This window comes from Anser anser (genome assembly GCF_964211835.1).
Source record: "Anser anser genome assembly, chromosome: 3".
NCBI lineage: Eukaryota > Metazoa > Chordata > Aves > Anseriformes > Anatidae > Anser > Anser anser.
In genome coordinates this window covers 58,152,781-58,223,696 of record NC_139722.1, presented here as the reverse complement: position 1 = coordinate 58,223,696, position 70,916 = coordinate 58,152,781, and the positions used below count along the sequence as shown (strand labels likewise).

The following is a 70,916-nucleotide window of genomic DNA, read 5'->3' as shown; positions in this document are numbered from 1 at the left end:
CACATTGGCTAGCCGCCAGTCAACCGGGACCTCCCCCAATAGCCAGGACTGCCAATAAATGATGGAAAGCGGCTCGGCCAGCTCCTCCGCCAGTTAATCGATCGCCAGGATCGATCAGGAAAAAGAACAAGGCTGGGCTGGAGGCACTTCAGCCTGGTTTGGTGGGACCAGCTGCTCAAACCAGTCACATTGCACATCTCTAGCCAAGGCCAGCTTCAACCAGGTCACACAGCGCCCATTCCTCTTCACTGTTGATGAGGCCCAGTCACCCCTTCTCCATACCACATTCAGAAAGCAGCTTGTGGCTGTCAGGCAGCTGATTTCTTTACTCAACAGGAATGGGAAACCACCTCCTGAAACACAGTTAAAAACACATTTAACAGCACGTGTTGGATTATATCACAGCAAGGTGGACACACATCTGTCTCTGTCTTCTGACTGTGTCAAGGCCGTTTTATAATTACAGCGATTCAACGTTTGCTGCCTGTCTCTGGCTGCAGGATTGGAGCCAGGGCAGCGGGAGGGCGTGATGCTGGGCTGTTGGATTACAGAGGAACAGCTGGCAGCTCCCACCTTGGCAGCTACAGCTGGAGATGGGCTTGGTAGGACAGCCACAACATCTTGTACTTTGTGACACCATTGACTGAAGTTTAGGTTATATCATAATACACACCCTGCCCACAATGATATTATTTAAAATGCTTGTTTTTATTCCCAGGGAGCATTTGGCCTTCTGCAACACACTGACTCAGGATGGCACTTGATGGCACTCGACCCTGATTTATAAACGCTGAGGCCGGGACAGTCTGACCAGCTGAGCAAAACAGACCCCATCAGAGGGTGGTGAGGCACTGGCACAGGCTGCCCAGAGAAGCTGTGGATGCCCCATCCCTGGAGGTGTTCAAGGCCAGGCTGGATGGGGCTTTGGGCAACCTGCTCTGGTGGGAGGTGTCCCTGCCCATGGCAGGGGGTTGGAACTGGAAGGGCTTTAAGGTCCCTTCCAACCCAAACCATTCTGTGGTTCTATGATTTCACCCATTTATTCCTACATAGAGCACAATTACTTGGGAATTTGATTGGAAGACATTTGAGTCAAATGCACACCAAGAGCTAAAAATTCCACTCATTCACTTGGCATTTGTTGTTGTGGTTGATTCCTCACTCCACCCATGTGGGCTTAAAATACCGGCATCTATTTTCTCACGTGAGAGCATGGAAGATGTCTCACCTGGCACTAACTCTCAGCCATTGGTTCCCATCACAGTATTTCTCTGCCAACATGAAGCACCCCATGGAAGCTGGTGGCTTCTCCTTGCAAGGGCACCAGTTGATGAAATAAAGCCAAGGCACATGTAACGCGCGAGGCTCCCGTGAGCCTTCGTGGTGAAGCATAATGCTGCAGACCGGGACTGCCTTCCTCACCTCCTCGTCCTTGCCAGGGCCTGAGGGCCTGCCTGTTGGTGTCATTCCTCTGGCATCTCCACCGCGGGAAGCCTGGTATCCCTCACAAGGAGTTGAAGACAGCAGTAAATGAGAAGTTGAAGCATTCTCCTAACAAGAAGCTGTAACTCCTGAAGTCTATGATCCAAGGTAAGCCCAAGATGCAAGGCTTCTGCATCTCCTTCTTAAAGTCAAACTTGCTTCAAGAATACCAGGCCAGACCAAAATACATATTGAGTGCTGTGCTGCCTTTCCTGGAGTTATATCATTAACGTCACCAAAGTGCTAGCTATGCCGTTTGTTCCTCTGTTCTGCTATAGTCATGGAGTTCTCCCGTTTATCATATTTGCCACGAATCCTGCTGTTTATATGACCTTCCAGTGCCCGGGACTAAACCAAGCCCCTCATCATGTTTTCTTCTGGAAACTCAGTGCAGCCCCTGCTGAAGGGTGTGCTTGGACAATAATTCTGTGTCCACTCTCCACATCCAAACTTACCTCAAAAGAGAGAGGTCTGAGACCAGTTTCCCACCACTAAAACTACCATTTTGGTTTTATGCCAAGGCAAGGCTATGTAGATTAGATACCTCAGGATTATTAAAATATGCCACTCTTTCAAACTGGACCAATATAAATTGTATACACAGACACACCTATCCATCTATATAAACAAAGCAAAGATTGCTTTCTAGTTTCTTCTCCAGATGGGTCACCATGAAGAAACGCTAGAGAAATTCATCTTGCTTCTCCCAGATACGCCTCAATAAATGGATTTTGCTCTGTGTCATTCAGCCACCCCAGACAGGATGGTACCTGGGTGCTGATATGCCACACAGACTGTGCTCAACTGTCAGCATAAGCTCTGCAACTGCAAAGCTCAAAAACCACAGCCACAAAAAGGACTCCTGCTTCATATCAAAAGTGTTGACCTGCCAACACCGTCTTTGCAAATAGGTTTGATTGTCTCCTGTCTCGGCCAGGCCAAGCAAGCTCTCCGTGCACAACACCTCACCAGTCTTCTCCCCCTCCTCCTCCTTTTTATTCTTCTGACACTTACCTTCTGTCTTCACAGTATAAACTTGCCATTGTTATTAATGTCTTGCTCCTTGTTCCTTCCTGGCTTTACTTTATAAGGAAAGAAGAGAGGAGCAGCCCCTTGAAAAGAAATAAATGTTATTACTATGAGGGGATGAAAGCTCAACTGCTCATGGGTTGCAGTCTGTATAGATTTGCTCCACTCCCCACGTTGCTGTCATGTTCCTGGGAGAATCAGGCAAGGCAGTCAAAGTCCTTAGACTACCCACATCACATGGGCTGTAAAACCTGGGAAAGTGTGTCAGGAAGCCTCCAATATATAAGGCAGATGACCATATTACAACAATAAAATCCTTCTCTGGGTTCATTCTGCTTGTAGGTGACAGATACGGATACAGCCCTATGATTCAGTGCATATGGGTGTGAGCCTGGTGCCAAAGAAAAGCTATACGTGCCAGAAACAGTGTTAATAGCTGCTGTATCTGACTGCCTGTGTAGGAAAAAACAGAGGTTTCCTTGGTATGAATGGCTGTAAGGTACGTGCAGCTCCACATATCAGACAGACTGGGTCCAGAAAGGAATCTCAGAGCACAGGTCAATGCAGATGAAATGTCAAAAGGATATTCACATGCTGGGGACCCGAGAAAGCAGGACATTTTATATTTATTCTCTTTAAAAAGCTGTTACGATAGCTCAGATGCACACCTAGGTAATGTTGTGTCATTGTAACAGACAATACATTAATGTTGAGACTGAAAAGATGCCGAGAAGGGTTAGTGTCTCCGTAATCTACCAAAACTGGAGATAACTTGGTGCAGGAATCATCAGAAATAATAGTTTCTGCTAAAGCAGCCTGGGTTATGGCTCCATGGACCTTTATTCTGCTGCAGTGCTTGCTAAAGTGACCCCTTCTTTCTTCTCACTTGGTGTCTCTTTCCTACACTGCACTTCCCTCCTTTGCTGTGTCTGGCACAACTGAGTGTGTAGTCATAGGATGGACTAGTTCAGAGAGCTCATCTCTCTGAAAATCAACGTTTATTTACCTGGCTGTGTTACTTTTTAGCCAAACCAAAACATTGTCTTTGTTCATGATATGGACACACGAACCCTTGTGCCAATGTGATGGAAGTTGCACAGAGTTAGGAGTGAGCTCCCAGAGGAGGATGGAGTGCATATAAACTTCAGCAGCACTGTTCTCCAACACAAAGAAACACTAGTGCGATGCCTCTAATCCACACTAGCTCAGCACACAATCATGAGCCTGTAGCCCAAGACAAGATATACTGAGAGATGTTGGTGGTCCCCATTCCTGGGCCTTGCTTCTTTCGCTGCATTGCCGATTAGCTCTGAAGTTATTATGCCATAAACAAGCAATGCATGCAAACTCATGTATGGTCAGAGGGCGATGTAATCTAACAATTTGCATTCGCTTACTGAAGCATTAAGACCAGCAGCAGCAGCCATCTGGCCAGGTGGGCTCTTACAAAAGCATCTTTATGCTTCAAAATCAAAGCAAAGACAGGCAAACCTTCCTTACTGAAGGAGCCAGGAGAAAAAACTGATGCCATAATCAAGTCAGTTATCGAGAAAGGGTAGAGATGGGGAAAAAAGCATAAAGCAAATTTCTACTCCAGACGATCTGGCTCTCTCCAAGTCTTCCCCTTTGTTGTGGGCTACCAGGTCCACGCTTGCTGCTGACCTCCTCTTGCAGCACCAGCCACGGTGTCAGGGAGCCCTGGAGGCTGCGAGCATTTGTTCCTCTACCAGGCTGCGACACAGCAGCTGCAGGAGCTGTCAGTGGGGATGCCAGCCCCAAATAAACCCCTCCCAGTGAACACTCTTCCTTGTAAATACAGGGAAGAAGGTGCTTGACCACCAGGATTTCCCTGAACCTACAGCACCACAGAAGAAGTACATGCTAACGTGCACTTACCCATACCTCCTCACCCATTTTATAAGCTTCTCTGAACTTCTGGGGTGACATTCTGGGGAAACAAAACTCTTGCAGAACTGTTGGCCTCTGCTGCAGAAGACATCCTAAAGGCTTGTGTTGTCCCATGCCTCAACCCCCTTTTTTCCACCTTCGTCTCAAAGGCCTGAATCATAGGCATTTAAGGCAGTGCTTTGGACTCGTACTTTGTAGGCAGTTTGGGTGCCAGATCCCAGGCAGGCTTTTCACCACCTGGGCTTGAGTTGAGGCTAATTCCCTACACAGCATCTTTATGTATGACCCATATAAAGATTCATTTCCATTATTTTAGTTTCCAGTTTGTTTTGTTTTGTTTTTGTTTATAAAGATTTGATGATGCTCCATACCTATCTCACCCTGTACTGATGAAGAAACAACAAAGGCAATAGTGCACAGCACGCCAGATCAGAAGCTGCTGAAATATATATGGCCACAAATGCCTGATCGTATTCGGTAAGTAATAATACCAGTATCTAGTCTTACAAAACACTTTATAAAAGATGTCTGCCTAGCTGTTTCTCTCTCATTATGCAGAAGGGAAGGGAGGTGAATGGAAGGGCAGGAGGCTCCTCCTGCCAGTGTCTGCTCTCTTCACTGATGGGGAATGCTCGCTTGCTCTCAGCAGAGATGTTAGCCTGACCCCACCGGCAGAGCATCCCTGCTGTCAGGTCACATAGCTCCTCTGGATTCCTGCGAAGCTGCTCCCAGACCCGTGCTCAGCGCTGCGAGCATGCACGCATGCACACGTCAGCTCCCATCTGAGCAGACCGACCCAGCCGGCCAGTAACGCCTGGCTAACAAGTGCAGGGGGAAAAACCACACAAATCCTAACCACATTCTGAAATGGCGGCATGGTGCCTCATCACTACCTCTGTAGAAGCAGAAAAAACAACTGTCTGCATTGAATGCATTCTAAATTATGATTTATTTGCTTGATTCAGCAGCTAAAAGCTTGTAAAAATTGTTATTTTACTATATTACTGGGGGAAAAATGTTATTTAAATAGCAGAAAGAAAGGTATTCTATGAAGATCAACAGTTTTTGCTAATAATTTAAATCCAATTTTATTCACATGTTTTGTGAAAGGCAATAGAGACAGATGATAAAAGTGATGTAATCATCTTTTCATTGCTTTGTGCCGTTCAGGATAGGCTGGTCATATCTTCAGCAGCATCCCACAGTAAAGGTGTCTGAAGGTACAAGCAGATGACATGCAACCAATGCAAGCAGGAGCAGCCCGCTGCAGTGACACAGATCACATTAATTTAAGGTCGGGCTGACTCCAGCCTGCTAGTTAGCACAGGTTCCCCTAATTACCACTGGTAATCAAGTGATTTGGCTCCCCTGCTACTTTAGGCCAGCTGGCACTGTGCACTTACCTAGATTGACTTTAGTAAGATATGGATGGACTGAACGGCCAGTGAAAACATAGCACAAATTACAAGGTAACTTAAAGATACTTATGTCTCTGTGTTATTTGGGTTCGGTGATATTTTGGGCTTAAATTATCTACTTCCAAAAAGTCAGTTAATGGAGATTTTGTTTGTTTATCCAGTTGTTATCTGTCAACAGGGAGAGATGGGTCAGTGCAGTGTCAGTGACAGAACAGGAATCACAAAAGGTCCGTTTTGCCTCCAGATCTCTCTGCCTTTGGCTTTAGCTTTGAGTTATACCACAAAAGCAGTAAATGTTAACATTATAAAAAGGGTAATGAGTTAGAATGTTACACGTGTGCAGGATTATGCTTTCATTGGAGGAAAAATGCAGGTGCTGGTTATCTTTAAAGGCTTTAAGAACAGCAGATATTCAAGCTTTTTCTTGTGAAAAACAAAAAAATATATACACCCCCTCCCAAAAAGCAAAAAACAACAACAAAAAAAACTCTAACGTGTAGGTACGAGTTTATTCCTAAATTAACTTATTCAGAAGCTTGATCACAGCCAGTATTAGTTCTTTAACACTATTTTAAAAATCTTCATGGGTTACCATGAAATCTCTGAAGACAGTCAGAAGTTTCCTTTTATCAGTTTCCTCTTCTACCACTGTAGTATTTTTAAATGCGTTGTGTTTCCATTTATTATGGTCTATTACCAGGCAAGCTCTAAGCTGGTCAGTATCTCAGCACAAGGCCTAGCAGCCCCAGTGGGGCCGGGGTCATAGGAGCAGGCAGGCTGCTCCGCCTCAGCCCAGCTGAGAAGCTCCTTATTTATCTTTTGAAATATTTCAGCTGCAGAAGCGATACACTTACATAACATGCACTTCAGACAAATAAAAACACCTCTGCTTTTAAAGAGAAATGCTCTGCAGCTCCTGCTGCTGCCTAATTCTCACAGCTACAATTTGCTCTTGATCTATAAAATGCGAAGTATGAAAATACGGTAAGCAAAAAGAATGATGGTCAGGCAAGAAGGATGAAAACCAATGAAAAAGGAAATGAAAGTAGGGAACGGTGCTACCTTAAAACAGCATCCAATTCTGTTCATTTAGCAGCAACCCTAGCATTGCATCCATCATGTTTTTCCTCTGGAGCGGGAAGATTTCGGGAGAAGCAAGTGCTTGCCTTTGCTCTAGCTGGTACGTGAGATAAGGCTACAAGATTTGGCCACCATGTGGATAAAGCCTTTGTCACAAATGAGATTATTTGTTGTTATTATGCGTCTCCAGTGATGTACCTCAATGTAGTTCATGCAAATGCCATGGCACCGCTGCAAAAGACCGAAATCTTTCACCAGCTCGCTCCGTGGTTGCTGGTGGATGGACCTGAGGCATAGGCACGAAACTGCCAACACCTACCGTGGCTTCATGCTGCAGCTACAGATAAAAACTGCAACTGCTCTTTGGAAATCTTTAATGCACTGCAAGGAGAGAAAGCATGAGGTTTGGCAGGCAGGATGGGCCTGATTCAGCAAAGTGCTTGTGTGTCACTGACATCGACTGGACTACTCAGGGTCTTAATTGCCTTGCTGAACCTGGGCCAGAGAGGGAAAAAAAGTGAAATGGTTAAAGCTGCATGACTCTTTGGCCTGGGAAATGTGGACCTTTTATCGATACGATGATTCTCCCTAATAATTCAGGGTGGTTTAGAAAAGCTTCAGAGGAAATGTGTGCCTTACTTTGTGGCCCTGATTTAGCAAACATTTTGGTGCATGTGTAACGTTGTTCATGCAGATAGTGCCATTTGCTTGTGAGCAGAAAGACATGCATTAAGTGCCAAAACGGGCGGTTTTGCAGGTTAGAGTTGTGCTTTAATATCTACACTGTTTTAGCATTCCTACTAAGGTTATACAACTGCTAGAGACATCTGGACCTAACACTGAAATATTTTCTATCACAATCTGTGCACATGTGAATATTCTTGTGCCAGAATATCTATTTTTAAACTCTCTTTAAAAGAAGGAACAATAAATTCAGTAAGTTATATTTTTTCTTATTTTTTTCTTTAAATAGTAAATAAACCCCATCAAATAAAAGTTAACAACTCCAATATCAATTTTAAAATAATGTTTTTTTGTTTTGTTTTTTCCTCACTGGTTAGTCAGAACCCATAAAGGATGGCTGCTTTTGTCCTAATTAATGGCCCATTTTCAGAGAAGTCTTTTAATTAACAGCTGACATTTAAGCAGCACTACAATGTGCTGTGCAATTATCACCTGGCCTACTTCTATGCGATTCAAAGGCTCTTGGAGAAAAAGGTACAATGCTTTTTTTTTTTTTTTTTAATATTAAATTTTGTAGAACACAGTGGCAAGAGACAACTGAGAAAGAGGGAAGAAATAGAGCTGGATCTTCAGAGGGATTTAGGCTGAGCTTTTCCGGTACCATTCACCCGATGCGGTGACTAGCTGCCCCTCAGAGATGCTCACACGGCTCTCAGCTTTGTTTTGGGGCACATATTTTCTAACTCATTCCCTCTCCTCAAATTGGCAATGCCCTGTCCACCACGGGAGCCAGGAATAAAAACACGACTGAGCCCATTTGATAGCTCAGCGCTGCTAAAACAGGACAGCCTTCTGCCTAAGGTTTCCTCCAACTTCTTTCCCCTATTTCTGTGTTCCTGAGGGTCACCTGGTAGCAAGCCAGTCTGGTTCAGTTCATTGGCCCTGGAAACAAACCAAACACTAGATGTTGTGCTAAAACAGTTTTCTGCCTGTTGGGTGAGCTCAGCTGGCTCACAGTACGGTCACCAATATTCCAAGAAAGGAGGAGAAAGAAGCATGGGACCACCATCCTCCTGTGGGGGTGAGCTGCTAATTCAAGGCGTGCTGTAAATTAAGCAGTATTGGGAAATAAGCTCTTGTGTAGGAAGGTAAACCCCACACAAGCTTATTTTTGTATGGTGTACGCTTCATGCCAGCAAATGAATGTCCAACAAATGATGGTGCTGGTAACAGCGAAAGGTGGGACCACATGGCAGGGGCTCGCTGGCCCTCTGGCAGCAGCCACACCAAGCCTGCTCTTCCAGTGCTGAGCCATAACCAGACAGAGGTCTTTAGAGAACAAGAACTTGCTTCATCATGCTTGTTCGAACTGCTCAATATTGCATGTAATAACTTACAGTAGGTATTAATGTTTAAATACATCAATATTTGCTGGGTCACCGAGAGACTGAGCAAACACCAAGCTGTGGCCGTGCTGAACCTCTCTCCTTCTCTCTGGCCTAATGAATATTTAATTATGCTACAGCAAGTGAAATAGCTTTTGGCATGAAGGCCTGGGCTGGTCTCCCTCAGCTTCCCTAGAACACAGCAGAGACTGGTGATCAGAGAAACAAGCTCATTTTCTGGGGCACAAGAGGGCACTCAGCCCTGATGGGTGATGGTCCCCATGTCATTGTACAACAGGCAAGTGCTTCCTTGCAGATGCTTCCTCACCTCTTCTTCCAGCTGTGTCTTGGTGGAGCCAGGTCAGCTCTGCCCACAGGATGAGACCCTTAAATGGCATAGGTAGACAACATTGAACCAACACACCATGGTGGGATGGGTATGGAGCTAACCAGAAAGAGCTGAGCCCTTTGTGGACATGTTCAGTGGCAGAATCTTAGGTGGGAAGCAACCCTAGTCTTGAGTGCTGGTGGCTTTGGTTCATGAGAGGGACAGGCTGACATACAAGTGACTGATAAGGTTACAGTCCTGAAGTATGCACAGCGACTGCGCTGTCCCCAGCCAGCCCCAGCCCAACAAAATCAAACCAAATTTAACTTGGCACGTGGGGGGCACGTGGGGCTGTGTATAAAAAGCTGCAGCAGCTCAGGGGTATTTCAAGTATCTGCAGTGAGGACAGGAGAGACAACTGGGGTGCTCGTCTTGTTAGCCAGTCTGATATAAATTGTCTCTTCTCATGAAGTGAGGCTGTCAGGCACCAATGGGACTTGAGAGCCTCCAAAGTTAGACAGCTGCTTGAGGAGGAGAAACAGAGCATCACGATTTTGGATTTCAAACTTCAAATTTGAGAAAGATTTTAGAAATAGAATGCAGGTACTGAGTCATTTTTGTGGATCTACTCTCTGGAGTATATGTTAGACCATTGGCCTGTTATTTTTCCAAACAGAGTTGATGACATTTTCATCCTGAAAATTACAGTTAAGGGACTCGTTTTGAATTGACCATGGGGCTGTGTGTCAGTTAGTATCTAATAATTCCTAAGATGTAAGCCCCGATCTGTCATTGGTTTGTTCAATGACTCTGAAAGGAGTTTGTAAAAATAGTACCATGGAGCTTTGTATATATTGGAATTCAATATTTCAGTCTGGCAGCCTTGGATCTGAGAGCGAGGCTTTGTTCTTTTAGCCAGTACACAGTCATCAGCTGTAATGAAGTTGCTTTGGGGTCAGTGATAGGAAACGGGAACATACTCAATAATTCAGGTGATGACGTGGATCTCCTATGGTAGTACTGGCTTAGCATTACAAGGAGAAAGTGTTATTGAAATCAGTGGAATTATTTACATGAATAAGAACAAGAAGCTATTTACAGAATTGTGTGCCTCTCTCTCTCTCTCTTTCTTATTGTATATTAAAGCATGCAGGAACTAGTGTCGCTGTCCTGCTGCTGGAATTTTCAACACATAAGTAATCAGAAGAGGGTACTATTAGTCTGTTTTCCTCGAGCCATCACTCTGTAGTCTAAATATATCCTTTTCCAATCATCATGTTATACATGGTACAACACAATGACAACAAGTGAGACAAACTATGAAACTTAAGGTCAGGTTTGTGCTACTTTCTCTGAGCGCTGCTAGGTGGCAATATGTTCCCTGGAAAACCACGAGCTTCCAACCACCACCACTCTCCTCTGCTTAGGACAGCTAGGACAATGCCTGGACATTGCTTCGTCAGAAGAGGATAAGGCCTTGGAGCAGGACATGCTGAAAGCTGCTTCACTCACGCAGATTTCTGACTTGGGACTGAGGTTTTACAGAAATAAATACAGGACTGAATCCTGCTGGGAAAATCTCTCCTCTGCAAATGAGAGAAAAAAGTCATTACACTGAAATAAGAGGCAAGCTCACCTCTTGTAATATTTCTGTGTACACTGGGAATGTCATAATAAGGAAAAATGAAACTGTCTGTTCTATGAAGATATTGCCATCTGAGACCAGAATATTTCATATTTTTACAGCATCTCTTAACAACAGAAAATTAGAAATATCTGTTCAGAGTGCAAAGATTTTGTTTTTCCAAATGTATGATTAATTGAAATCCTTTGCATGTTCAATCAAAATATTTAATCAACTAGACCAACTTTATGCCATTTGTATTGACAGTTGCATTGAAAAACAGTTTTAATAAAGGTGGAGAAGTATTTCCAAGCGTATTTTTCATCCAGGCTACAAATACTTAGAAGTGAGTCATCTTACATATGTATATTAACAAAGACTAGCAATAAAGAGCAGCAGACATTTGCATATTGCTTTGAATACACAAAGCAGTTGTGTATTCAAAGTGATCCGCATTGAAACATGCATTTATTTTCCTCAATCTGGTTCCTGGTGGGGCAGCACACATCCCCCCAGAAGGTGAAACCAACAGCCAGGGGAAGGACAGGGCAGGCAGGCCTGTATATGACAGTGCCATTTCATGCCAGCTCTAAGTTTACATCGAATCTTCAGGACGAATTACTTTCCATGCAGGGACAGCTTGCAGAGCGCTGGTGCCAGTGAGCGGTACCTGATGCTGGGGTGGCAGCGGCCAGGAGCCCTCCTTTCGGTAGCTATTCACACCTAGAACAACACGTAAACCAGACGTGTTAGCATGGGGAGTGGGCATTGCTCCTTATGATGGCAGCGCAGGGTCTGTGGCAATAAGCTGCATGGGTGTGGTGGGCAGGCCTAGCGTGGGCAGGGGCTGTGGCCACAGGGGTTGGGACATCCAAATAAACTGATTTAAATTAAGCCTGGCTGCGGGCAGGGCTCTGGGGGCAGAAGCAGGTGTTGCGGTGCAAGGTGTCATCCTGGATGGATGGGGACAGGGACATTAACTTCTTGAATCACAGAATCATTAAGGTATGTAAAGACCTTCAAGATCACCTGGTCCAACCATCACCCTACCACCAATGTCACCCACTAAACCATGTCCCTACGCACCATGTCCAACCTTTCTTTAAACACCCCCAGGGATGGTGACTCCACCACCCGTCAACCCGTTCCAATGCCTGACTGCTCTTTCTGAGAAGAAATGTCTCCTCATTTCCAACCTGAACCTCCCCTGGCACAACTTGAGGCCATCCCCTCTAGTCCTATCACTAGTTATCTTCAAGAAGAGGCCGACCCCGAGCTCCCCACATCCTCCTTTCAGGTAGCTGTAGAGAGCAATGATGTCTCCCCTGAGCCTCCTTCTCCAGACTAAACAACCCCAGTTCCCTCAGCCGCTCCTCACAGGACTTGTGTTCCAGGCCCTTCACCAGCTTCGTAGCTCTTCTCTGGACACGCTCCAGGGCCTCGATGTCCCTCTTGTACTGAGGGGCCCAAAGCTGAACACAGCACTCGAGGTGCGGCCTCACCAGAGCTGAGTACAGGGGGACGATCACGTCCCTGCTCCTGCTGGCTATGCTATCCCTGATACAGGCCAGGATGCCATTGGCCTTCTTGGCCACCTGGGCACACTGCCGGCTCGTGTTCAGGCGAGCATCAACCGGCACCCCCAGACCCCTTTCCTCTGCGCAGCTTTCCAGCCACTCTGCCCCAAGCCTGTAGCGCTGCGTGCGGCTGTCGTGCCGGCACTTAGCCGTGCTGAACCTCATCCGTCACACCGGTTTGGGCAGGAACTCAGGGTTTTTGGCTGAAAACCCGGCTTCCAGCAATGCACGCTACTACTGGAGGAGACAAAAACGAACTGCCCTGCCAGCAGCGGCCCCCGGCAGCGCGGCGGCAGTTCCCGGCGGGGCCGCTTTCCCCGCAGCACCGCCCGGCGGGGGGAAGGGGAGCGGCGGGGCCGGGCCGGGCCGCGGGCAGGTCGGTGCCTGCCTCCCCCGGTGGGCGGGGATGGGGCCGAGCGGGGCCGCGGCGGCGCCTTGGGGCGCAGGGGGATGCCGGGGCTCGGGGCGGCGGCGGGCAGCACGGGGCCGGGTGCCGGTGCCGGGGCTGTCAGCGCGGCGCGGCGTGTCGCTGCCCGCAAATGGTGCCGGTGGGGCTGCGGGTCCCGCCGTCTGCCCGGCGTCAGCCCGCAGGCCTCGGGGCTTGCTCGGTGAGCGGCTGCCGCCCCCTTCGGCCCTCCGCGGCGCGGAGACCGGCTGCTGGTCTTAAAGGAGAAAGAAAATGTCGGTGCCAAAACCGCCCGCCTAGGTCAGGTGAAGGGCTGCAGCGCGCTCCCGCGTGGCGGGCGGCAGGAAGCCCCTGCTGGGGAAGGCGTTTCACCCCCTCGAGTCTGACGGCTGCTGTCTGAAATGCGTGTGTGTGTCCTGCCACGGAGCTGCCCCGCTGTCCTGGTAGTGCCCCGTGTCGCTACAGGGGGCTGGGGGCTGACACCGCTGCTGCGTGCCTCCTGCGGACCTCTGGTGCGGTTTTGCTGGCTGTGGTGGTGGTGATGAGGGCGACACCAAGGAACCCGCGCTACGTGGGATTAGAGCGCTGCTTGGCTGCGAAACTTCGTGTGATTTTCAAGGCCTATCGGGAAAGCGTCACAAGAGGTGGCAGCCAGAATGAATTCACCGCTGTGCTTTTTGTGGGTCAGGATTCGGTGGCTGAAAGGCGAGCGATGAGCTGGTTGCGGTCATTTCCGATCCCGTGAGGTGGTGCATCTGTTCCCTGTAAAGGTGTCCAAAACACACCTAGCGGACAGTGAGCTTTACGTGAACTTACAATGAGTTTTCTCTCACTGCTATACAAACAGACCTCTTTAGATCAATGCATTAGCAATGAGGTGTCTGTGTGCTTTTTGCAGAAGGTAACAGGTTCCTGCTCTCACCCTCTGCTGTGAAACTCAGTTCTTGTGCTCACCATGGGACCAGAACCAAATGTTATTCGGTACTGTCACGTGTATTTATGGAAGGACTTCTTTTGTCAGCCGTTTTGCATCCTTGAAGGCTGTTATTTTTCACTGGATTTGAGTAACTTCCTGTGCGATTTGTTTACTAAATCTTAAAAATAATTGAAGCATGATTAAAAGGGAATATAATTGGTTAGGAACAGAGAGACAATTTCAGTCCAACAGCATGCAGGGACTGTTAAAAGTACAATACTAAGCAGAGAACAAATAATTCGGAAACCACACACCATCCCCCAAACTGATCTGTTCAGAAACAAAGGAAAAACAAGGAAAAAAAGAGAGGTAGAATCTGAAAAGAGAAAAAGCATAAAAGCAAGTATGAAAGGAAAGAGATGCAAAGGGTAAACCATATTAAAACTAAAACCACCGACAAAGTTTTTTATAACTTGCAATGTTAAAAATCTTTTTCCAAAACTTATTTCATGGTGTGTTATTTGAAGCATCTTAAGTTAGTTTATTTGGATGTCTCACATCCTGTTCTCTCAGTTCTGGACAGGTAAACATCGTTTCTAATGCTGACAAGTGGAAACTGGGAGGCCCAAACTGCTTGTTCTCTGAAAGTATTATAATGGCTAAAAAAAGTCCTCTCTAATTCTAGGTACTTCTGAAGTCTGATTTTAGAGGAATTGCAAAGCTCTTTAAGGATCTTCACACTGAACTGCAGGGATTATTGATCCTGCCCAATTTGTCAACAATGTAGGTACCAGCATCAACGTCCTAAAAATTTGAACAAGGTTCAGCAGGTTTGAGAGCAAGTTCTCAGGTATCTTGAGAAAGGCATGAGCCTTAGGCAGCTCCCGTTGAACTTGGTGGGAGTTCCTGCTTTGTCTAGAGATGCCACAGATGAGGTGTATTTTCCTTCGTGGGGCAGTAGAATTTCCCAAGCTTTTTTTCTGTATTTGTAAGTTATGTTTTGTTGGTAGGTTTTGTGCTTCTGATCCCTCGGCCTGCTTAAGATCTGCTCACTGCTTTCTTCCAGCTGAAGTAAAGCCAGCCGGAGAGGTGTCTGCCCTCAGCTTGTCTCGGCTGGTAGTTGTTGGAATGGGAAGAACCTGCAGATAAGGTAAGTTTGCCTGGCCATGCATCACTGAAGGAAACAGGAGTGATGCATAAGCAGATGAGATAGGTAGATGGAGGGCTCTGTAACCTTCAGGTGAGGGGTGCTGACAAGCAGCTGCTATCAGCAGCCTGTTCAGCCAGTGCTGGGGTGATACCTCCTGCCTTCACCTTTCTTGTGTTGGAAGCCAGGGTCTGGGGACAGGAGGGGCCTTCACTATGAGGCCCATGCCCTCGTCTTGGTTTCTCATCCAGGCTGGCCCTCTTTGCAGTTTCTGAATTCCACCCCCACCTCCAACACTAGAATTTCTTCTTTTTCTTTTCCTCCAACACTCACCAGCCTGCTGTCCCAGGTTTCAGTCAGTTGGTGTTAACGATTATCACTCACTTTCAACCTACCTTTTTTGTACAGATGGACTATTTTCATGTTTTGGTTGTATTTCCCCTTCACTCTGATCTTTTGTCTGCTTTCACACCGTTGAGGCAGTTGTGCTGGTCCTCAGCATTGGCTCGCCACTTGCCTTCCATTCAGTAGTCACTCACTGAGGGAACCCAGTGCAGCACCCATCAGTCGCCCTCGCTGTTCCCTAGCACAGATGGATGCCTTTGACAATGACTGGTAACACGCACGCACGGTTAAGCTGTGAATCATCTCACGATCATCATCAGTTTACATTTTCTATCCCTTTCTCCACGCCCTGCCTTCACGCTTCTGTGCTTGTCACTGAAATTACAGCTGCTGGAGGTCCTTGTCAGGTCAAGTTCTCCTGTGCTTCTTGACCTGTCAGCTGCCTTTAACACATTTGGCAGTGTCGTATATTTTTCTTTCCCATTGTTCTTCTGTTATGCGATTTGAATGTTTTCTTCTTGATATTTTTAAGGACTTTATAAATTTTTTCATTTTTTTTTCCTGCTACACTTTATCTCAGGATACCTTTATCCAAAACCAGAAACTCAGCTGATGTCTCTTTGCAGGTGATGCACAGGTCTGTGTCTTCACTTCACACCTGTGACTTCCTGACCCAAAGGAAAGGGCATCCTTATTTCTGTGATATATCACAGCCAGTCATTGTAAGCTGCTTGGTGATAGCACATCCCTGCATCCTTTCTTCCCCTTTTCTTTTTCCCTGATTTGTGTCAGTAATTCAGACACTATCTTGGTGTTAGAGTTTTCCCTGCTTGCGTATTTTAACTTGCAGATTATTTCTGTGTAGCTGCTCTATAGCACAGCTTTTCTTGTTTGAGCATGCAGCTTGAATTCTCGCCTGGGTTCCCAGCATCCAGTTCTCTGGTTTATCTTAGTTCTGCCCATCCAGGAGGTTGCTCTGTGTATCCTTTAACCATTGCTCTGGCCAGCCATCTTTACGCTCTCTGGCAATTGCAGCTGGCAATACTGACTAAGGTTGCTGTTCGATACAATGTGTTTTAAAAGAAAAATTAGGGTTGCAACAGAATAGTGTTTTTTTGGCAAGGACAGATATACTCAGTTGAGAGTTGGGGTTTATTGTTTTCCCAAGGAATCTGCCCACTAGAGAGGGAATATCGATGCTGATATTTTCTCTATTTTATTTTTTATATTAATTTGAGAACTGAATTCTAACTAGGCAGTTACCAAAGTGTTCAGAAGGCCTCTGATATATATACATACACAGAAAATGTATAACTCTCTACATATACGTGTGTATATGGCACCTTCACATCGTGTATCATTCCTTTGGTACTGACTTCCAACATGTGTTTATGTTAACCCATGATCTTCTAGCCCATGTGTGAGTGTATTAAAAAAGTCATTTGAGTACCATATGGAATTTAAGCTGTTGCTTTATGTAAGAGGTACAAAACCTGCTTACTGATGTAACTACAGATTGTGGAATGTGCAACTCTTGATATCCATACTATCAGCTTATCTGTTCCGTGTTACCAGCGATACATTAAAGCTCTAGCAGTTTTCAAAATTTGAAAGATGCAAATTGTCCATATTGTTCGTTATTCCTGTGCTGTCAGAAATCTGGTCATTATAAAAGCCACCTTAAATTGTGTGTGCTGTCGATGTTAATGGATAGAGCATGTTAGACTAAGACTTGATTTCTGTGAATGTATTTAAATAGACAATTATTTTATGTTATTTTAGTACAATATATCTCTTGGCTTGTCCTACAACACTGTGCTGATTACTGCAACAGATTTCTCTTGCATTCCTTTCACTTGCAGTGCAAAAACTCAATCTCGGTCATGCTGTGGATTGCTCTATACTTACTGAAATTTTGAGTGTTGTTTGTCAGAGATCAGCAAAAAATTCCTTTAGTCTGAGAGCACTGAAGCTTAAACCTCATGCTTTTCCTGAGTGGTTAGCTTTCTCTAACTGAGCTGTTAAAATAATCCTGTATTTATTAAAAAAGTAGTAGGTACCGACCGGCACTGTAAGAGATGGATTTTAAAAAGTAATTCAATGATAATACCTTGCATGAGTCATTAATCATGAGTCACAATCAGCAGGCAAAGATGTCCAATTTGTTTTCTAATCCAGCACTTGCTGATGCTCTTTATTGCCATAGTGATAATATTAAAGAGCTGTTAATGCATATAACCACGCAGTTAAAAATGACAGACTCTTTTTTTGGTGGAATGAAATTTCCATATCTTAAAGCTGTTTTGCTCTGTACATTTTTTGACAAGTAACATCTAGGTAGTATAAAAGTGATCAAACAAGTATAATTTGGCAAGGGAGTAGGTTAAGAACAGACTTTTTTTTTTTTCCTATCAAGCCAATCATTGTGATTTCCTAGAGAATTAAGTCTCATCTGTCTTCTTATGAGGATTGAGGAGGCTTTGTATTCATTAAAACTGGGAAACTAATTGCTCTGTGTTGAATCAAGCATAGTGCAAGCTGCGTTTTGCAGCAAGAGCCTGCACCTATCCATGCTTTTAGCGTTTGTTCTCTCTTGACCAAAAATTAGTAGCTGGGTGGGAGGTTTTATTGCATGAATGTCTGTTGGGGAATAAAGTTTTAGGGAAACAGCTTGCTTTCAGTGCTTTGCGTGGATTGCTGTAAGTCAAAGTTGAATGAATTAAATAAATTTGTCACTTTACTCCCTTATGCTTATTTATTTATTTATTTAGTGTTCTGGCACCTTGCTGTACTAGATGATATGAGAAAATGGAACACTGTTTCTCTTCCGAGAGCCTGAATATCAAACAAAGAATTTGGCTAAGAAATTGCCTTTGGAAATATGTTTCCACTGTTAAAAAAAAAAATTAAAAGCAATTTTAAAAGCTTTGAAGGATGATAGCTGAGATGTTGCAGATATTTGAATCTGCATAGATACAGAGCAGTAGGTTGATGTTAAATATGAACTAATTGATCTTGTATTCAATCAGATTTTAACTTTATTAAATTTTAATTACAAAAGATAAATAATAATATTTTGTAATGACTTCCTTGTTATGTCCTGGTGTACGTGGTTACTTTGTAGAGTGGAAATAGTGGAGGGATGAGCCATGGGTGTTCTGGTACATGGAAGTAGACTACCAATATTATGTAGCTCTGTAGAAAGCAAGGGCAATGCTCAATTTATAATACTGCTCTACGCTTTTCCTCCTTTGGATAGGTTCTGCATAGGTTCTGGTGCTCTGTGTCCGAAGGAGATCAATTCCAAGTGCAACAAGAGATACTGGGAAAACATACGGATGGCTTTCAGGGGCTAGGCAATCTAACTAGTTTTAAGATGGAACATGATAAATAGGTTAATGGAATTAGATGACAGGGAATTGACCTGAAGGTGGGAAAGGTCTTCGGTTCCTAATTTTTGAGTTCTTCAATATTTCTCCCAGGAAGGTATTATTGTAACAGTTGCTTACAGAAAAACAGGAAGTCCTCTTCCTGAAAACTAGAGGTTTCGGTAGGATTTCTTCTCCAACACAGATGTAGGTTTTTTGTGTGTGTTTTGTTTGTTTGTTTTGGAGTGGAAGAGGGTTGGAAGATTAGTACAGAGTATGTTGGTCTAATGGAATATGCAAGTATTTTACTACATTTCTTGAGCCTCTTCCGTGTTCTGTACCCAAATACTTTGGGGTAATTTTTACAAGAAAAGATTTTAACAGATGGTAATTTCTGTCTTAACTGCTAAAACCACTGCATAAAACTCAAGCTGTTAACTTTGTGGGAGTAGCTTCAAACTAAGAATTTTGTGAATACAGTCTGTAATGAGCAAACTTTTGTAGACTTCTGTGGTGCCATCATCTTGATATTAGTTTCTGCTGTCCTGCTTCTCTTTCCTTCAGAAAGAAAACTGCGCTGGATCTCAAAGCAAAATTTCCTTTTTTTTTGTTTCCCCAGAAATGGCAGTTTCTCTATGGAAAAAAATATTTCAGACTACAAAGGAAAGGATACTACAGCAGAGAAGGGTATCACTGTATAATGTTGCTCATGGCTATGAGGAAGAATTGATAAAGAAGAAACTGCAACAGTTTGCTGGTGGATCCATCAACCTTTCCAAAGAAGATAATGGCATTGGAATACTTACCTTGAACAACCCACAGCTAATGAATGCCTTCACAGGTATTAATTAGTTAATGGAGATGAGATGCTGGGTTTTGTTTGTTTGTTTTTGATCCTCCCACCCCCCTTCAGTTAGCTCTTCTAGGGTTTTGCATAAACAAAGTGAAAAGCTGTGCCTTACCATTCCTTAGCTAAAAGAGGAAAGGTTTGATTTTTAACCACAGGTGTAGTAAATGTCCTCTCTTCTTCATGGTACTTTTGCCCTAAACATCATAAATGCAAGAAGTTCCTAATGACTTAAAGAATGTCTCACAGAACATACCTCTCCTCTTTTTTTTTTTTTCAGTGAAGACCATTCTACTACTGTGCTTTTGCTTATTTCTCCTTTTATTTTGCCTCTACTGCTCTGGAAATATATGGTATTTTTATGGGGATAGGAAGATATAATCTTTGTTTTGTAGATGGTGTAGAAAGGGCCAGTTTATTATGTTGTTCTTTACCTAAAATCTTCCCTCTAACTTGAGCTTCTGCAATTTGGTATTTCCTAGTTTCCCAGACTGGCTTCTATATCTTCTTCATTTGTCTTGTACCTTAAATACTGATATTTATGAAAGATCTGGTGAGTTGGGTATTCTCAGGTGTTGCAGATGAGGAATCTTCTTAATTATATGCTTTTACACTGGACAATACTTATCAAAACCAGGTACTATATTTTATTAGTCTTGTACAATGAGAAGCTTTTAATCTCCAAGATAGGTGTATCTGCTCTCTCTCTTTAACTGTCTAGGAATATTCCAATTTATTCAATTCTCTTCAGACATAAGTGGCACAAGTTCAGGGTCTGCATGTGCTTGAACTTGAGCTGTTCATAAGCCTGTAAGAATGCCTTTATCTCTTAATATTTTGAAATGGATACGTTTGTCATCTTGTTGATTACTTTTTTGCTGTTCTTTTTTCCTGCCCAGTCCTCACTGTTCCTTTGCTGTCAGCAAATAAGTTTGCAACACACTAGCAAAGCATAGAGCTGTTTACATGGAGAATGTCCACAAATGATTGTTAGCTGAAAGGAAGAAAACCTAGCAGAACAACAGAATTTGTGGTAATTCACCCAGATGTCTCTGCAGTTGCTCTTTTGTTTCTTCTTAAAAGCTCATGTGTAAAATCATTGCCTAACTTGAGAAGTTGTAGTTAAAAGACATTAGCATGGAGATTGTCTTTTTGAATACTTCCCTGTCAGCATACAAGTTATTATACAATCATAATTAGACTGTTGTTTGCTCTTTTTCTACAGGTTGTTTTTTCATTTTTTTTGACTTAAAATAGAGCTGTGCAAACTACAGTTTGTGGGCTGGGTGTTCGTAGCTTTTTTGTTGTTTTATTTGGTAGAGTCATGAGAAGTGAGCAATAATAGCAGAAAGAGGAAGGACAGATAAAGCCCAGCCTGCTATGGGAATCAGATGTAATGTAAGTCAAGTTGCTGAAACTAAACCTAGAGCAGAGCAGGCCGAGGGGAGGCCTCATGGCGGCCTGCAGCTCCCTCACGAGGGGAGCGGAGGGGCAGGCGCTGAGCTCTGCTCTCTGGGGACAGCGACAGGACCCGAGGGAACGGCATGGAGCTGGGACAGGGGAGGGTCAGGCTGGGTGTTAGGGAAAGGTTCTGCACCCAGAGGGTGGTCGGGCACTGGGACAGGCTCCCCAGGGCAGTGGTCATGGCACCGAGCCTGCCAGAGTTCAAGGAGCATTTGGACAACGCTCTCAGACATATGGTCTGATTTTTGGGTGGTCCTGTGTGGAGCCAGGAGTTGGACTCCATGATCCTTGTGGGTCCCTTCCAACTCAGGATATTCTGTGATTTTATGATTCTAAACTTTGAACTTAAAACTGTGTTCCTTGTTTTCTGGGTGCTTGAAGGGAGGGTCTTAGAACTGATTTCCAGAAGTGCTGAGCAGTCAAAACCGCTGTTTAGGCCACTGGTAGCTGTGCTGTGACTATACTGAGTGCTATATAACGTTAATGTACTGAAATCATATCAGACCTCTCAAACTGGACACTCAAAATTAGCAGGTATTTTCTCTCTGGCTTAGTTGGTGGTCTGTAACATTATATGACTGCTGTGAAAATAAATGATTAGTGAATGTGAATGACTTAAATGTTCTGGTAGCAAACAGAAGCTACAAAAAACTAAGAGGAAATTAATAGTTGTGACTTTGTTGCAGACCCTGATTAGCATACAGCAAATGATCCATGGGACCAGACAGTTCTGTTTTATAGTAGTGTGTAGAGCCCTCTAGAGAGCAGTACTCCAGTTTGCTAGGTAATAGCCGCAGAAATTTGCTCTGGAAAATCTTACAGTGGCAGTTTAGGAGATAACTGCTTCTTTCGACTGTGCACCTCTGCTAGAGATTTTTTTGTTGTTGCAGCAAGGAGAGTAGAAGCAGAGTCATGCTGGCCCCTTGGCCAAAACAAGTGATGGTATGGTATGTTAATTTACACTGCACTTCAATTTAACGTCATTGTCTGTAAACCATAGGTGCTGAGGAACTAGCAAGCACTTGATCTTTTTCCATTTGCTGTGTATTGAGTAATACCCTTCAGGGGAAGTGTGGAAAGGAATAGGATGTACGACCCTTAAATTGCTCCAGCAAGACCTGGTTAACTTCATTTGCCAGAGCCTGTAAAATACCCTACCTCAAAGAAATTCTGTTAACGTTGTGTCTCAGAGCTTCTTGAGAGTGGCAGATATGAATTTATATATACATATACGCTTCCTTTAGAAAGCTGCAAAACATCATTAAACTGCTGAGAGAAATTCTATTTGCCAGGCATTTACTTTACACAGCAGCTTTTTATCTCAGAGGAATTATGTTTGCTCAAAGCTTGAGCAACTCATGGAACTGAAAGCAGAACAAAATTGTTGGCAAATTGCTAATGGGCAATGTGGAAGTTGTTATGCCTTTTTTCTCTTCTTAATTGGAATCTGATAGCCACCTGTTTGAAATGGTCTCTTTGGAAACAAATGCTAATAATGTCAGTTTAAGCCTGGTGGAACCAATTTCAGCAACCCAACCTCTTGCTGAACTAAAGTTGAACTTTATTTAAAAGAGAAGGAAGCCAGACTGCAAGAACTAGAAGGTAATGATGATAAACTTATTTTCTAGAATTATAATATAGAATCTAGAATAATTTATTGTTATTTCTAAATAAGTTATTTATTCTTAGATAACAGTTAGGGTGCAAACAGATGAATTATTGCAAGTACATTCAGTGCTGTGAGGAGCATGAACTTACTGGTATCATGTGCTGAAGGACCAAGACTGGCAGAACGAGGATTTACTTTACTGTTGTGTCCTTATCATTGTATCAGACATCCTGAGATGTGTCTGTTGGTGAAATAATAATTAGGTGTTGTTAGTGTACACAGTAATGGAGGGAATCCTCTGTCAGGGACAGGGGACAGGCGCTCACCTCCTTCTCTTGCCCCACCTGCTATTGCATGCAGCTGTCTCGTACAGTTCCTTTTTATAAGCTCAGTTTTTTGGTTACCTAGATTTTTGGTTCATAATACTCTATGGAAAGACTCTTCAGTACCTCATTGCTTTTGTTATTAACAGCACCACAAACAATGGTTGTGCTATGTCTTGGCTCTGGCAAAGCTTTGATGCCAGTCTGAATACCTTTCTTGTAACAAAACTTGAGAAATACACAAAAAGCAAAATCCATGGTGTTGAAGCACACCTATTTAAAGAACAGTGTTTGCAGGAAAGACATTGAATATGCTGTCAGGCTGGGAAAGCATTTCAAGTGAAGATTCGTGGAAGCCTCTGCTAGCCTAGTTCTGCTCAGTGTTTTCATTCGTATCTTGGGTGATGAATAGAAAGTGAACTTCTGAAATTATCAGATGACCCCGGAGTGGAAGAACTTGCAAGAAGGTTATTTGGAGCAGGGGAATGGAATTCAAAGTAATCTTGCTTAAGTGGTACAAAGAGCTCAAGATCAAAAAGGTGAAATTCAGTGAAAACAGATGTAATGTGCAACACACAAAGCCTGAGCAAATTATAAAAGCAAATGGAAAGGAACTGGTAAAAGTGCAGTTCTGGTATATAGTATGTCATAAAAACCCAGAATTGTTCTGGTATATAATATTTAATGTCCACGTACTTCTTGCTTTCCTCAGGAACATGGTCTCAGCTATTTCAGTGGCTGAGACCAAGACCAAGGTGGAGGTCCTTTACAAAGCATTTGTTCTTGACCTGGTGCTGGGATGCATACTTCATAAGGAATAGCAAGGAAAACAAGTAGAAAGAAAAAAAATCTCAGGATGTTAGGATGGCTGCTAACGGGCAATTTTAGGACAGGAAATGTTCAGTGTGTACAGGTGTAGGGTCAAAAAAATAAGAGACTTGGAAAAAAATGAAAGATTCCTTGAGATACTAATCTAAAGCACATTTACATCTGAAGAAGGTACGTCTGTCCATGTACATCCTTGTCTAAGGAGGGTAGAGCTGAGAGCATCATCAGCCTGTAGGTATGCTGCATTTTAAAATAACTTCCTATAAATGTTTTTCTCTTGAGAACATATGAGAGTCCTTCACAGAGGAAGAGCTTTAAGTTAATGTGGGTATGCTCAGTTGGTTGGGAAGACAGGACAAGGAGTAATGGCTTTAAGCTAAAGGAGGGTAGATTTAGATGAGATATAAGGAAGAAATTCTTTACTCAGAGGGTGGTGAGGCACTGGCACAGGTTGCTCAGAGAAGCTTCAAGAAGTGTTTTGACAAGCTCTCAGATACATGGTCTGATTTTTTTTTTTAATATATATATATTTTTTTGGGTGGCCCTCTGGGGACCCAGGAGTTGGATTTGGTGATCCTTGTGAGTCCCTTCCAATTTGGATATTCTATAATGTGAAATAGATTAAAAACAAAGACCTGTAAATGGATGAGAATTTTTTTCTTGCTGAGGAATGAATACTTTTGGATGTCAGATATTAATTCACACCTCAGTGTTATGCAATAAAAGATGAAAAGAATCACGGGCATGGACTGTTGCAATAATTGTTCAAATTCCATATATAGTTGATGAAGAAAGGTAGGTGTGGTCAAAGGTCTCTGGAAGCCTGCCAATTGCCTGCCAATGCAAGTTCAGGCAGTTGCTTTGGGCAGTACATAAAATAAGTTTTCACTGAACAAACTAGATTCTACTCTCAGCAACTCATGATGAAATGTCTGAAGTGTCCAAGCCTCTCAATTCCACAGTTAAAATGTGAGCTTTACATAGCTGTCTCACAGCACTGATAATTTTCTTCCTTTCATCCTTTTTTCCAGTTTCTTTAGAGCAGAAATAAAGTAACCCAAAAAAGTCTGCTGTGTAACTCTGGGGATTAGCACAGTTATAATTGTCTATAGTATGAGAAAGCTCTTAAGTGAACATATGAGAATATATGAAGTAAAAAGATGGTACTATTTAATCCATACGTTTGAAGCCTAGGATGTACTTTGTAAAGACAGCTTTTCTAGACAGTTACCAGGGAGGGAATCAGAGGTGTTTCAGAGAAATTTCCTTTTTTATTGTTCTTTTAAAAAAGGAAAAGATATTTTGCTTCCACTTTTAAATCTGTTTTCTTTTGGATGGACACTTCTAAACGTTATTGGCCTTCAACACTGTTTACTCTGCTGCCTTTTTTTTTTGTATATATTTTCATTTGAATATGCAAAGTGAAATGGCAGTGACATGAAAGTGACTCGATGGACTGATCTGGATAGACACAAGAAGTTTATGTGTCCTGAATGTATGCAATTACAAACAAGAATAACTCAGGTAGAATTTATGCTTGCACTACTTGCACTTTTTTATTTTGTTTTGGTAAGTGTAATGCAAGTTGCAGAATACTCATCAGAATTTCAGGAAGTACATTTTTGGATTAAAAACATATGTCAATGCTGGGGGGGGTGATTTAAGGTGATGCTTTCCCTTGTGTTTTTAAGCCTATCACATCTTAATGGTGACTTGATTTTGGTAGTGAAGAATGTAGTGTAAAATACGCTGATCATAGCCATTTTGTTCTAAGCGTTGCTTCTCATCTCTTGTAACAGGCACTATGATGCTAGAACTCCAGGAGAAGGTAGCTGAACTGGAAAACTGGAAGGATGGCAAAGGCCTTATCATCTGTGGTGCAGGAAATACTTTCTGTTCAGGATCTGATTTGAATGCTGTCAAAGCAATATCCAACTGCCAGGCAAGTAGTGATACGAAGTTTTGGGAGAAAAAAGAGCTTTCTGATATTCAGAGATCCCTATCAGACAGAGGTGTTTCACTGTGTTTATGCTGCAATTTTACATGCAAAGCACAGGATGGAGCTTTTAATGGTTGAAAAAATGCTGGCAGCCACTTTAAGCCATGGCTTAAGTGTTACTGTAATTGATTCATAACTCTGAATTCCTGCACGACTTATTATTTTTAGCCTTTTCTTTTAAAAATCTCATTTCAGTTTCTCAGAACAGTATATGGTGAATTTACACATAAAATAACCTGTGCTTCATTAGTTTGACCTTTAAAAGCAAAGACAAGTAATCATTTCTTATATATTCTGAAGTCAAAAACAAATTTAAGCAGCGTGGCTGCTATTACAAGAAGGTTTCAATTTTGTCAACGCTGTGTCTGGACCTGAATAAAATGGAAGAACAAACGCAACTCTTGTTCAGTTGAGCTTTGGCAATGATCTCGTAGTCCAGTTAGAGGAGTCATCTGTAATTTGGGGGTTGAAGAGCTTTTAGTAATGACAGAAATCACTTTTATTTTATTCAACCAATTGGCTGGATGAACATGGTATTTGTCATAATCTGCGATACGGTCTGCCTTTCCTTCTGGTGCAAGAAAAGCAAAATAATGGCCAAGAATGTTGAAGTATTTTTGTACCCCCGAGTGGCTCCTCCTCCTTTTCTTCCTCTTTCTCCTCTTCCTCTCATGTTCATCTGTTCCTAATCCTGAAACAAACCCAGATCCCCTGCCTGCTCTTTTTTGGTGAGTGCTAAAGTTAGGGGGACCAAATCATAGCAGGCAAATTAATAGTGGTATTGTTAAAGAAAAATGTTTTCTTTCTGTCCTTGTAAACCTGGTTCCCAAGAACAGTAACCTAATTCTGGAGTGAAACTTGAAAAGTTGGCTATCTGAAAAGCAGAAGAGGTTCTTGAAAGGACAACTAAGAGGAAGGAGGCATGAAGGAGGTTTTTGCTTCCCTTGTTCTCTGTCTAGAAACCCTACAACAGAGGTTCCTAAGCAGTAAGCAGCAGAGGACTTCTGAGCAGATGGAAATGGTTTGTGAAGGCGGACTGAATCCTGGTCTGCCTCAGAAATAGTGTGGCCAGCAGGGCTAGGGAAGTGGTTGTCCCCTTGTATGTGGCACAGATAAGACCGTACCTCAAATGCTGTGTTCAGTTTTGAGCCCCTCGATACAAGAGGATATTGAGTTGCTTGAGTGTACTCAGAGAATAACAACGAAGCTGGTGAAGGGACTAGAAAACAAGACCTACAAGGAGTGGCTGAGGGAATTGCAGTTGTTTAGTCTGGAGAAGAGAAAGCTTGAGGGAAACCTCATCGCTCTCTAGAGCTACTTGAAAGGAGGTTGCATTGAGGGTGGTGTTAGTCTCTTTTCTCAGGTGACAAGTAATAGGATACGAGGAAAAGGTCTCAAGTTGCACCAGGGGAAGTTTAGGTTGGGCATTAAGAAGAATTTCTTGACAGACAGGGTGATTAGGCACTGGAACGAGTTGCCCAGGGGAGTGATGGAGTTCCCAGTCCCTGGAGGTATTTAAGAGACGAGTGGACATGGAACCAAGGAACATGGTTTAGTGATGGGACTCAGTACATCTGGGTGATGGTTGAACTTGGTGATCTTGAAGGTCTTTTCAAACCTAGATGATTCTATTTTTTCTATGACCGTAAGTTCTTGCAACAAAAAGAGCCAGGGGTACAGCTTCCTTTTCTACTTTATGAAGGTGACTTTTTCTTTCTCCTTGTATCTCCCAGCTGCACCCCAAACTATTAATCCTTTTTTGTCTTTGTATGTAGTGCATACTGTATTTCACCTGCCTTTCTTCTCTAGTTTGCTTCTGACTCTGAGGACTATATTAGAGCTGAAAATGTGATTATTCCACTAGACTCCAGTGAATATCTCTCTTATTCAGATAAAAAATACTCTGACTAGTAGCCTTATTTTTCTTATCAGGAAGACTTGAAGGGTATGTTGTCCAGGACTCAAGTAACTCGATGTCTTTTGCTCTCCATCTTTTTTATAAGCCCCCTTTAAATACTGAAAAGCTGCAATAAGGTCACCCCAGAGCCTTCTCTTCTGTAGGCTGAACAGCCCCAGCTCTCTTAGCCAAGGAGAGGTGCTCCAGCCCTCTGATCAACTTTGTAGCCCTCTGGACCCATTCTGACAGATCAACATCCTTCTTGTGCTGGGGGACCCAGACCTGCACTCCAAGTAGGCCCTCACAAGGGCAGAGCAGAGAGGGATAATCGCCTCCCTCAGCCTGCTGGCCACTCCTCATGCCACTGTCATGGCACCTTCTGTCTGCCAGAAATCTGTCCCTGAATACCATAATTCTGGTTGGCTATGGGCAGAGTAGGTTTTGGGAGTACGTGAATAAATTAACAATAAATTGGCTGAAATTGGCCTATTCTTGTTGCAAGCTCCTGTTCCAAGAGGTGCTGAAGATTTACTGCATGTTTTCTTTCTCAGAGGTATGAGTGAAACTTTTAATTAAGGCAGATTCTTTAACATGAAAACCCCTGTAAAACTGATCATTAGAAATCAGTAAATACCAATACAGATATGTTGTTTCTTCTTTTTCTTCCTGCCATTTTTGGAAGACAAGCTGGAATTGTTACCTACTTTATTATTACTATTTTATTTTCACTCTACCCAAGCATTATTTTTCTTAATTTGGATTAAATGTCACGTGTGCAATTCATTTAACGTACGTATACAATCATCGTCATACTGTATCATTTGGCTTAGTCATGTATGTCTGTTCCTGGTCAACACTAGATGCCTGGAGAGGCATGTAAGAACAGGGAAGGCAGAGAGATAATGATTTTAAATCAGTATATTTTCTTAGTCTCCAGCAATTTATGACATGAGACTAGGCTAAAGGTGTTACCTTGTATTTAGTAACCTTTTGCAGATTTTTCTGTTGTGAGATTATGTAGTTGTTCTTGAATTCGTGTAGTCCTTTAAAGGTTGCAGTAATCTGCTGCAAAGTGTTCTGTTGTGTATGTTGTAGGAAGAGGTATTTGTTCTGAACCTGGCAGCAACTGATTTTATTTAAAGCCTTTGTTCTTGTACTGGAAGAGAAAGGAACAATTATTCCCTAGTTGCTACTGTTTGCAAGCTGATGTTACTTCTTTCCTCCTTTTTGTTTTATAATCTTTTTTTCATTTTTCTTTGGTCTGAAATGCTTTTGATCGAAATGATTAAAATAAAAAGCTGGTAAATTTTAACTTGTATAAAGTTGTGTGGATTTAGAACAATATGGAGTTTGCAGCCATCCGTGGTCCTATACAAATGTTTAAAGCTCATCTTTATGGGTGTTTATCTGGGAGGAATGAGAACAGGAGATTCAGAGGAAAGGATGTAAAATTTCACATCACAGCAAGTTGGTATTGAAATTATTTTTATAGTGGCTTAATTATAACTGCAATTCTAATAAATGATTGAGGGTGGTTGTTTTTTAACTCAATCTATACTAGGTTTTCTATATGTGCTTAGTGGGGTTGGACTGGAATATGGACAAGGTTAACCAATTAACATTTTTAAATTTTCCATTCTTTATAGGATGGGATGAATATGTGCATGTTTATGCAAAACACCTTAACCAGACTCATGAGGTAATATATTTTCTTTACCCTTCTTTATGAAGTAATTATAATGATTGAAATATGTTTTGGCTAACTCTTTAATCGGATGTTTTAAATATTAAATTTTGAATCCCAGACCTTGTATTTGCATATGTTAATGATGTAAGTATTTGTGGATTTTAAATTAGGCCTTGATATTTTGCAACTATTATTAGACTTTTCCAGAGATTGGAACAGAAAAATACCTATAGGTTTCTATGTGGAGAGATGGGAGATAACTATAGTTAAGAAAGCATAGGCCTTTAATGTTTCTGAAGCTGACTTCTGTAACTCAGTAGAAATTGCTTGCTCTTAACAAGCAAGCAGGGCTAGCTTATGCAGCCCACGCAGGTAACATTTATTTAATATATTTATTTAATCTTCCCACTTCATAAGAGGAATGTATTCAGTTCTACCATCTGGTACTCCTGATTTTTTTTTCCTTTCTTTTAGATTCAGCTTCCCTTAAGAAATCACGTTTCTATTACATGCATGTATTGCAGATTCCATTTTTTGACTGCTTGGGGTTTTGTTAAGATAAATATTTTATGTTTTCAAATAGTATACATGAGAAAATGTTATGAGCTAACATTATTCTGCAAAACTGCCCAGGAGATTGGAGACTTATTCTTAGTAGTACTGTATTGGAAGGAATCCTCAGGAGCAGAATTAGAATCCATTTGTATAATTTGGCCTTGGTATAATCAAAAGCGATGTGGCAAAGCAAAGAGGAAGATGTATGAAGATTAAAATCTCACCTCAGGTATCTTAACTTAAAGTATATGGCACTGTATTCCAGTTGTAGTTCAGGTGGAGCACTAAATTGCTCTCTGGAAAGATCTATCTTAGATGGATCGCTCTCCCTCAGAGGGAGCTGAGGCAAACTCTGATCATGAAGGAGGTGCCTCAAACAGATGAGATAAGTGTGGATGTAGAGTGCTTGGACCCATATCTTCTGGTTCCCCACAGACCGTAGGAATAATGAGGTTACCATTGCACAAATCGTGTTAAGTGTGCTGCAGCTGGCAAGTGGACTTGGGCCATAAGAAATTCGTGGTGCTTCTCTTAAAGTAGAAGTAAAACCAAATACCAGATTGTGATTGGGAGGCTGACTTCTGAATGTAGTTTTAACACTGCTTAATGAGTTAAATTCCTCTTTGTAGTAAAAGATGTATCAGCACACAAGTCTGGGACTGACCAGTTGTCTTCCTTTCTTAGGGTACTTGCCTTATCCTAAGTCAGTCACTGTTTATTAATATTGATTTCACAATGACAGTAGGAAACGAGTTTCTCCCCACATACTCTTCCTTTCCTCTGTCCTTTGAATTACCTTGAACATGATTAAATACAACACCATCAGAGGTAGCGGATTGTTGCTATCCTCAAAGGCCAGTTTTGTCCTCCGAAAAAAGTTTTATTGATGTTTGAGATGATAGCACTGCTGTTTGAAGAAGCTTGCTGAAGTTGTCATGCTGAATCTCATTGTTTCTCAATAACCGAGCTGTGCAGTTCTTAGGGTCCCTTTTTAGTGCTCTCTGTATTGTCCTGGCTTAGTGTAGAGTCTTGTGTTGTTGTCCTGTCGTTCCTTCTTGTAGATAGTCTTCTCAGGTATAATCGTAGCATGCATTTTTTTCATAATATAGTACATGATCTGCTTTACTGTGATTCCATTAGATATTTCTGTCTTGCTGTTGCATCATGGCTCCCATATTAATTATGAAATAATGGATTTAGTGGAAGTGGAATTGGTATTGTGCTGCTAACCTGCAAAGACGTTATTGAAAAAAATCGATAGATTTGAATTCAAAGATTGAATGAGTTAGAACAGAATGTTTTTCTGAGCTTTTACTATAAAGATAGTTTGTCTTTGATCATTTCTAAGAATAAAAGAATGAATTTTGCTTGCAAAATTCTCTTGTGTAGATTGCCATTGATCAGTGTTGCACTAATCCAAGGAAAAGCTATTGGAGGAGGAGCAGAGCTTACCACAGCATGTGATTTCAGGTAAGATTAACAGTTTCAGTAGCCACCACGTTGTATCAGTGATTTAATGACTGTTCCTATGAAAAGTTGGAAGCTTTAGGTACCACTTTAACTTGGAGTCCCATCACAGAATCATAGAATCATTCAGGTTAGAAAAGACCTCTAATATCAACAATATCAATAATAAAAGTTCAACCTTAAACCGAGCACTGCCAAATCCACCATTAAACCATGTCACTAAGCAGTACATCTAAATGAAGACCTCCGGGGATGGTGTCTCAACTACTTCTCTGGGCAGCCTCTTACCATACTTCGCAACTATTTCAGAGAGAAAATTTTCCTAATATCCAACCTAAACCTCCCCTGGTGCAACTTAGGGCCATTTCCTTTTGTCTTATCACTTGTTGCTTGGGAGAAGATACCAACACCCACCCTGCTATAGCCTCCTTTAAGGTAATTGTAAAGTGTTATAAGGTCTCCCCTGAGCCTCCTTTTCTCCAGGCTAAAAAACCTCTAACTCCTTCAGGCGCACCTCATAAGACTTGTTCTTCAGACCCTTCACCAGCTTCGTTGCCTTTCAAGACATTTGGAATTGGGCCTTGGTCAGCAGACTTCTGGAAACTCCAACTTTTTTTCGTATGATAGTACAAATGAGAGATTACTTACTGCTGAGTTACACAGTTTGAAAAACCTGTGTAAAATAAGAACAGTGACGAACTTTAGCAACTGTCTGTCACAGACAAAGTGGTTCCAAGATCTTGTACGTGAGTGAGAGGCAGGAAGACTGCATAATTGTATATCTCCTTATGTCTCTTTTTGTTGCAGTTGTAAGTAAAAATAAATAAAACTGTCCATTTATCTTGTATTTAGTGTTGTGGAATTACTATTTGCAGCATAATTGTCGTACAGTTTTTGAAACAGGTTTGAGATGCAGAGGAAAGCAAATAAGGTTCTATTCCTGTTTTTTTCCATGCAGGTGCAGGGATTTGCCAGCATGAAACAACCAGCAAAAATAGAGGGCTTTAATTAAAGAGGCTGAATGCAGAACAGGAACTGGAGGAAACTAACATAATAAAATGTCGCTTTATTTAAACAGTTGCTAATGTGCAGACAGACAGCCTACAGATGTAGCAGGATTAGCACTGCACACAGCCTCTCTGAAAATGAGGAACTTTCAGTGAAGTTTTTATCGAAGAGAAAGAAATGTGCTCTTTAAGAGGGCCTTGGTGCCTGAAGTGACAAAGAAATTGGCCAAAAGCTGAAAGTACTTACTTGCAAAAATAATTTAGACTATTAATGCTGTTCCAGGTATCAAAACCAGGCTTTGCAAAGAGGAGATGGCATCCATGTTGTTTGAGCCACTCAGAAGCAGTGAATGGCTTTGAAACTTTTGCTTTGAAACTACATTCAGCTGGATCTTTCTTCATGTCTACACAGCATTTAGTGTAGATATGAAGAAGCATTAAGCTCTGACTATGGCCTCTGAGTAATGCTGTACTATAAATACCTGGTAAGAAGTGCCATGTTTGATAGCTGTAGAGTTGACCGGACAGTTTTATCTGGGAGATCTAGTAGATCTTACTGTATCTGTGAGTCCACTGACAGAAAGTGGATCCTGTTATCCCTAAGGAGGAGTTTAAGGCATGTGAGCATAATGAGATGGAAATCTTTTGCCTTTCTAAAACATATACTTTCTACTCTTACTCCAGCTATGTTGTTTGACATACTGTATAATTATAATCATTGTCAAGTAGCTCTTATTTGCATGAAGTGAGCAGCTGCAATTCCTCTGATGTGCTGCCATAATTTTCGCAATAACTACAGCTGTTGATCTGTCTTCCACTGCTTTCTAACACACCCATCCAGTGCAATCACATAATAGCAATTCAGAAGAAGCAAATGGGACTTAATTAATAACAGAAACAAGATAGAGAAACATTCTCTGTGCTGTTGTTATTGCACTTGAATTTGAGGCTTTTAATACTGGGCAACAAAATCCTAGTTCTCTGAGGACTATGAACAGATAGTTGTGGAACAGAAATTTTGTCCTGAATCACTAGATACCAAAAGAGGAACTTGAGAACAGAGATCAGAGAGGTTTGTTTTCTTCCTTCAATAAACTACAGTGTTTTGTTTTTGTTTTTTAAATGAGGGTGAGTGAGTTGTAGCTGCTTTTGATTTAATTTTTCAAATCCACTTCTATTTTTCACAGTTATCATGTTAAACTAATAAAGGTCTTGGTCCTGGCCTGAAAAACTTTCTTATTTTCATCTCTACCTTAGTACTGCATTAACTGTACTGATGCTGTTGAAGTGATTCACTTGAACTAAAATGACTTACGTACCTTCTCAGAAATGCACTCTGGCAGCATGATGCACATCTATACTGGAGCAGAGGTGTGGACAAATTCAATTTTAAAATATCTGATGTGGTTTAATATGTTACTGATGTAGTACACTGTTCTTCCAGTGGCAGTTGTTGTGGTTAATTGTCTCTTACTCTCTTTTCAGCCAGCTCATGTAAAATCGGACTAGGGAGGTCTTGCATGAACTTTGGCACATTTATTGCTGACATAAGGGCAGTGATGAAAAGCAGAAGCATTTTAAGTCACTCCACTTCGGTTTGGAAGAGGATGTCTTCTCAAGACATCATCTTCAATCTTATCTTACTTTATGGACTGTTGCAGTACATCTCTTCATAAGAAGGAAGGTCCTTAAAAGATTGTAAACAAATGATTTAAAAAAATAATTCTCCAGACAAGTGCAAGGTAATTATAATCCTTTCAGACTTTTTTCTGATATGAAAGTTGGGAAGATAAGGCTTCTGACACTATAATTAATCTCAATTATATCTGTAAATCTGAGTAACATAAAACAGTGTATGTATGAAACTTGTTTTGGCAGCAAGGCTTTTTTGGTAGTTTCAAGAAGTCTAGACTGCTTTCAGTGTGCCACTGCTGTGTATTTTTTCTGAGTCTGCAAAGATGGCTGTGGGATTCTGCCACCAAATGTCAGTGTACATTGCAGTTCTGCATGACGCTGCCGCCATTTCAGCGGAGTGCACAAATGGCTGCGTGTATTGGGTTCGCGTGGCGAGGTTTTGGTAGTGGGGGGCTGCAAGGGTGGCCTCTGTGAGAAGAATCCAGAAGCTGCCCCCATGCTAGGTACGGGCCAGTTTCAGTCGGCTCCAAACGGACCCGCTGCTGGCCAGAGACAAGCCAGGGAGTGACATTGGTTGGGCCTCTGGGAGAGCATGTTTAAGAAAGGGAAACACCTGCTGCACAACAGCAGCTGGGAGAGCAAGGAGTGAGAACCAGCCCTGCAGACCCCCAGGTCAGTGCAGCGGGAGGGCAGGAGGAGCTCCAGGCAGGCAGCAGCAGTTCCCCTGCGGCCTGTGGAGAGGCCCCTGGTGGAGCAGGCTGTCCCCCTGCAGCCCATGGGTCCCACACGGAGCAGATCTCCACGCTGCAGCCCGTGGAGGAGCCCCCGGTGGAGCAGGTGGATGTGGCCTGGAGGAGGCTGCGGCCCATGGAGAGCCCCCGCAGGAGCAGGCCCCGGGCCGGAGCTGCAGCCCGTGGAGAGGAGCCCACGCAGGAGCAGGGGGTCTGGGGGGAGCTGCCGCCCGTGGGGGACCCGTGCTGGAGCAGTTTGCTCCTGGGGGATGGACCCCGTGGTACGGAGCCGTGTGGGAGCAGTTCTTGGAGAGCTGCTGCCTGTGGGCAGCCCCCGCAGGCTCAGTTCGGGCAGGACGGCATCCTGTGGGAGGGACCCCGCGTGGAGCAGGGGCAGAGAGGGACCGTGAGGGAGCAGCGGAGACGAAGCGTCAGGGACTGACCGCAGCCCCCATTCCCTGTCCCCCTGTGCTGGCTGGGAAGAGGAGGTAGAAGAGGGCTGATGGGGGGGGGGGGGGGGAGGGGGCGGCTTTCACCTGATTCAGTGATGCAATTTTACAAAAAAGCGAAATGAAATACCCATTTTGAGTTCTCTGTGTACAGAAACCTGAAGTGTATTTTGTATGCCCAGTGCATGAGTTTAAGGAGAGCTGAGTTTACAGGGTTGGTTAAGGAATTTGGACAAGAATTATAGTGGTTTGCTGGGCAATGAAGTAAAAATTAAATACGGGGCAGAAAGAGTTAGATAAGGGATCTGGCTGTGCAATTAGCAGAACACAATGATCTCTGAGCATATTAGCATCAGTGGGCTACCAGCCAATAGCCGGAACAACTGGCTTTGAATTCTGAACAGGCTTGTCTTCTGTTTCACATTGATGCCTCTGAGAAATCGCACTGGGGCAATCTGTAGGTCGTTTAGACACCTCAGCAGCTTTGAAAATCTGGGCCTATCTCACTTGACAAATGAACCTCATTGTACCTGGTGCTTTTGAAAAATATAGTCTCTTCCCCTGCGCCCCCCTTTTTCTTCTCTAATACTACTGCAGTCAAAATAGTCAATTGTGAATCCAATTTAAAAGATGGTGTCTCCGGGCAGAGGGCAAGAGTACCAAGATAGAAAGCTACACCCTTCTCATAATATTGACCGCAAAATGGGCTCATCAGTAGAGGCAGAAGTATTATTTTCTTTTTTAGAAAATAAATCAACTATAATTTCTTCAGGTGGCACTGATGTTTCATAGTTAAATTACAAAGGGCCAATTTCATTACTCTTGTTTGTGCCGAGTAGTATCTTATCTTGTAAAAAGCAGCATTGATTTAAAGAAGCATTTGCGTTCTGAGCAGTCTTCTGCTCTGTCTCGAATGGCAGAATGAAGTTTTTAACGGGAGGCAGCTTTATCCTAGCAGTACTGCATTGATATCAAATTGGCCTTGCTGCATTTGAATTAAATGTTTTCTGCATTTTTGTGAAACATGTAGGCGTGCTTCTTATTATATTAAGGTGATAGATGTGTTCCGTCAAACAAAGAGGTACTTTTGCTGTTTGTGTTTGTGACGACTTGTTTATATACTTTACAAGCATATGCTTATTGCATTAAATGTAACAGACAAAATGCCAGGAGCCGAAGAAAGTACAAGTGCTACATAGATGTAGGCCCACTATGACTGACTTCTCGGTTGTAGACAGTCATCCTTTTATTAGGCTACAGTTCATTTGTTGCTCCTTTGGAAAAAAAAAAGAGAGAGAGAGGAAAAAGAAAAAGGCTTTAGAAATGTTAATATTCTACAGTAAGCTTTTCCAAGAATTGGTTTCAGAATGTCAGAGCACAACACAGTAGCTTCTTTGTAAATATTTTGCTGTATGCAAGGATTTCAGCTTTCATTTTTATCAGAAGGAGCTTTTAGGTATACAGGATGTTGCCGTTTGAAAAAAAGAGGACCTCAGTACATAGCAGCTCTTTTCTCTGTGCAGAGCATGATATGAATGTTATGGGATGGAATTCACATATTCACGAGTTCTTGCAAAGTCCAGGCTGACACAGCACTTTTCATCAGAAGTGACTCCATAACGTCGCTGCACGTTGTCAGGAACAGAATCGGTAGCTAGGTCTAGGAATGGGTTCTGACAACTTCAGGTGCTTGCTGTATGCCACAAATCACTCGTTTAGCTGTATTAACTTCCCCTCTCATATATATATATATATATATATTCATATATATATATGAATGATATATATATATAATGAATGAGAGGGAACGTGTGTGTGTGTGTATCTACACATAAAACCTCCTTCAAATCAGTTGGTAATTTTAGAATTTCATTGCAGTCATGCATCACTTTCCATTTTAGAGCCCTGGGAGCTTTGTTAGTACAATTTTCTGACGAATTTTCAGAGAGATGGATTATGGTTTTAAAAGTTTCACGTCACCTGCCTATAAGGAGGCTGTGTGACCTGGCACACTTGACGTCTGGTTAAGTAATCACAGCACTGCTAGAAATGGACTTGAGAACCTATATTTTTGGAATTATGTTTATGGACTAGTATTGCTTTTTCTTTATTACCAGTTTTTATTGGCTTTTGAAGTTCACGTGTTTACAGTCTTCCACACAAAGGATTTTTTTGCATACAGTCTACAGTTCAGATTTACTACCATTTGGTTTTACTGGAAATGTAAATAACAGCAACAGAACATGAATTTGAGTTGAAGTTTTCTTTTTGAGGCTGTTTTTATTGTTGTTGTTTTTGGTAGGGATTTACTTCATCCTTTTTTTTTTTCCCCATTGGGAAAACAAATTATCTTATTGTAGAAGACTGAGTGTTTTGTCATCAGCATGTATCTACCTTTTTGACCACTTCTACCATGCAACCTTATGTCCTTTCTCTTGAATAACCCTGTATGCAGTAGATTCTCTGCTGCGCAGTAATAATAGAGATAGCCCAGATAATGGAAAATCTAGATAAGACAGATTTTAGGGAATGCAGAGCTGGATCCATGCTGACTCCTGCTGAGACACCAGGCTGTCATTCAACTGTAGGGAAGCATTCGAGGTTCATGGAGAATTAGTTTAGGAAGAGTAGAAATGCACGGAAATCAGCCGTTATGATTGCATCTGTAAAGTGACTCAGCCCCAGTTTAGATAAACTCCCTCCAGGTATTTGGGTGTGACACTCAATTGCTGATCTTCACTACCAAAATAATTATTTTTAATATCAGATTGCTCCGCAAGTTGGTTAATGTAAAGTCCAAGAAGGACTTACATATTCAAGTCTGCTGATTCTTAGGTGGGGTTATATTGAGCTGTGATTTCATGGGAAGGGCAAACTGGCTGAACAGCTCACCTTAATGTTGGATGACGATGTTCCTGCTGCCATTCCCAGCTCGCTGCTTACTGGTTTGCAAAGCACCAGTGAAAATACCAGTATGAATCAATTATCAAACCTAAAAGCAACAGAAAGGTTGGACATTTTTTGTTCCTCTGGTGATTTTATGTGATTTTCAGCAGGCTAGTAATGGCTAGAATCAATATATAGGAGGAATTCAGTGTCTGGGAGAGGATAACAAAGAACAGGAGGGGATGGGAATACAATCTTCTAGTAAGTAGTTAGTAAGAAATGAGTTGCTGCTGTTGTAACTCAGCAGTTGCAATTAAGAATAAATAAAATTGTAAGTACTTACATCAAATAAATTCCTATTTTACTTAAACTGTTGTATGTTTAAGAACTCCTGGTGTATCCATGGTATGTCACTAGGTGTTATCCCCCAGTTGTTTTATATGTTGATGCATTCATAAACAAAAAGCAAATATATGGACTGAGGAAAAAACAGTAATTTCAGTTAGTATGGATTTGTCTGTGTTAGAGAGAGAGAAAAATCAGAAATAAAAAGATACCAGGGGAAATGATACTTCTGGTGCCAAGAGAAATGGTCACACGCTTAGGCATGTTTGTGGAGGTTTTCCAACAGCTTGCTGAAAATGTGCCTGTGCCTTGTCTGGCTAGTCTTGAACTTACCACCAGGTAGTGAGCTGAAACTGTCTGTAGTTCCCCATCAATATAGGTAATGTGCTAGACTGAAAAGTTGAAAAGGTGAAGAAGCTGGTTACTGTTTGTAATGTGGAATTTTAATCTTAAATTCTCCATCCCATTTAAGCCTTTTTGAGATATGCCATTGTGATGCCACTTCCCCACTCCAAAAAAAAAAAAAAAAAAAAAAAAAGATCTGAAATCATATAACCAATATAAATGTATCTGGAAAACTTGAAACAGCCACTGTGATTGTTTTAAAAAGGAAAAAAAAATGGTATGGGTTCATTAATCTGGTAACCCGACAAAATGGCATCATGTCATAATTTCACCAGCAGTGATTTCAAATGATCTTTCTGCTGTAGTCAGAAATTGTTGTGTAGGATGTGCAAATTCAGCATCAGTAACACTGCACACAGAGATGGTTGAATTTCGATGTGTGTCTTGTTACCCTAGTTCTTGCAAAGGTTTGTTAGCGTGATGCTATGGTGGTTTTTAAATCCTTTAAAGCCGTGGGTTGCAGAAATGTGATATCTCAAACACATCATAAAGTAATAGAGCAGGTTGGATCTTGCAACTCTTAGGGTTGATGTTAAGAAATGTTGTTACTTTCCAGTCAGCTGAGTTCAGCAGAGCAAAGTGATCTCTGCCTATTTGACATTTCAGGTACCAATCTCTGAGCCAGGTTTTTGGGAAAACTTCCCCTCCCCTGTCTGTGTCAGCAGGTGGAGACGAGCAAAGAATATGACTGAAATGTTCCTGATTTAAGAGGCTCTTGAATTTGGTCCAGGAGGATTTTGTTCTGCTTTCTTTGGTCTTGATAAACATATATGACAGAAATAAAGATTTGGGAAACAGGTTATTAGCACAGGTATATATGCTGCAAAAGAATGTTACCCGCGAATGGTCATTTTTCATTGAAAAATCTGGAAAATATCTCCATTTCTAATGGAAATTTTTGCTCAAGTCCAAAAGGCATATGTGTTGTTGAAAAGGTTTATTTGAACGAAATCCAAATGGCTGCAGTTCCTTTTCTGGAAGGGAAGACTCATGTAACATTTTAGATTTCCAGCATGAGTAATTTTTGTGTGAGCCTTATTTTGGCTTTCACTCACTTGTGTGTTTAGACTTCAGCAGGCTGTAAAGCGTAGCCGATACCTGCTTCGTGGGTAAGACAAAGTGCTGTGTCAGGTTGGAAGCTGCTCTGAAAATAATGGTGTGGTAGCGGAGGTTGCGGCGTGTCTGTGGCTGGGACCACTGGCACACAGGGAACAGAAATAAAGTCATAGCTGGGAGTTGGAGGAGTGTTGGCGAGAAGGGCATCGGGACTTGGAAAGGAAGGAAAAATGCAGTGGCTCTCCGTTGGTTCCTGCACTATGGCTGCAGGGAGGGAAGCAGACCGGGCACCATGGAGCACCAGGGCCAGTTAGGCCAAATCAATTTCCTTCTTGCTTTTTTTTTATTATTATTTATTTTTTAAAATGACGAAAAAACAAACAAAAAGGGATCATCTTACTTCCCTTAATAGTGCTTGTGGAGTTTTAATCAGTCATGCTTTTTTGGGCACCTGTTTCTTGCCCCGTGATCTGTCATCTAATCCAGCTTTTCATTCTTGCTACAGAAAAAAGTCTTGCTATAACTTCCAATATTCAGCTTAATTTATCCCTTTAAGAAGAAATGTGACTTTTTATAGCACACTTTTCTCTTTCTCTTTTCTGTGACGCCGCAGGCAAGGAAGTGTCAGCCTGAAATAAAGAATTAGATTAAAAAACCCTAATCCAGAACTGCTGGGCGAAGAGCCTTCATCCTTAGCTGACTTCTGGGAGATCCTGGTACAGAAAGAGATGAGAAGAGCTATCAGTATGGATCGCAGCCAGTGTTACGATGAGCATCATCACCTCAGGAGGCTTTTAGGGGGCCATTCCTACCTTTTCTTGGCTGAGGCTGCCCCCCTGCTCCCCCTGTGAGCTATTAGCAACAACTTCTTTCCCTCTGTTTTTTTCCTTCCATAACAGTCTTTCTGGCCCTGTTTTTAGCAGTTCTCCTCTGATCAGGGAAGTGCTTGAGAAATAAACCTCCTTCAGTGCTCTGGTCGTTCTCACACAGCCACGTTGTGGACCAGTTTTAGTCTGGTTCTTGCCAGATCACGCAAAGTGTGTTCTGCTGCTTTAATGCACAAGTTTTTACTGCTGATAGGCATTTTCAGAGTTTTTCTGTGTGCAGGCATTGCTACTGAGGAGGTGCTGGTTTTTCTGATTTCTGTAATCTGCTTATTAGAATTTAAATCCTGTTATCCAGTGGATCTTTTTCTAGCAAACAGTATTATTTTGTGCTTCTTCCCTGGAGTGGCTTCATTTGAAATTGGAAATCTTGCAGTCTCTTTGAGTTGACTCTGTGCCTTCTGGGAGCTCACCTTCCTTTGAATGCCTCAAAGTTTGGGCAGTAGAGAGACTGCATTCCTCCTAAAATGCCTTATGTCTGTTTACCAGTCTTTGCTTCGATTTCTCTGTATTCCATCTCTGCCTGAATTTTTTGTTACCTCCAACTCTTCATTACCATGCCTCACCTTTTTTTGATCCACGACTCCACTTTTCAGGATTTTAGCATCTACCAAATGTTTTGTGATTTAAGTGAAAATATGACTTTTTTGTTCTTTTTTCCACATTTTATTTGATTCTGGGTTGATGTTAGAAGGCACGATAGGCACGGTTATAAATGGTTATTTTAAGGTTCCCCCTCAAATGTGCATCTCATTGTTTAGGTCCATCTGCTCCCCTCTGGGAAGTGGCTTGGGTTTCCCAGCCAACCCAGAACAATGTTAGCTCTTCCTTAAGAAAATACATCTGTCATTAGGAGGCTCTTTCTCAGTCCAGGTTTTGACCCTAATTCTTTGGGGTTTCCAGGTTTTCCAGGAAAATCTGACTGGAGGGCAGCAATGAAAGGTAAAGGCAATAGATGCTGGGGAGAAGCGAAATATTTTTTCCTAGGCTACTTTAAGTAAACCTTGGGGGAGGGGGGGGGCGTAATGAATGCACTGAGAGTGTTACAAAATAATTCAGTAACTATAAATAAAATCCCATATAATCTGCAGTGCAGTTTGAAAAGAGCTGAGAGGAAAGTGAGCTCTTGTGTTGGTGAGATTTCGTAAGCTGGCATTAAGCCTACTCCTTTGACACTGAGTTTTAGAAGGTGCCTAGAACACTCTGTACTTGGGAGACTAGGTGGGAATTTTTAAATTTTGGTTCTTGGATATAGTTTTAATTTATTTAAATCTCAAGTAGAGAAGGTAGGGTTTTTATTTATTTATTTATTTGTGTATTTTTTTTTAAATCACTGAAAGGATTTGAGACGGCTGACTTTCTAATGGGCTTATTAAAATAGTGGCTGGATCTACTTCTTTCCATTGCAGTCTTGTAGTAAAGAGTACAGATTAAAGTTTATAAATAGGAGGGATGATTAATGTACACGATCTTCTCTTACCCTAGTGAAATTTGGGATTGCGGAGCAGCTTTGTGCGATTGTATGTAAGCTATGTACAAGGGCCATAGTTTCCCCAAACTCTCTTAAACCATTTTCTCTTTATTTTTATGTTCTGTAGTGGTTACCATTTAGGTGTCCGTCAAGTGGATATTCGTGACTAAAGGATTTTCAGAAAGAGCAAAGATTTGTCAGTTTGTTTTTATGATGTCAGTCCGCACGGACTATCGTGGACAATTCCTTCCTTTTGTAAGTTTTACACTATTTTCACTTTGGGAGTCTCACTTCGTGATGCCGCGGCTCTGAAGCAGCAATTGCTGTGATGCCTCATTGTCTTAATCTTTCTGTGCGCTGGTCAGAAACACGAGAGGCTCCTCTCCATGAGGCAGAAGGTATGGGAGAGGAGCAGGGGAATTAGTACTGCAAGCTGTGCTGGGAAAGCACCGAGCAGTTATGGTGGCAGATATTCATTGCATTGTTACAGTTTGATAATCTGCTAAATATAATTAGCAAGGAGTCGTTGATTAAGTATATAGTCATGGCTTTTTGAGCCCTTTAAAGCCTATCCAATTGGGATTGAAAGACAGGTGAAATTATGACTAACTCAGGATGAACCCACTTGTTAGTATTTTCATAGAATTACGGTGTGTGTTTTTTTGGTGATAGATAATGTAGTAAAATAGCTGAATTTCAGAAAAATCTTTAGCTGTTTTATCTAGATAATCACTTTACAGAGTGCCTGGGTAGTTATTTGGTGGTATAGTGATAAAAGAGACACTGCACTGCATAGGCAGAGATGGATTAATTAGTCCCAACTTGCTTTTTTGGAGGAGACTGTCTTATTCTTGAGGGTCTAATTCTAACAGCATCTGTCACAAAAACTGAAGTAAGGACAGGAAACTGCTCATCAGCAGCTTTGCTGACTGCCTCAATTATTTTAGTGTAGTACTGCATATTTCTTCTGCAGAATGTTCTCCACACAGTACCTTGCTGCTTCAAAACGTCTTTTTGATTGAAAAAATGACTGGTTAATTCGTTTGTTGTCTTAAGGTGAGTTTCTGTAATAACCATGGAAGGCTTGTGCCTTCCGAACAAGGCTAAAACTAGTTTTGTTTGTTTGTTTTTTAATTAAAAATAAAACCCCATACACTCTGCAATTAAATACCGATGAAAATATTCCTAGCCTTTCTGATAAGATTTATGATCCTAAGAATATTTTGAGAGACTAAATATTTATACAAGACAAGTTGTCACTAATAGAGCACAGCGTTGTAATACAATTAAGTATCAATATTTAGGTTTCCAGGTTAGGTCTCCATTGGCATGAACTGATTAAATTTAGACAGTACTCTCGTTTCAGGCTTTCTGTGGCTTTGTGAAGATGTGAAGGCAGTGGTTCATATTTAGGTCTTGTTTTCAGGGCTATATTCAGCAATTGCTTTTGCTGTTACAAGATTCTGGAGAAGCTAGAGATGAGTTTTACAGCAAATTACCACAGAGCATATAAAAGTCCTCAAGAATTTGAAAGTGAGGTCTCTTAGCAGTAAGAAAGCTGTGCAGTTTCTTACCTGCTTAACCACCTGTATGTGCGTGGTGGGGAAGGCAGGGTTCAGATGTGTTAAATGGGAAGGCACATGGTATCTAGTGTATCTTTCTGACTGTAAGATCTGGAATGCAGATGTCGGAGGAGGATTGAGCACTCGATACATGTTAAGACTTGCAGGGCTGTCTCCCATGCCAAAGAAGAAGGGGAGAAGGCATTACAGGAGCAACTCAAGGTAGGGTGCAGTGGTGGCAGTGCCTGATGCTGGTGCGGTGGCCCTTGCCCAGGCTTCAGGCCAGCTGCACCTGAATGCCAAAGCAATTGCTCCTTACAACAAGACCCCTTGGCAGCTCTGCCCGAGCCAAAGAACCAAAGCCCCAGGATGGGCTGGATGTGTGCAGCAAAGGGCAGGATTCTTCAGAGACCACCGGGACTTGGTTTTTGGGGCAGGGCAGGTGTTCCCAGCATGTACCGCGTCCACTGATCGTAGATTTGCATGGTCCTTTTGTAGCCATGGGAAGAGCTTCATCCTGCTGTTGGCTGAAGGCCTTTTTACACACTTGCATCTCCTCAGGCACAGATCGACCTCGGTTTTTATGTGCCATTACGGACGGTATGGGAGATCCCAGCTACTTGGGTCCTGTAGCTTGTCCTGAGCTCTAGAGACCTATGGCAGTGCTTCTGCCTCCCATGAAAGGCACACACTGGCTTCTTTCTTTTAAGGAAATGCTCTTGCATCCTGCTGCCCTGTTTTACCTCATCTGAACGGTTAATGTTCTTCATTTGTCTGCTTTAAAGCTATTTTCTTTGCAAAGCCAGAGATGTAGTATGCTGCCTAGAAGATATTATTTTATTTATGTGGTGTGCTGGACCGAGCTGAAATAAAGGGCTTCTGTTCACAAATCAGGGCTTTTGTTGTGCAGATAAAGGAACTAGTAGTTTATTTCTTACCCTGATGCTATAAATTCAACAGACACAAATCTCTTTTGCTTTGTTTTCGCTTACGGTTACAAATAACACCTTAGCTGAGTAAAACCACCCTATCTATTGCTTGTGTTCAGCAGCACTTTGTGTTTAAGAGTAGCACTCTTTTTTTAAATTTTTTTTTTGGTGGGTTTTGCATGCATCAGCAAGTGGAGAAGGGAAGTTGGATTATGGATATTACCTGTGTAACTGTCTCTGCAGCCTCAGTCACCACAATCACTTGCTGCAAGGAGCCACCACCGGTACTGGGATCCCCCGTGCCACTTGGGGTGACGAAGAAGCATTAGGAAGGTAGAGAGGATGGGGTGCAATGTGCAGGTGAAGTGATGGGGCAGGGATTGTATTTTGAGTGTTGAGAAGCTGCAGTAGAACAGGGAAGATGTAGGGAATAGACACGGGATTTCTTGCTCAGTGTGGATTTGAGACCTGCTGCAACTGCTGGTTGTCCTGGTAGTACTCACCAAGCACAGCTGGAAAATCCTAAGCTAGTTACAGGTGAGCTTTTGTCACTTGCAAGCAAGGTCATCAAAGTTTCATGCCCACCTGGCAAAACGATTTCCATTTGCATGATCAGCACCAGCCACAGATAATGTAAGGTATGACCTCTAACAAAGTCTGTAACTTTCACTCCCCAGCAGTGTTTATTTTAAAAAGCTGTTTTAGCCACCTGTCAGCATAGCACGGCTGTTGCTTAATTTAACAAGAGTTAATTAAGCTGATGGCATATTGATGAGTGTATTAGGAAAATGTAGGCATTGGAAAAGTTTGTGACTGAATTGTACATGAACTTTATTCTTCTGTTGTTTGCTGGTTAGAAAAAATGTTTGGCCCTTGATTACCTTCATTCTGTTACCATTTTCTTGGTAATTTTATTCTTTCTTTAATGTCTCTCTTTTGCTGTGCTTAAAGTACACGTGTGCGTGGTTTGGATGGTTGGTTGAAAGCCTGAGATATCAATATTGTGTGCTTCTGGTTTCTGTGAGTGATGACAGTCAGCCAAAATACCTGTGTGGCTGTCCATGACTGTTGCTTTTCATGTGTCTGGGTGTCTAGCATCGACCTTTTGCAAAAACGTCTAATTGTATTTGAATTCCTAATTCTATTATATGCTGTTATATTGTATATATCTCTTGCTCTACAGCATGCTGAACTTATGGATGCCTTTTAATTGTATCCTAAGGCCTTTGACACTGCTTTTTTTTTTTGTGTTGGTTATAGATTTACCAAAATTTATAGACTTATTACATAAAGTTGCCAAAATGCATAGAGGAAGTTAGCAGATTTAATGAAAGAACTTACACGACCCAAAGGCATAAGCTTTGCCCATTACTTGTGTTGGCTGCTGGTTTGAGAGCAAGCGGTGGGAGGCTGCAGGAGGCCAGCGTATCTGTGAGAGAGATGAAAGTCATCTCCTGCAGCTCTGGCTGCCTGCTCCAGAATAACCATAGCTGAGAACCAGGTGCTACAGCACTGTGTGATACTGCCTGCGTCCCTCCGTGGTGTGTCCGACTCAAGCCAGATCACAGGAGAAGACTGGAAGTAAGGAGCTGTGTCCTTACGTGACACTGGGAGCCAAACAGGGATCGCAACAAAATCCAGGTTGTTGACAACATGCCTAATATTGTAGGCATCCTTCTTTCCATCATGGCTTTCAGAAGCATAGCGGTAAGAGTTTTTAAAACGCGTAAAATAGAAGACGGCATTTGTCATTAGTGCCCTTGCCTTGTCAGAGTTTAATTCAGACCCAAGAAGTGTAGGAAATGAGGAAGCGAGGGCCAGCACAGACCTTAATATCATCTCTGTTCTGCCCAAGGGACTGATGATACCTGTTGGAACAGGTCAGTAACACGAGTGCTGTAAAAAGCAGATTCAAAAAACTGAGAAGGCACGTTTTGGTTTGCATTATCTTTTCAGCCTTCATTGGATGTGCCCCAGCTTCGAGTAGCTGGAAGGTACTTTAGCACCGGAAAGCACTGACATTTGCTCACAAGGAGTGCTGCCTTTGAGGACGCCAGCAGGCCTGTTTAAGTATGGGTTTGTTAGGTTGTGCCGTTAATGGCAGGCGAGGTTTTTTTTCAGATGCACTGTCAGTGAAGTGATGGGACAGTCAGCGCTTCGTGGGCGCAAGGAAATGTCAGAGCGAAGGAATCCTCCATCAAAGGTGAAGGGTTTGTAACATTTACTGAATCTGAGAACATTTTAAAATATACGGCAGGAACATTTGCTGTAGCTCTTGTTTGCTTCAGATGACTAACCCAAAATTGGATGCTTCCCATGGTAGCTGTGCTTTCTTCCTAGGGGTGTTGCAGTGTTTGTAACGTGGAATTACAGTGTTCTCACAGAAGGTTTCTGCTGCACTTCGGTGCTTACGTTACCTTAAGCTTTCTTCTCCTTTTTAAGACGTGAGGATTTCACTGCCCTTCACGTTCCTGAAGGCTGTTTCTCAGCTTGTAAGGTCTTCAGTTACGCTGTGTGTGAACTACGTTTGATAAACCTTCCTTCAGTAGTGCCATGCAACAGATTGGTGTTTTTCTTAGGACAGGGAGGGCATGTATCCAGGAGCCCTGTGGTACGACCTTCCCCTGGGTTATAGGAGACCCAGATTTTAATTCTCTTGACCTGGAAGACAAGCACAGGCACACTGCGTCAAATCAGAGGCTCGTTTTGTATTCATCTACTCTCCTGTCTCAGACAAGGCCAGTACTAGATGAATAAGCTACAAGCAGCTCAAGAATAGAATGGTGCTTCTGTCTTTTCAGCTTTTTGATGCCTACATCTTTGTGTTTAGCAGTGTTTGATGTACTTTTCTTACATAAATTTATCTAATAGTAGATCAGATTCGTCATGTCTCAGAAGACAGACTCAATTCCTTTCACAGAATAAAAAAGGGGAAATATTTATGCAGGGCTGCAGCTGGTGATGTCCTAAGGCTGGTCCCAGGCTAGTTCAGCAGCAGCATTTAAGGCCTCCTGGAATGAGCTCAGGTCTCCTTTGCTTCCCTGGGCATAGGGACTGCACGTGAGCAGTGTAACTAATGGAGAGTGTGATGGGTGGTTTCTGTAACAAGTGGAATAATTTAGGAGAGGATTGGTAGCTGAAAAGCCTGAAAAAAAAAAAAACCACACAGATATCTTTCTGGAGTTTGAAGACAGCCAGAGATTACCTTTGCATCTTCTATTGACCACCACTTATTCTCTGAGGAGCTTTTTGAAAGGTGCATTTTAGGGAGAGGGGAATTCCCATGAGATCCTGGAAGCTGCAGGCTCACAAGGCTCTCTACGGGTTTCACTGTCAACCATTTATTTTTCTTTCTGCATGTTTGGTTCCATTTTCACTGAAGTAAGTGGCAACTGAACAGGGTAACATATCCTTTCCCACACAGTAAATTCTTTCAGCTTTTTTTCTTGTTGGTACTGAGGGATTGGCTGTATTTCTAATGTAAAATTTGACCTCACATGTGCGCTTCCAGCTACATCGAGAGAACTTCCCAGGTGAATCCCTGCACTTTCCAGAGGATGTTCACTGAAATGGCTGTCCTTAAGGCCTGAACACAGGTGCCTGGGACAATCTGGGAAATCAATTTGTTGTATTCAACAAATACGACACTGTCTCACTGATCTATTGGGGCTGTGTTATGAGACTGCCTACAAATTGTCTAGCATCACGTGACTAGCTGCATGTCACCACTCTTTTTTAATGCTTTAAGTTGCTCAGCACAGCCAGAATTAAATCCTAAATAACATTTTAATTCGTGTTTTCCCAGTGGGACATTGGGTGTCAGCGAATTGCAAAGTAAGCTGAGCCAATAAAGGAGTTTTGGAATACCTGCAAAACCTTCCTTTTGAAAAGGAGAGACCTGAACGCCCTGGGATTTGCTGCATTTGGGAAGCACTTGCTCATGTTAGCTAAAAACCTTTCCTCCCCTGCAATGCTCTGTTCTCTTCCTTTTGTCACATAACCTTCCTCCACTATCTCTACAAAATGGCTTTCATGCAATCTGGCATGTCAGCTGTTGCCTTTGTGCATTGTGTTGGGACTGGGATAAAGTGTAAGCTCTTCAGCCCTGGCGCTTTATATTACATCATGAATGCTGATAGTGCTCTGGTTAAGAAAAAAGCAACCAAAAAACCTTACAATTAACAATAACTGAGCAGATCGGGGAACTGTGAGCTCCCAGTAGTAGTTGCGTTTTTAAAGGTTTCCTTTTCCTTCCCTTTTTAAAGCTGTTCACCTTGGTATTTTTATTACAGAAAACTGCGTTGTTAGGAAACAGACTTGAGTGTAGGATCTCAGTATTACATGATTTATCTTCAGAAAGCCAATTAGTGCTTGGGTGGAAGCTAATCTACTTCACAAGTGGAATTTCCATCCCTTGTCTTGGAAGCGGCAGCAGCTAACCACGGCACAGAACATCTTAAGAAAGAGCAAGTACTGGTCTGCTTCTGTACATCTGCTCTGTGTGTTTCTATTTTGAGAGGCTTTTTCCACTAACCTAATGTGCCAATGTGAACACTGAGAGTACAGCCCGCTGCAGCAGAGCAGAGCTCCTCCAGGGAGGTAGCTTAATCAACCCTAAGGTGAGTTCTTAAACAGGGGAGGTGACAGACGGCAGAAATGAAGCAAAGATGTGAAATCTTTGAAAACGGGAGAGTGACTGTCTTCTGGAGAGGAGCAATTCTGTTGCACACTGTAAGGCATAGATAGAAAGCAATTCTGTTACACGCTGGGAGTCATAAATAGAAGATCCATCCTGACTTCCCTTACTGCAGTGAGTAGTTAGAAAATCAAACTCAGGCAGACTCTAAAATAGAGTAACAACAACAACAAAACGATAATCAAGCACCGCGGCGCTGACAGAACTCCCCTAGTGCATATCAGTACTAAGAAGAGCATGATCCATCCCCTCAAGAAGTAAGCTTTGTGCAGTAGTTTAGCCAAAACTGTGTTGCTTTAGGCATGAATTAGAGGGACAGTACTAGTACTGTAAGTGTAATGCACCCTCCATCTCTGCAATTCTGCTTTCAAACACTTTTTAGAACTGACTACAGGGATCGGTGTGGGCACTAAGCGTCTTTACTTGTGACAGTCTACAGGTCTCATTTTGAGAAGGGCCAAGAGCTGCAGCTGAAGTCACTGGATGATGTAAAAATTAAGGTATTATAGCTCCGGCTCTAATTATCATGCTGTCAGGTTGCATTTAAAGGTTGGACGTGGTGCTTAGGAACATGGTTTAGTGGGTGGTAGGGGGATGGTTGGACCAGATGATCTTGGAGGGCTTTTCCAACCCTAATGATTCTGTGATTATCCTTTGGAAGCGGCGGGGAGGAGGAAATGGAGGAGTGAACGCCGGAGAGCTGAAAGCTAAAGTCAGTGCACAGACTGACCTCTGAATGTGTTGTGGTTGTTTTTTTTTTTTTCATTGACAGGTTGATGACGCCTGGCAGCGAAATCCGATTCGTCCATAAGCACATGGGTCTGGTTCCCGGCTGGGGAGGAGCTGCCAGGCTGGTGCGAATCGTTGGCAGCGGGGCTGCCCTCCGCCTGCTGAGCGGGGCCCTCAAGGTGGACCCCGAAAGAGCGCTGCGCCTCGGGCTTTCGGAGGAAACCTTGCTGTCTTCAGAGGAAAGCGCATCCCTAGAAGAAGCTCGAGCCTGGCTGAGTCAGTACACAGAGGGTCCAGCTAGTGTGATTCGGGCTGTGAAACAGGTGGTCACAGCAGGAAGAGAGCTACCTCTGGAAGATGCCTTACGGACAGAGAAGGACGTTTTTGGAACTGTGTGGGGTGGGCCTGCCAATTTGCAGGCACTGGTTAGAAGGCCAAAACATAAATGATGGTCAATGCATAAGGAATGTTCTTGATATTTTGCAAAGCTTTCACTGAAACAGGTGTTAAAACTGAATCATTTAATGCCAGTTTAAATGAACAAGTTCTTAACATTCCTGTCATTCATGTCTGGCAGACATATTTGGTGTGCAACCGCAGAGAAATTGCCAGAAAATTTACTGTTCTAATCACCCGCTGAATGGAGATTAGTGAAATTTGTATGTAAAGGTAAATACTGTGCTGAGAATAGAACTATAATGCTTTTGGAATGAGGCTGAAGATTATTTTCTTTGGAGTTAATTTTGTTTTTCTAACTGGTATGGAAATGATTTGCTTGAGAGATGAGAGGTTTATTTATTTACAGAGCAGGTGCACCTAAAGCTGTAAAACCTGAGTTCCCAAACATGTGGCCAGTGTCTTAAAGCAACTTTGTAGGGATGGTAACTGGTGAGATGATATTTTTTTCTGTTTTCATCTTCAGTCAGTTCTGGGTATAATTGCTGAGAAAGTGATATGGCATTTTTAATGGTGATTGTTATATAGAAGCAGCTCTAGCTCATTGAAGAGCTTGTAGCCCTTGTTCACTGACATGGATCCAAATCTTTAAATGCATTTAGGTGTCTACTGACTGCTTTGGGAACCAGCGATCTTACATATGTATCTGCACATTCCCACAGCCTGGATCTGATACTGAGCACATGCAAAGCTGCTGACCTGATTCTTCACTTAAAATCAAGCTGAAATCTTAGAAAGCCACGATGCGTAATGCTCCCAGATGGTATTTTGTTGACTGGATGGTCTCAGTACTTCAGCATTCGGGAAGGACTTGTCTGCCTTTTAAAGTACGTTTACTCACAGGGCACATTTGGGCTGTGAAAGACCAGACAACTTGGAACTTGCTATCCATGGCAGTGACTGTGTGAATAACCAGATAACTCAGTGGGGACAGTTTTCGCTTTAGAAATTAGAAACTGAGACTGAGTCCCTGCTTTGGGAGATGATTCTTGATTTAAAATGAAATATATTTGGTAGCAAAAATGTACAGACATATCCATGACTGAGAGTTTCCTGTATTGTTGATTAGAAGGCGCTTATCTCTAAATCAAGCAGGGTCAATACCTGAGCCTGGGACCCATGTGCCCCCCCAAGGGAGCATGTTAAGGAGGAAACTGGGATGTTTTGCATTGACGTGCATTCTTGCTGTGACCAGGCATAACTAACAGGTATGTGGTACAAGCTCCCTTAGGAAAATGAGGTGATTCCTTGCAGGGAAATCCATGTTATGGTATCTACAGTGTGGCAGAATTACTGAGTTTGAGATGGTGAGGATCTTGGGGCAGATTAACAATGGGAATTAGGCTTGGATTGCCTGCTAAGATTCTAAAGCTTTTGAGCATATGCTATGCTCCGCTGGGTATTTTATTATATGGCTTTCACAGTGGGGAGGGAGTGTGTATAGCCTGAAGCAATGCTGAAGGAAGGGATGTGTTCTGAGCTGGCACCTCACAGAAGATAAGCAACTTACCCTGTCCTGTTGATCCCTCCTTTCTGCCTTTGCAACCGAAACTGTTGAAAGATTTCAAACCTCTCTTCCCCAACAATAACGTTCAATGTTTACTTCCAAGTTAGAGACAGGAATGGGAACAGGTAGGAGAGGGTAGTGGTCTGTTCTGTGCTCCACCCTTTTTTTCTATCCAACAGCTCACTGCTAGTCCAGTGCAGATGGATTTCAAACCCATGACTTAGGAGGTAAGGATGTTTTAATACAGTAAGGCAAAACGTAACTGTTTAGTAATGAAGCTGATGTGCTTTTCATGAAGTTCATCAAGATTCATGAGGGATTCCAGACTGCCAACATCACTGAACTTTCAGAGCGTGTTTCACTCCATGCTCACCCAATTCCTACTCAACTTTTTGAAGCAGTAGCACATCACTTTGTTATTAGTCAAAAAAAAAAAAAAAGTACTTTCAATGGCAGCTAGTTAGGTCTTTTATAGCAACAAGAATAAATTTGCCATTACTAACATTGTGGTTATGTTTTTTAAAATGGGTGTGAGTATTACTTAGAACCTGAACAAGACCCTTGAATATTTTTATTTTTCAGGTGTCAGGTTGTAAGGTCCAATAGCATATTCTGCAAACTGTGAGATATAAATTTGAAAGGGAGGAAACTGTAGCAGAGAAGCAGTGTGTTTTACTTGCACATTTTGAAGCAGACCTGTGCTGACAGTAAGTATAACTTAGTATGTGTATCTACTGGGGACCTTTTTCCAGTTCAATTTGTAGACAACGAGTTTACTTCTCATTTCAGCAAATGCATTTCTCCAGCTATCCTCTCTGATTTGTATCAAAGCCAATGTTTGCTTCTAATAACAGCACAAATAATTAACTGGTGCTAGAAATGGCTAAGACACTTTCAGAAAAGGTTACAGAATCTCATTTTGTCGTCTGATCTGTTGGAATCGCAAACATACCACACACTGCTATAGGAGATTCTCAAAGTAATTATAGGTGTTTGTTTTGATCAAGGATTTTTGTGCTCAGCCTAATGCTGTATTCTATAATAATTTTTTTTTCTGTTTTAAAAACAAGCGTAGCCCTTATTATGAAAACCAGTCTAACTAAATTACCATGAGTGATATCACAAGGGCTCCAGACTCAGATGAAATGGAATCCCATTTTAGCAATTGCAAACCTAAATGCTCAATTTCATAATCACTTTATTATCATCTTAACAGTGACAAATACCTGTAACCAGCAGCTAATAGGCATTTATGTATATATGTTACAATTTATTAAAGACTACAAGCTTTACTTTTTTGTTCCCCTTTAGAAATGACCTAAAACCAAACAAGCGCTAAATGCACAGAATGAATTAGAAACCCGTGTTCAAAATTGATCCTCCCAGTCTCCTAATTAAATGGAGCGCTAGCTTTTCTATTTCCTAGGGGCTAGTTTGCCAGCTCCCTCCTCAGCAAACGAGGTTTCACATTACTCTGTGAAACGCCTGTCTTGTTCCTTGCCTCTGTGTATTGGGACACCCTGAGTACTTAATGGGGGTGTGGATTCTGAGCCAAGTGTTCAATCGCCTGATACGGTCACACTGGGGGTCACTTTCAGCAATACTGATACGTTCCCATATTTGCCGCAGGAATATACTTACCAAATGGGCAACCGAGGTGTTCTTTGTGAATGCGTGGTTTGCTGTGTGTTTTTTACTGTGCTGGAGGAGTCCTGTATCTGTAGCTATCTGTTCTGGAAATGAAGAGATGCAGTACAGATTTTATAGTATTATTTTAATATCCTCTTTCCTCTCTATTCTGCGTTTCTATAGCTATTCTCTACAAGTTGAAAAATCGTGTATGCAGCGAGTTACAGAAAAACATACAATGCAGTGTGGCTGTAGCTTGGCTAAAATAGAGAACAAGTATCCTACTGATGGTAATGATTTAAATAGAAGATGGGAATTACTGGTTACTGTGTCTTCCTAGCTTGATCTGGGGTGTGTATTTGCCACCCTGATGATTAGCTGTTAAGCAGTTATCAGCCTTACTTTAACTAATTTCAGTAATTCACAGCTGCGGTCAGCCAGCAGGAGCCAAAGGCAGCATCATGGGTGTTTGGCCTGAATGGAGATCTGCCTCTACTTTGGACAAGAACCCCCATGGATAACCACTAATAAAATGCATTGTATGTTATTTGTGCCGAAAGTCCTCACATTGAGCATATATAGCAAGTCTTGTATTTTGCATCTTGCTATAACAGTGCATAGCCTCGCATTAAGTGAAATGCACGCGAATACCAGAAGCATCCTTACTGTGTGTTTTTACAGCACAGTTAGATTTTGATTAGCGCCATCGCATGCTAACTAGAAAGAAAAAAGGCAGGTGACAACTAACAAATGGAAGAAAAGACATTCCAAGTTCTTTCCTTCCAAAGTTCACATTACTGGCTTATTGCCTTATGGAACTATTAAGTGGTAAGAAAGTAACACTCCTTATTCCATCTAAGCCTCCTCCTGTGCCATCTCCTTTGTTCACTGGACCCACTGTCTCACCTTGCGGGCAAAAATAAAACCCAGAAACTGGAAGACTTTCACAGCTTTGTCTATGAATAGGCATTTTAGCCAGTGTAAGGAAAATGTCTTAGAAGCTTAAGTGTACAGTTTTTAGCACCTTTTGTTTCAAGATTTGAAATAATTGCATTTCAGCTATTGGCCCTTCCTATTCAGGGATATATGTACTAAGAATTGGGGTTTAATTAGCTTTATTTTAAAGATTAAGCCAAATCAACAGCTGACCAACCACCATTTTTCAGAATGAGAAATAACTGCCATAGAAAAAAAAAAAATGTTGTAATTTTCAAGTTCGTAGAAACTGGGAGATGTAGTATCCAGAAGATGTATTTCTAATACAAGCCCAGAATTATCTTTTCTGTGCTGCTGCTAGTTTTGCTATGCAGAACAGATAAATAGCAATGTATTCCATAACATGTTTTTTACCTTAAGGTCAGGTTTGATTATTCACGCTCTTTTATTTCAATGTTTCTGCTGTTAATAAATAAGACTGTGATACTTTTGTCTACCATAACAGTGAAGTGAGTTGATCAGCCCTTCAGATGAGGAGCGTTAAGCCTGTGTAAACATTAAGCCTGTAACTCAGGATTTTTCTTTAGATAGGCACACTCCTACAGTGTTGTTTGAGATACAGTCAGTCAGGGATGTTAAGAACTTAGATACCACTCTATACCAATCCTCCCTGTCAGCAAACACAGGAAGCTGTTTTATGATAGTTTTCTTTAAAGTTCCTCCAGTGAAGTTCAATTAAACTGGAGACATATCTAAGATTGTTACTGGTAAAATGTAGTTTTATTAAATTATAAATTCCGTAACAAAAACGAGACAGATCAAGAAAGACCTCAAAAACAGAACTACAAGGACTAGATGGCAAAGCCAGTGAAAATGCCATGAAGTGTATAGGTAAGAATTTGCAACGAAAGTTAACAGCATTTTTACATTTCCATTGAAGGAAGGTAAATGATTGCTCTTTGTCTAGTAAAAACACATTTTAACTCCAAACTCACATCTATTTTCTCACATTAAATTAAGCATCCTGCTCACACCCAACATCTTCCCTGCTCCCACATTGCTTTAGTGTTCTTTTCATACATCAATCCATGCAGAAAGTAGTAAGACACTTAATGCAACAGTCAGATAATGAAAACAATTCAAGTTGTACAGTAGATATACATTGGCCAAAAAGGGACCGAGTATCTTCAAGGGGAGGATGCTACAAAATAAACACAAGACATTTTCAAGAAAACTGGGTATTGCTAAGCAGCTTTCAAACCATTAACAGGACGACCCAGTTTCTTACAGTTAGTCTTCCAGCTGAGACATGTTAAAGAGACTTAAATTAGGCCAAATCTGGTTCTCCCCTTCACCCCACCCTCCCACCAAACACACTGCTAGGTTTGAGTGCAATGCCAATGTGGACAGAAAATTTACAGATACGGGACTGAGTTTTTCAATCGCATGGCTCCAGATTTAAACTTCAGTGACTGTGCACTGTCCATCTGGCCTTCTAGACCTTACGCTCGCGTTTACCACCCCTCCCCCTGCCACTGGTCTATCCACTCCTGACTGGTTTGCGTTTGCATTCAAGTGTCTCTGCTGGGCAGAGGATGGATGTTGCTGGAGGTGGGCAGACACATCCTCGCTATCGCTGCTAGCATCCGATTCGGTCTCCTCCACAGAGGCGTCAGGGGCCGGCACCCTACCGGACGATGATGATTCATGGTCTTCCTCTCCCTCTCCCCTATGGCTCCTTTCGGCCATACTGTCTCCATTTATTTGCAACTGGGCAAAAGAGTCTTCTAGAGAAGCGCTTACATCAGGCGATGGCGTTGAAGGACTCATCAGCTGACCATCGAGTGACGGCAGGGGCCTAGCAGAAACAGGCACCAGGGGCTGTACGGCTGCAGCCCCCGGGGTCGCTGTGCTGTCTGCACCGTCAGCGGAGCTCTCTCTCGCCAGGTTGACAGTGTTAGCGTCACAGTCCAACCTAAGCCCAGCCACTCCCTTCTTTGGAATATCTATAATGTCCCGTTTTATTTTCCTGCGGCGTCCATGCTCGTTTCTCCTATACTGAACCATATTTTCAAGATCTGCTACGTATAAAAACCCAGCAATCAGCATTTCAGTGCTCTTTTTACCTTTGGAAAAGGCATCTTCCAGCTCTCTGCTGGTACGTTCATCATACTGCCACCAACCATTTCTACCTTCGTAGTACCAAGCATATTCTCCGTTGCCTCTGCTTGCTGCTTTGAGTTCTTCTGGTGACAATAAGGTTGGCTTGTCGAGAAAATCCTCTGGGATCTCCTGCCGGCAGAGCGCACATCGTTTCCCAAGCCAAGAAGCTCCCTTCACACACAGATAGCAGAAAACATGTTTACAAGGCAGACTTACTGGATGGACACACGTTTGCAGACAGATAGCACATTCAGGGACTGTCAAGGAAGGTGCTGCATTAGCACATGACTCATTTGTCTTCCTATTTGTGGGAAGCATGTTGATCGAATGATCTATTTCACCGCAGCCAGCCATCCTGCAGAAGATCAAAGAGATGTAAATCAGTTTACTGTGTCAACCTAAACTGGCACCTTACCTCACCATCCACAGAATGAGGCACTTGCCTTGGGTTAAGATGAGGTATCATTTATGAAGCTCAACTTTTAAAGTAACCGATAGGTTAACACTGTTTTCTGAGTCAACAAACTAAGCTGAATTTTGGTAGAATTTCTTTTCCCAATCGCTGATCTTTAATCTCCTGTTTCATTTTTAACACAATACCATGCCAAACTTGGGAATTTCCTCTCTTCTTTTTCTGAAGCAGTGTTGATCAGCTAGCTTCATGCAGGCTAAAGGTACTACAAAGCATCCAGCCAGCCTGTTATTTTGGAGCCTCCTCAGAAAATCTGAAGAGGCTACGATTCTTTTCTCAAGAGGTGACCTACCCACAAAACAATCCATCTGTACAGTACTGGTGATCATCAGTTTGACTAGGGGATTACCAGAACAATACTTCAGGCTAGGTTTCCATAGCACAAAATATGCCCGGCAGCAGAACCAGGCTGGAGTATTCCCACTCGCTGTTTCTTAGTCACCACAGCGTACCAGCCCTCAGACAAGGCTTGTAACAACCACAGGGCTACAGGAAGAACTGGATTTGAAGACTGAGGTGGCTTTTTCAAAAGCTATCCTGGATTTCTCTTTCCTAAAAAACAGGTGAACTTGCTGATCTAGCTGAGGGTACCTCAAAAGGAATTGTTCCAGCCAAGCAGAAGGGGCAGTGTATCTATCACAGGAGATGAAATACGCAGCCATCATTTGTTTGTGAAGTCATTGCCTGTGCCTTCTCTGGCCGTGTCTCATCTCTGTTGTTAAACAGAAATTTTATAACCAACTATAATGCTACTCTGCCATTTTATAGGATTTCAATACGCAAAATATTCTAGCCTAGACATACAAATGCCTGCTAGACTACATTTACCTACGGCAATCTTTCATAGTCTTTTTCATGGTTATTTTCCTGTTATGATCTCATTTATTCTCATCAAAACAAACCAGCAGATATCAAACGAGGGCGAAGAGTGGGCTTTAGGGGAATGGGGCCTAAAAATGTGCCTTTTTCATTTCAAATCTCCAAGGAATTTGGCAGCATAGGGCTGATACTCAGCAAAAAAGCCTTTCAGTGTAACTAGTCCTCTTTGTACAAACAGCAGAGCATAGTTCATCCAAAGTCACCACAGAAGGGTGGGCCAGAAGGGACCGTTAGAGGTCACAGGAGCCCAGATTCCAGCTCCACACGGCAGTATCAGCAGTATCAGGTCCGATCAGCCATGGCTTTGTCTAGCTGACTTTTTTGAAACCTGCAAGGATGGTGGTATCACAACCTCCCTGGACAGCCTGTTCCAGTATCAGACATATTTCTAGTAAAACGCATTACCTCAAGAGAAAATCCCTCGTGTTACAGTAAAAGCCTTTGCTGCTTTATGCATCTTACGAACACGTGCTGGGATTAGAAAAAAAAAAAAACACATTTATGCTTCTGTGTCTATATTTATCTTTACAAAAATGCATCTCTATATGCTACCCGTTCCCTTTTGTCACTGTAATTTCCTCTCAGAAGAGCAATGCCTTTCTTTAATCTAATTTTTTAATCAAGTCGGGTTTTTTAAGCTCTACCGTTCATATATGTTATTTCTGAAGTGGCATATAACTCTGTCCACCTTTGTATCTGAACTTCTTTCTCTGAGATTAAGAACAAATATGCATACTAGCTCTTCAGTCAGCGTGCAGATACAGACAGCATTACCACCTGGTAATTGTCTTTATTTTGCACATCTACGTGAGAGACACATTCTGAAAGTGTTGTGAACTAGTTGCTCTCTGGCAGCTTCACACTTTCCAGGTTATATTTGGAAGCAGAACTTTACACCAAAACTAGGTTTTTATGACGAGGAACTTATTAGAAAAAGGAGAGAAGAAAAGCTATTCAGATTTCAGAATACCCACGAACATAACTCAATCAGTATCTCACAACAGAAGAGCTGAAATAGAAAACCATGTATTGATTAGTTTGTGCCAACCATGGCTGAGGAAAAAAGATCTGAATTTTCAAGTGTTCCCATAATGACATACCACCGTGCAGAAAGGCACAGCAGCTGAGATTTTTATTTCCACGCTACAGTTTTACAAAAGGCTTCTTTTCCCTAAATACATTTCATAAGGTTATCCTCTTCAAAGAAAAGATAAAAACAACATGAAGATAAGTAACTTCTCTATAATTTGTGTATCATAATTAAGAATTTGGAGACTGCTGGGATTAAAAATGAAACCCATTTTGACAAATCAAATTCTGGTATTGTTACTATTATGAGTGAATGTATTATGCTGTATCATGAGTAAACAAAAAGCAGTGAGAGAGTTCTCATTAATATTTGAGCTGTGCTCAATAGGTCACCTACTAATTTGAAGGTTCTTTGATTCCTTACTAGGTCAAGTTAATAATGCAGCATATGAATGGAAAGGAGGAATAAATGTCTTCTTTTGAAAGTCTTAAGTGATTTTTAACGAATTAGAGGAAAACATAAAATTAATACAGCTAGAAGAATACCCTCATCTCTAACCAAGCACAACCCTGCAACATAAAACTTTTAATAAAAGACAAGCACAACTGCAGTTGCATGTGCTCAGAATGCAGGACAATTATCCATTTAAAGATTTAGATCAACTGAACTGAGGCTTTCGCTTTTTGTTTCTAAAAGAATATACTAGTTAATCCTTTATTGTTTACCTTTTTAAGTATCAGATCTAGTTCACGGAGTTTGTCTATAAATTAGTACTAGGGCATATATATGTAGATTTTTATCAAACAGGTAAGCCCTTTGGAAAAGAGGAAAAACATCTAGAGCTGCTATTCTGCTAAGTTACGGCTGTGGAAGCACATTCATTCCAGCTTCATGGCATTAATAACTAAACAAATCTGAGTGCAGAGTATTTTCCCTGAAATTAACAGTAATATTTTATAACAAGATTTATTCAAAAAAGGCTTCATATTAAAATGGTTATCAAAGACTAAGCTCTGTTTTTTGGAGAGCTGGGTTACTTTATTAATTTTGGCTAACAGGGAAAATTACATTATTGAATAAATTAAAATCAGTGACAAGTTCTAAAAATAAAGTTATTTGAAGTATTTGGATCATCAGTTCAGATATAAAAAAAGGGAACAACAAGCATCTGAATGCTACATTTTAACATAAATACAGCCTAAAGCCAACTGTGAAGGAGCTGGTCTACAATCCTGGCAGATCTCACTTCTATTATCTCTTTTTTTAATTAATATTAAAACCTACATTTCATTTGGTAAGCTTACGACGCATAGCCTAGAGTGCCTTCATCAACACACAAAGTATGGAATAGGTAATGTATAAAAACTATATGAAAATTCCCCAGGCCTTCTGGGACTCTGTCCAAAGAGCAAGTAAATTCCCATAACCCTACCCCAAAACAGTAACTTTTCGGACTCCGGGTCAAATTCTAGCTACAACTAAGCAGTTTGTCAACAAGCTGGCACGTGCAAGTCCATTAACAAAACAACAGCAGCTTACTTTCTCTTGAGTAATTTCTACTGACGCATGCCACGAGACTAAGATGTCCTCTCTTCAGATGTCTCCAGCTAGGATGGCAGGTCCTCCTTCCCAAGGCTGGCTCATTCCTTGTCTGTCCTGCCCAACGGTACACTGCAGCGTTTCAGCTTCTCTGCACACTAATGGAAAGCAAACAGTATCACCATTACAACAGCATTGTACACAGATATGAGCGAGCAAAACACAACGCCATGGTCCTGTTACAGAAAGGAAATAACCATCCTTTAATCTACCTGATGCAGACTCCATCAGACATTGTCGTATTTTTTGCAATTACCAATTTTGGCCTACAGTTTGATGTCGATTATTTTGATGTCTAACTTATGCAAATTATCTTTTTCTAAAGTACTATAAAAGGCAATTATCTTATTATATCTACAGTTATTGCCTCATTTCCATAAAGTAACCATGTATACAAAATGAGAAACAAGACTAAAGTTAGGAGTATGTTATGTTTGTGCATATTTAACCTCTAGTAAATGACTTCCTGTTTTCGGAGAGTTTAACAAGTAACAACAGCTTCCTAAACCTGTATATAAAAAGAGCCATATTGTATTATTCCAAAGGCCTATCCAGCTTTGAATCTTGTCTGTAAACAGGGGCTGTTACCGGATGTTTGAGGAGAAAACCATGCATGCAAACAGGTGATTTCCCTAGGTCCTGTCCACATCTCAAGCACTCTGCAGCTTAGAGCCCTCTTTATGAAGTGCCAAGCACTTCTGAGGTTCAGTGCTGAAACAAATATATGTGATCTCTGAAAAAGAGGACAAGGGTGCAGTTCAGGCTCTGTGACTCTGAGGTAACGTGCCCCTCTTCAGGCTACCAGTTAATGTCAGCCAAAATACATTTTGCAGTATGTCACCAACCAGAATTTGAACCAATTCATTTCACAAATACAAAGTAGTCACTGGAAACCAGTGTCTTAACAATTACCTAAATAACTCTTCAGTAGGCAGGTAGGAATCTGCAAACTGGGTGAGAGCAGGGAGACCACCAAGATTTCACTGTCCTGTTCTCAAGCTCTAAACAAGAAGGTCTTGACCTGAAAGAGCCACCCTTAGTTACAGAAAGTATTTTGGGAATCGTATGTACAAAGACTGATGAGCCATACAGCTGTATCTTCCTCTCTTCTGGGCTGTAGCTTTCAAGATGTTTCTTAGGCATTTTGAATTACAATTTTCAGTTGCTGCAAAATCTTACATATACGAATGCTTTGAAGCAGACCCAAGAATGTCACGTATTTGATTTCAATTTGCTCAATGAAAGAATCATTTCAGTGTAAACACGGTGCAGATCAAATTTATGTACCGACTAGAGCAAAGTCAAGGAGTGGTAAGTCTCAGAAAGAACATGGAGCATTTAGTGTTACGGTGTTCTGTGCTATGCTCCATCAAATGATTGAACATTTATCACGAATAATGTCGGATTGAAATGTTCAGATGACTTCAGTGCAAGATAAATTACTCAAACGTGTTATTTTCTTCATAGCTGAGCTCCATGTAGCATTCAGTCCAGCTATTTTTAGCCAGCGTTCAAAAGGAAAAATGCAAAAATTAACATGCCTATCCACTTGTCCTAGCACCCCTTCAAAAGGGAGACGGTTCTCCCCTCATCAATCCAGCAACTTCCCCTTTCTTCACACATTAATCTGAAATGGAGAGCTGCAATCCCACTGAAATTTTGGCTCTACTAATCCACTCAGACAAAATACCGTGTTTGCTACGATCAAAGAGACGGTTGCAACAAGCTCGATGCTGTGGGTGTGGTGCCCAGCCCTTCAGCTCAGGTCCTGGCTTCTGTTTTATCTGCTACCTCCTACAATCCACTGTCAGAGGTGGAGCATTCAAAGACCAAATGTTACATGGAGATGGGAGAAGGACACTGGGTCAGCTCTGACAGATTTCCTAGGAAAAAAACGCACGCACATACACGATGCATGTAATTATACCTGGAAGAATCCAATTAGGACATAATTATGGGATTATGGTAAGGCAACTTTCTAAATGCTGCATAGCTCTTAAAAAGAACTAGTTCACAAACTGACTTCAGGTAACCTCTACTCTTCATTATGTTGTTATTTACTTAATAAGCCAGCCATGAAAATTTTACAAAACGGGATAAAAGGCGCTTGTGGTTACACACACACCCCTTCCCGGACTCTGCTCCTTTGAAGTTAAGTGGCTAAGAGCTGTGTTCTCTACTTAGCAATTAACTTCCTACGTTAGACGAGCACCTCGTATGGGGAGTTACGCTAACTGCGGCAACCTGCAAGAGTCCCTTCCCCTTGCGCACTCACGAAACCCACGCGTCCCATCACACGCCGATTTTGAAACGCGCACTCAACACGCAACGGATGAAGGACAATCCCACTGCCCAGGAGCAAGGGCTTCGACCTGGCATCAGCGCTGGGCAACAGCTCCTCCCACGCTGAGGCTCAGGCGGTGTCTGACTGCTCTTTGTTCCCCTGAAGTCTCCAGGGACGCTTGCTGGGAGAAGTTGTGCCAGCCTCTTCCATGCAGCTTTAGGACTCCAAAGTGGCTGACCTCCTACCTGAGCTACCATCCGAAAGTGACCCAAGGTCTTCCTTGAGGAAAACATCCAGCTTTTACTAGACCAAGACGGAACGAAACCTTTCTTGTCAGTTAACTGCTGCACATCAGATTCCCAGTAACCTATCGGAGCCCAAACTACTTTTTTTTTTTCCCATTTTTCTTTTGCTTTGGAGACCAGAGCAAAAAGAAAAAAAGCAACAATAACTTTAAAAAAAATATCCCAGAAATGCACGTATTTAAGAAGCCAGGTTCTGAATGTAAATGTGGTGTTACCTACAGCCTTATTTAAATCCTGCCTCAGATGATAAATTCTGCAGCACTCTACAGATTACTTTAAACTAGTTACCACAAGCTAATCCTTTGTGTCCCCATAGGCTGAAAAATCAACGGGTACAGCACTACAAAATAAAAACGGTAAATGCTTTTACGTAGTTAAGTACTTGACTGTTTCCATCAAGCTCCCTACCTCATACCTCGATTCCTGGGGGAGGGAGGGTGGAAGAAGGTGGAAGCAGGGGACAGAACTGCGTCCTTCCCTACCAGCCACCATGAGCCAAATATACAGGGAAAAGGAGGAAAGAAGTAAAGTGTTTTTGGTATGGTTTTTGCCTTTTTTTTTTTTTTTAAATAAGGGGAGGGGAAAAAATTCATTTTCCCAGCTGAAGGCCTGTTATTGTCAACATAGTGTCAGCTAAAGGTACTGAGCCTTTCAGATATTTTTTAAACCATCACCAGGCAATGCACAGCACAGCAGATAAATAATTTCACTGTCTCCTGTTCATAGTGACTTCTCTGTACCTCTTAAAATTAGAGTATCTTTGGGAATTAGTGATGTGATGAGGCTTCAACTTCCCTGTCATTCTTTATGCAGTGCCATTACACATTAATTAAAAAACAAAAACAAAGAAAAACACACCTTGTATAGATTTAGAACTAAACCACAGAAAAATAGTCAAGTGCAGAACAGTCAACCATTTTGGTACTGAACTGCTGCATATTTATTCAAAATGAATTTCTTGTCCTGTGCTACAACTGGACCACTGAATTTGAAGTATATATTTCATTTTATTTAAGAGAGCAAAACATTAGCTTCTCACTCAAGCAAAATGATAGTATCAAAGTTCCTGTAGGAAAACAAAGCAAGAACAGGTTCATCTGAAGTTATCGATGCTTTGGAAACGCAAACTAAGTACAGGAACATCTCTAAACAGAAAGACTTGATTAACATGCACAGAAGAAGGAGAGGGGGAAAAATCAATTCCAATAAAGTGTTTTTTTCCCACCATTTCCAAGAGCCCACTATTCAAACTTCTTCGAAACCCTGCAGTTCCATCCCTCTCGGCAAATGACAACTGCGTTACATCTCAACTGATGCAGCGGGTTTTGAAGGAAACAAAACGAACTTGTTTCTTCCTCCCCGTACAGATTCCGCACTGTGGCGATTCAAACAATTGGCACTTTGATTCCCTCGGAAGGCAGCCACAGCATTAACCACACAGAACTGTCAAGTGAGCTCTCGCAAACATTCGATATTTAAGATTTACTCAAAGCGACCAAATCGATACCAGGGTTTTGTACCGGGCGCTCAGTACTGTTACAGCAGGCCGTTTTTGGTGATGCATTTATGGAGGCACTTTAAGGCCTATTTTAAACAACCCCCTGTGTTAGGGGAGGCTGTGTTTTTCATATCACAAACCTGACAAAAGCACAACTTTTTATAGCTGCCCTCCCTACCTACCTATTCCCTAATCCTTGGGATTACCGGTGAACAGTTCCGTGGTACAGGACCACGGGCAAACTGCACAGGATTGCTCGCTGGGGGTGACAGAAAAGCGGTACTGGGACGAACACCACCACCTCCGGTGCGCTCCCCTCCGGGCTGCGCCCGTCCCCGCTCCAGCACCGCGACCAAATCCAGCCCCCGAGCACCCCGCCGGCAGCACCCAGCCCCGATCCCCCCCCCATTTCCAGCGGCAGCGACGCGCACCGCCCGCCTCCCGGCCCCGCCGCAACGCGAGGGCCCGCGCAGGGCCCGCACCGACACCGACACCGCCGCCTCCCCGGGCACCGCCGCCGGCTGCCGGCCGCCGCCTCCCTCCCCACCGCGCTGCTGCGGCCTGGGCACGGTGGGGGCCCCGCCGGCACCCCGCGGCCTGCCCTTTTGTTCCGGGCCTCGCAGCCCGGCCCCGCCGCGGGGAGAGGGGGGGGGGGCGCGGCCGTTGGTGACCGTTGGAGCCCCCCCCCCTCCCCCGGGGTGCCGCCGCCCGGGACTCACCCGCAGGGTCGGGCCGGGCCCGGCGCGCGCCGCTCCGCCACCTGCCGCCGCCGCGGGACGCGCCGACGTCACGCGCAGGGGGGGGGGGGGGGCGCTGCCGCGCCACCGTGACGCGACCGGGAGGGAGGGGCCGCAAGCGGAGGGGAGGGGCGCGCGCCGGTGGCGTCACGGGGGGAGGGCGCGGCCACTCCCGCTGCTCTCCCGAGGAGGTGTCATGGCGGCCTAAGGCCGGGCGTTGGCACCTCTGCAGAGTCACGGAGGCGTTAGGGCTGGAAAAGACCGCCGTGATCATTTGGTCCGATCGCCCCCCCCACCAGTGTCACTCACAAAACCACGTCCCTAAGCACCACGTCCCTAAGCACCGCATCCCTAAGCACCACGTCCCTAAGCACCACGTCCCTAAGCACCACGTCCCTAAGCACCACGTCCCTAAGCACCACGTCCAGCCTTCCCTCAAGTCACGGCCCCAGCTCTGCCCCGAGGAGGGCTGGATGCTTCTCTGGCCTCCTGCCTGTGGGACGGGACCAGGGTGTAGCTGGGGGCTGGGCTGTCACAAAACCGCAGCTGCTGCCTTGGAGGTAGCGTATGGGAAGGAGAGGTGTGTTTTCTGCTGCCAGCAGAAACAATTGAAAGGTATGCCATGTTCTTGTCAACAGCAGATGAATAAACCATGGTGTGAAACGATAATCCATGCATCACTTCAGATGGAATCACAGAATCATTAAGGATGGAAAAGACCTTTGAGATCATCTGGTCCAACCATCACCCTACTACCAATGTCGCCCACTAAATCGTGTCCCTATGTACAAGGCCCAACCTTTCCTTGGCTACGAAGATGGTGAAGGGCCTAGAGGGGAAGACGTATGAGGAGCAGCTGAGGTCACTGGGCTTGTTCAGGCTGGAAAAGAGAAGGCTGAGGGGAGACCGCATTGTGGCCTACAGCTTCCTCACGAGGGGGAGTGGAGGGGCAGGTGCCGATCTATTCTCTTTAGTGACCAGTGATAGGCCCCGAGGGAATGGTGTCAAGCTGCGACAGGGGAGGTTCAGGCTGGACATCAGGAAGAGGTTCTTCACCGAGAGGGTTGTCGCGCACTGGAACAGGCTCCCCAGGGAAGTAGTCACAGCACCAAGCCTGTCAGTATTCAAGAAGTGTTTGCACTGTGCTCTTAGTCATATGGTCTGAAGTTTTGGGTAGACCTGTGTGGAGCCAGGGGTTTGACTCGATGATCCTTATGGGTCCCTTCCAACTCTGGATATTCTATGATTTGATGATTTACTTGAACACCTCCAGGGACCGCTTCCCTGGGCAACCCGTTCCAATGCCTGACCACTCTTTCTGAGAAGAAATGTCTCCTAATTGTTTTAATTGTTGAAGAGTAGTGCTCATTGTTCAGTTCTTTGTTTTAATTGTTGAAGAGTAGGGGCATGACCTTTCCCTTTTTCCACTCACCAGGGACATCGCTCGACTGCCGAGACTTTTCAACTATGATGGAGAGAGGCTTGGTAACTACATCAGCCAGTTCCCTCAGGACCCTGGGATTCATGTCATCAGGTCCCATAGACTTGTACCTGTTCAGATTCATCAGGTGGTCTCGAACCTGCTCTTCACTTACAGTGGGTGGGACTTTGATCCCCCAGCCTCCATCTACGTGTTCAGGGAAATTAAAGACTTGAGAAGCCCATCTACCAGTGCAGATGGAGGCAAAGAAGTTGCTGAGTACCTCAGCCTTCTCCATGTCTGTCGTTGCCAATTATCCAGATATAGAAACTCACTCCTAATATAAGAAATTAGCCACCTATAATCGCTTACACACTGCTATTTTCACCCCTCAGTCTATTTTCACAAATGTTAAAGGCTCATGGTGGCCCTCGGGGACTCCTCCTGTCACCCCAGCGCAGCAGCCCGAAGGGAGCTGGGTCCTCTCTTGTGCTCTTCCTTGAGGCTCTGTGCAGAAGGGATGCCACCTCTCGCCCAAGGGCTGGGGGATGGGAAAGAAGCACTCACACAACCCCTGGGAATCGGCAACAGAGTTCTTTATTGCCGGGACATCTTGCAGGTAAGCCTACAGGATGTCTGTGGTGTTTGGCAGCTCCAACCTAATGCTTGGGGTGGAGCCTGCGCGACAAGTAGGGAGCTCGCCGGGCACTCCTGCAACGCTGTTGGTGCGCTCTGATGGCAGAGAGCAAAGACATGCCGGGGTAGCCACAGGTCTGATCTGGCCGAGGTGGATCCACTTCCATCGGTTCCTCCACATCTTGTTGATCCACCTCCATGGGCTCCATGGTGTTTGGCAGAAGGATAAGCCACTCCTTGCCAGGGACTGCCCAAACGGGATGCCTTCCATCAGGAATGTTTTCAGGCCAGGGTGCCGAACCAGGGGGTCGTTCAGTTCCACCCCTAGGCCCCATGCCACTGTCCGGCTGATTTCCATTTGTGGATTTGACACTGCCATCAGGTTTATGGCCACAGCTGGGTCCCATGCTGCATTCCGGACTACGGGCATGCCTCTGCTCCCTGCGGCTGTCTGCCTGATGGTCCTGCCTGCACCCCATGCCAACGTTGTGCCATTGGGAAGGCCCAGGCCCCCTGTCGCTGTATGGCTGAGGGGGCGGCCTGTTCCCCGCATCGTTGCGGTGCCACTGGTACCGCCTGTAAGTGTCTGTGGGCTGCGCGCCAGAGGTCCCTGGAGCACTGGTGTCAGTTGTGCTGCAGGCACTACTCCTCTGCCCATGACACTTCTCGTTAGGTGCACTCCTTCTCGGTGCTTCCTTGGACTGCATCACTGTCCTCTCACACCGAGGAGGCCTACCGCTCGCCTCCCTGCTTCTGGACTTCTTCCTGCCGCACAAGCTGGCCGTCAGAGTGCCTAGAAGCTCAGTGAGTGGTGGGCCAGCTGCAGGGGTCCTGTTTTATAGGGCCTGGAGCAAAGGCGGGGCAGTGGTGGCCACTGTGACCTCAGCAAGCCTCTGTGATGGAGTGGCCCACGCGTGGCCAAAGGCAGCTGTGTTGGGAGCGTTCTGGAAGATGCCCTCACATGGACAAGGAGGAGGGCTGGGGGGGCTGAGGGCCCCTTTCCTGAGGCTAGCTCCCCCGGACCATTTGGCTTGCCAGAGAAAAAGGCTGCCCCTTGGCCACAGGGACTAACTTCCACCTCCCATCCTGTGCCCTGGGTTTAGTTTTAACACTGGTCTGAATTTTTGGGTAGACCTGTGTGGAGCCAGGAGCTGGAGTTGATGATCCTTATGGGTTCCTTCTAACTCGGGATATTCTATGATTCTATGATTCATTCCCTCTAGTACTATCACTAGTTACCTGTGTCAACAGGAAACCCTCAGCTTCCCACACCTTCCTTTCAGATAGTTAATGATACTAGGAAGAGAGGCTGAACACATCAGAGTACTCATTCCACATAAATACAAAACTAAATCTTTCACCATAACTAAATGAGCAAATTGTCTCATCAAAGGCTTTCTAGGCCTAGAAGTATTGTCAGCTGCACTTTTTCATGTTTTAAAACAGAAATCACAGGTATCAGAGAACATAAGATATCAAAAATCTAATGCTAAATTGTAAATTTAATCAGTAATTATAAAACTAATACATTTGGTTAAGCTGCTGAGTTATTTATAAAAGCCTAGAATGGCCTGCCTGTAATTTATACTGTTTTTAGGAAATGTGACATGATTGCATCTAAGGACAAACATGTGGCAACCTGGAATTTGTGTCCTGGTAACGGGGGACACTGAGAAGGCGGAGATAGTGAATGCCTTCTTTGCTTCGGTCTTTGCTTCAAAGACTTCCCCTCGGGACTCCTGCACCCTAGAGGGAGGAGAAAGAGTCTGGAAAATGGAGAGCTCCCCTCTGGTTGAGGAGGGCATGGTTCAGGAGCGTCGGAGTGGGATCAATGCACACAAATCCATGGGCCTCGACGGGATGCATCCACGCGTGCTGAGGGAGTTAGCAGAGGTGGTCGCCGAACCGCTCTCTATCATCTTTGAAAGGTCCTGGAGAACAGGAGAGGTGCCTGAAGACTGGAGGATAGCTAAAGTCACTCCAGTCTTCCAGAAGGGCAAGAAGGAGGATCTGGGAAACTACAGGCCAGTCAGTCTCACCTTTGTCCCTGGAAAGGTGTTGGAATAGCTTGTTCTGCATTCCTTCTCCAAGCAATTGGAAGAGAAAAAGGTTATGAGGAGTAGTCAGCATGGGGAAGTCGTGCTCGACCAACCTCGTTGCCTTCTATGATGGCATCACCAGCTGGGTAGATGGGGGGAGAGCAGTGGATGTCATCTACCTTGACTTTAGCAAGGCTTTTGGTACTGTCTCCCATGACATCCTGCTAGCAAAGCTGCAATGTGGAAAGTGTGGAATAGAGGACTGGACAGTAAGGTGGGTTGAGAACTGGCTGACTGGTTGAGCTCAGAGGGCGGTGATCGGCAGTGCTGAGTCCGGCTGGAGACCTGTGACTAGCGGTGTTCCTCAGGGGTTGGTGCTGGGTCTGGTCTTGTTCAACATCTTCATCGACGACCTTGATGAGGGAATAGTGTCTGCCCTCAGCAAGTACGCCAATGACACAAAGCTGGGAGGAGTGGCTGACACGCCAGAAGGCTGTGCTGCCATTCAGCGAGACCTGGACAGGCTGGAGAGATTGGCAGGAAGAAACCAAATGAGGTTTAACAAGAACAAGTGTAGAGTCCTGCACCTGGGAAGGAACTGCCACATGTGTCAGTACAGGCTGGGGGATGACCTGATGGAGAAGGACCTGGGAGTCCTGGTGGACGACAGGTTGGCCATGAGCAAGCAGTGTGCCCTGGTGGCCAAGAAGGCCAACGGGATCTTGGCGTGCATTAAAAGGAGCGTGGCCAGCAGGTCAAGGGAGGTGATCCTCCCCCTCTACTCTGCCCTGGTCAGGCCTCACCTGGAGTACTGTGTCTAGTTCTGGGCTCCCCGGTACAAAAAAGACAGGGATCTTCTGGAAAGAGTCCAGTGGAGGGCCACAAAGATGATACGGGGCCTGGAGCATCTTCCCTGTGAAGAAAGGCTGAGAGACCTGGGTCTGTTCAGCCTTGAGAAAAGAAGACTGAGAGGGGATCTTATTAATGTTTATAAATACCTGAGGTGTGGGAGACAGAGGGATTTGGCCAACTTCTTTTCGATGGTCTGTGGGGATAGGACAAGGGGTAATGTGCTCCACAAAATGGATCACAGGAAGTTCCGCACCAACATGAGAAAGAACTTCTTCACGGTGAGGGTGACGGAGCACTGGGACAGGCTGCCCAGGGA

The 70,916-nt window shown here is 43.2% G+C and overlaps 2 protein-coding genes and 1 long non-coding RNA gene across 18 annotated transcripts; 1 reads left to right on the top strand and 2 right to left on the bottom strand.

Moving 5' to 3' along the window:
• Window positions 1-11,192: 11,192 nt before the first annotated feature.
• LOC310897064 lies at window positions 11,193-12,577 on the bottom strand. The gene is made up of 2 exons (XR_014582026.1): window positions 12,441-12,577; window positions 11,193-11,661 (listed from the first exon to the last, which is right to left on the bottom strand). It is a non-coding gene; the product is annotated as an uncharacterized lncRNA (long non-coding RNA).
• Window positions 12,578-12,762: 185 nt separating this feature from the next.
• ECHDC1 (ethylmalonyl-CoA decarboxylase 1) lies at window positions 12,763-50,868 on the top strand. 13 transcript variants are annotated; one of them, XM_083830225.1, is made up of 8 exons: window positions 12,763-12,891; window positions 14,523-14,620; window positions 14,904-14,987; window positions 19,317-19,538; window positions 25,568-25,710; window positions 29,311-29,363; window positions 31,296-31,376; window positions 50,202-50,868. In XM_083830225.1, the coding sequence occupies exons 4-8, from the start codon at window positions 19,319-19,321 to the stop codon at window positions 50,605-50,607; spliced, it is 903 nt and encodes a 300-aa protein (XP_083686351.1). In that variant the 5' UTR covers window positions 12,763-12,891; window positions 14,523-14,620; window positions 14,904-14,987; window positions 19,317-19,318; the 3' UTR covers window positions 50,608-50,868. The 13 variants fall into 13 exon arrangements, with proteins under 13 accessions (XP_083686351.1, XP_083686348.1, XP_083686342.1 ...); XM_083830222.1 differs by having other exon boundaries at window positions 14,848-14,987; XM_083830215.1 differs by lacking the exon at window positions 12,763-12,891 and adding an exon at window positions 12,958-13,226.
• A 4,571-nt stretch (window positions 50,869-55,439) lies between these two features.
• RNF146 (ring finger protein 146) lies at window positions 55,440-65,765 on the bottom strand. Of its 4 annotated transcripts, none has more exons than XM_083830195.1 (3): window positions 65,636-65,765; window positions 60,770-60,927; window positions 55,440-57,204 (listed from the first exon to the last, which is right to left on the bottom strand). In XM_083830195.1, exon 3 carries the CDS (start codon window positions 57,201-57,203, stop codon window positions 56,145-56,147), a length of 1,059 nt encoding a protein of 352 aa, XP_083686321.1. In that variant the 5' UTR covers window position 57,204; window positions 60,770-60,927; window positions 65,636-65,765; the 3' UTR covers window positions 55,440-56,144. The 4 variants fall into 4 exon arrangements, with proteins under 4 accessions (XP_083686321.1, XP_083686324.1, XP_083686322.1 ...); XM_083830198.1 differs by lacking the exon at window positions 65,636-65,765 and adding an exon at window positions 65,099-65,251; XM_083830196.1 differs by lacking the exon at window positions 65,636-65,765 and adding an exon at window positions 61,742-65,075.
• Window positions 65,766-70,916: the final 5,151 nt, after the last annotated feature.

Bases quoted from the DNA above. Each gene is read 5' to 3' on its own strand.
- ECHDC1 (XM_083830216.1), top strand. From the start codon at position 19,319: ATGGCAGTTTCTCTATGGAAAAAAATATTTCAGACTACAAAGGAAAGG. The intron at 19,539-25,567 runs GTATTAATTAGT...CTCTTGTAACAG, and splicing joins GCTAATGAATGCCTTCACAG to GCACTATGATGCTAGAACTC. The intron at 29,364-31,295 runs GTAATATATTTT...TCTCTTGTGTAG, and splicing joins ACCTTAACCAGACTCATGAG to ATTGCCATTGATCAGTGTTG.
- RNF146 (XM_083830195.1), bottom strand. From the start codon at position 57,203: ATGGCTGGCTGCGGTGAAATAGATCATTCGATCAACATGCTTCCCACA.